Source organism: Dipodomys merriami, unplaced genomic scaffold, assembly GCF_024711535.1.
Source record: "Dipodomys merriami isolate MVZ:Mamm:240054 unplaced genomic scaffold, mDipMer1.0.p SCAF_489, whole genome shotgun sequence".
Taxonomy (NCBI): Eukaryota; Metazoa; Chordata; class Mammalia; order Rodentia; family Heteromyidae; genus Dipodomys; species Dipodomys merriami.
This window is the reverse complement of record NW_027206056.1, coordinates 643,008-715,096: the sequence shown is the minus strand read 5'-3', so window position 1 is coordinate 715,096 and position 72,089 is coordinate 643,008. Positions and strand designations below refer to the sequence as shown.

The 72,089-nt window shown below is 39.2% G+C and overlaps 1 long non-coding RNA gene and 2 gene segments (V, D, J or C); all 3 read right to left on the bottom strand.

Annotated features, from left to right (window-relative positions):
• Window positions 1–8,278: 8,278 nt before the first annotated feature.
• Window positions 8,279–11,021, bottom strand: LOC138809182 (uncharacterized). Its single transcript, XR_011366743.1, has 3 exons — window positions 10,934–11,021; window positions 9,676–9,889; window positions 8,279–8,844 (listed from the first exon to the last, which is right to left on the bottom strand). It is a non-coding gene; the product is annotated as an uncharacterized lncRNA (long non-coding RNA).
• Window positions 11,022–48,538: 37,517 nt separating this feature from the next.
• Window positions 48,539–49,309, bottom strand: LOC138809181 (immunoglobulin kappa variable 1-27-like). The segment is given in 2 exon segments: window positions 48,539–48,931; window positions 49,056–49,309. Coding segments are annotated over 2 exon segments (366 nt in total).
• Window positions 49,310–61,441: 12,132 nt separating this feature from the next.
• On the bottom strand, window positions 61,442–61,795 carry LOC138809166 (immunoglobulin kappa variable 1D-13-like). The segment is given in 1 exon segment: window positions 61,442–61,795. A coding segment is annotated over 1 exon segment (354 nt).
• Between the last annotated feature and the right edge of the window lie 10,294 nt (window positions 61,796–72,089).

The window sequence follows — 72,089 nt, the reverse complement described above, 5'->3', positions numbered from 1 at the left end:
TCACTCCTGATCTTTAATACAGAGCATCACTCAGAAAAAAAAAATCCTGACTACGCTGGCATTGCGATCTTGGACCTCCAGGCTCCAGAATGTAGAAATAAATTTAGTGTTTATAACCAATACAGTGTCTGGTAATTTGTCATCATAGGTCAAAAGAATGAACAGTAAGCTATCTGAAAAGCATTGTTGTGTTTTCTCTATGTTTTATTTTTCCATCTTTCCAGAGTCCCTGTGATATTGAAAAATGTTAAGGCTCCATAGGGAAAAGTTTTAAAACTGCCTTTTTGTCCAATTCTGACTTCAAAAATTTTGGAATGTAAGGAATGACATCAAGTACTCAAGAGTCCTAAGACAGGACACTTGATCCTCATCTGCTTTGCTCTTCAGCACCTGGTGCAAATTTACACTATATAAACAAGTCAACTACGGGTAGTTATAATACATTTTAAAATGCATAGCCAGAAAACACTTTATGAACACTCTCTCACTATAGTCTCACTGGCTCCCAAGTCCAAAATAGGAAACTAAGGCTTAAAGAGAGGTAGGTAATTTACACAAGTTTGCAAAATTGGTATATTTGTACATTTTAAATGCAGACTAAACTATATCCATACTTAGGCTGTCATACCAAGTACATTTATTTTCCTGCAGAAATAGAAGGCTCACGAACTTTTTTTCCATGTTCTACACTCATATGTGCTACCATGATATCTCAATCCTGGCTGCCCACAAGTCATATCAGCTGAAGTTGATACATCTGTACCCACTCAAATACAAATGGCTGAGACTTGGGCAACTGTACTTTTAACTCTCCCATGCAGTAATAATGTGTAATTAACAGTATGAAATCCTGGGCTAGAGAATAAAACTTCTATGATGATGCTAGGCCCACTTCGCAAATCTTTCTTTGTCTCTTTCTTCCTTCCTTTTTAGTGCTGGGGATTGAACCCAGGGCCTTGTGCATATTAAAGCAAGTACAACAACATTAAGCTACATGGCCATTTCCATCTCTCCAATTTGATTTACTGCTACCCTGTTCCTGATACTTTGCATTCCTTGGTCATAGTATTTGTGGACTACTAAACTTCATAAGCTTTTCATCTTTTTTCTCCCTTTCCATGTATCAAGACACTGTGCAAGAAGGATTTTCCTGACCTCCCAAGACAGAGTTCATGGCTCATCATCAGGTTTCATTTTACCATGCATATCACTCTATTATTACATTTATAATAACAACTCATTTAAATAATTGTTCTTATATAACCAGGAATAGAATTTTTTTTTTTTTTTTTTTTTTTTTTTTTTGTCGGTCGTGGGGCTTGAACTCTGGGCCTGGGCGCTGTCCCTCAGCTCTTCAGCTCAAGGCGAGCGCTCTACCACTCGAGCTACAGCGCCACTTCCGGTTTTCTGGTGGTTTATTGGAAATAGGAGTCTCACGGTCTCTCCTGCCCGGGCTGGCTTTGAACCGCGATCCTCAGATCTCAGCCTCCTGAGTAGCTAGGATTACAGGCGTGAGCCACCAGCGCCCGGCAGGAATAGAATTTTTCTTGTCTTGTTTTCCTCTTTTTGACTTAGTAAAAATCTCCTGATTTTGTAGAACTGTTTATTCTCCATGAATATTGTTTCAGGACATTTCTGCATAATGTCTATAATAAAATTAAGAGATTTCCAGCCAAAGAAGATAACTCAGCATTCTAGAGGTTAATGACGATACTCTGGGTTCCTGTGCGCTGGGCACTGCATTTGGCATCTCAGTTTTACATCAATGGACAATCTATATTGAAAGTTGCTTTCTTTTTGGTTTCCTGTTTTGAGCCATATGAAGTGTTTAAGGTGTATAGCAAGTTAATTGTGGAAGTATGAGCTAGTAATCTTTTTTTAAAAATATTACTTATTGTAAACATACTGTATAGAGTTGTTACAGGTACATGAGTAAGGTAATGAGTACATTTCCTATTGAGCCTTGTTACCCCCTCCTTTGTTTTCCCTCTACATTCCCTTCCCTGCCTACTTTCCCAACTCCTCCTTCCCTCTACTCCCAAAGTTGTGAAGTTCGTTTTCAACTTAGTGTCTTGTACATTCCATTGTTTCAATGGGTCAACCTGAATCCTTGTTTCAGCATTTTTTTATTTCCCTGCCACTCCCCAAATTAAAAAAAATGTATATACAAGATGCAGGGCACTGGAACCAGGGTTATATGAGCTGGTAATCTTTAGCCTTCAAATCTTAAAACAAAAATAAGCAATGCATGATACAATTTGTTCATGAGGGTATTCTCAACCTCCTCATTGATGCTCTGATTCTTCCATTAAAGTATAATCTTGTTAGAATCAAGTTTTGATCCAGGCTAAAATGCAAATACCAATGGAAATGATGACATTAAGTTGTTGTTAGTTAATTATGCCTTCCTATTAATGAAATAACTTGGAAAAGGTTTTTACAAAAACTGGATGATAGCAAGAGGGATTTTAGAAAAAGGCATATATAGTGGGTAAGGTGTATAAAATTATACAAAACTGGAACTGCATGCTGGGAAAAGAATAATTTCACAGGGAGGAGTAACTTACTTTTTTAGATGAGCCAAGTTAAGATGGATTATCATGTAAGAAGGAAGTTTGTATTTTGTTCTTTCTAAAAACTAGCAGATACTTATCTATTTATAAAAATAAATACTAGAATGAAAAATTCAAAACAACTTTAATGATGCATTTAATATTTTGGAGACAACAAAGATTTTCAGTGTAGAGACAGTTCAATAAACTATGGTATTTATAAGCACTGGACTCCCATGTAATCATTATAAGTGATGTTCTTAGAACAGTGCAATTTCTTAGGATGTTATTAGATAGGAAATATATAGATGAAATAATGTGATGAAAAGTCAAGTTATAAAGTACACTCACACCTGTAATCCTACCTACTCATAAGAGTGAGATTTGAGGATTATGGTTCAAAGCCAGCCCCCACAGGAAAATCCATTTAACCACCAAAATGCCAGAAGTGGACCTGTGGCTAGCCTTGAGAAAAAAAAAAAAAGCTGAGAACAATGCCCAGGCCCTGAATTCAAGCTCCAATTTTGGCAATAAATAAATGAATAATCAAATAAATATATGACTCTGAAGTTGTAGGAAAATATATATATGAATATATGCATATATGCATATATGCATGGCAGAAAGTTCTAACCATGGTGTTCCAATGTTGACCTCGTGGAAGTCCAAAATGGGATCAGCATAAACATTTACTTAAAGAAACTCAAAAGTGACAATATGTTGGAAATGATCTGTCAACTTGGGGGGCATTGAGAGAGAAAGGGAAAGAGGAAGAAAAATGAGGGAGGGGGTAACAAGTTAGACAAGAAAAGAAAGTAATCATTACCTTTCTTATGTAACTGTATCCCTCTGTACATCACCTTGACAATAAAATTAAAATAAAAAAACTAAAAAAGAAAACCAAAAGCCTTTACTTATTCTATTTAAAACTATATTTTAAAAGAATTATAGGTGTGTTTTAAAGTTCTAATTCATTGCCCCACTCTACTGGACTGGAATATGGGGAGAATTATTTACACGAGTCCATGAGTAAGAGCCCCAATAAGAATTCCTCAAAGAAATGTAAATGGTAACCAAAGGGTCCTACTCATAATACCTTCCCTCTACAGCAAATCACACAATCCCCCAAATCCACATAATTTGATCATTTAAAGGCAAATGATGAACCAACTTCTCCATTTGTAGAAATACATACCTGTGACAAGGATGGAAAAGGCACTGAGAACCAAAGTGAAGGATACACAATTTTGAGGAAGATTGCATAGAGAAAGGAATGTGTTCCACATATTTCCAACTCTCAGTCTGGGAAAGTCAGTCATCCTTGTCATACTAATAAAAACCACAAAAAATGCTAACTGTGGGATTCAAAAAGATTGCATGAGAACATGTGTTCATTGTGACAGCACAGCAACTTCAGTGCAAATTACTATGTCTCTCTTTCCTTGCCTTATTCCCACCTCATTCTTCAATTCTGAAGGTGAGATTCTGGGGAGCCAGTTCTCTTGGCTCCAGTAATTAATGAAAGGGAACAGGTGATTGGAGATAAAATTTCTTCACACAATTCTTGGATTCTCATTCTTTATTAAGCTTACTGAGTACTAATGGGATTATAAAACACAAGACAGTCTTAACTTTTCCACTAATTTTTTAATTTTGTTTTTTTTTGGGGGGGGGAGGTCTGGTTGTGGGTCCTGAACTCTGGGCCTGGGCGCTGTCCCTCAGCTCTTCAGCCCAAGGCTATCGCTCTACCACTTGAGCCACAGCACCACTTTAGGCTTTTTTCTTTTGTGCTTATGTGGTGCAGAGGTATCAAACCCAGGGCCTCAGGCATGCAAGGCAAGCGCTCTACCACTGAGACACCTTCCCAGCCCCTCCACTATTTTTTAAAAGCCTCCTATTAGAAGAATCAAAATTAATGAAAGAAGCAACTCAGAAACAATATAAAGATGTTTGTGGCGTATTGATACCAGAAGAAATTGAAATGTCACATGTAAATACCAAATGACATTTACAAAACACACACCCTAATTCTTCTGTGAGCTAATGTGATAATTACAGAATTATACTTTCAAAAAAAATCACCATTAAGAATACCACATTCCAATCACAGAAGCAAAGCTGCAAAGCATTGCTGAAATTTTCACTTATTCAGTCCTAAAATTGAGAGGGTTGATTCTGTTGACATTGATGGTTTGATCCTCTTCCTCCCCCAAAATGAATGTGCCTATATTTTAACTTTATGGTGTCTAGCCTTTCTGGTCTGATCTTTAGTCTGAGTACAGCTATTGAGCATATGTAGTTTATAAACATGGGCCATCCCTTAACAAGCAGAAACACACTCTAAAACAGTTATAACAGAAAATCTGTGATAATGGAAATATTCTATATATATATTGTCTAACAGACTAGCCATTGGCTACATGCGGCTACTGAATCTCAAATGTGAGTAGTGTCTGAGAAATTAATTCTTCCAATTTTAGTTAAGTTAAATGAAATTTTAAATAATGAGATTCATCTACTCACTGTGAGCTGGACAGCTCAGTTTCCAAATAAGGAAGCTGAAGTTCTCCAAAAATAGTGATAAAATATAATCCAAGCCGGGCACAGGTGGCTAACACCTGTAATCTTAGTTACTCAGGAGGCTGAGATCTGAGGATCATGGTTCAAAGCCAGCCCAGGCAGGAGAGTCAGTGAGACTCTTATTTCCAATAAACTACTAGAAAACCAGAAGTAACGATGTGGCTCAAGCATAGAGTGCTCGCCTTGAGCTGAAGAGTGCAGTGACAGTGCCTAAGACCAGAGTTCAAGCCTCACGATCATACACACACACACACACACACACACACACACACACACACACACACACACACACACACACACACACATATAAATAATCCAAGTGAAGAAGGTTCCATTGTATACTAACTGCATGTCTGTGAATTATCTGAGTTTTTCTGTCTTATAAAATTCAGTCATCCCTCACCTAGATTGACAGCTGGGAGGAAAGGGGTGGGGAAAAACACAAGCTACTTGGGATACTGAGAACTGCTCCTTGAAGGTGAGGTTGTGCATGAATCTTTTTTCTATGTTTAGTAGACAGCAAAGTGTCTAGAATTCTGTAGGTAGAAAAATGTATTTCAAAGTATAAAACAGGTGCTCTGTTTATCAAAATAGTAGAGAAATCAGACAGATGAATTCTATAAATATACAATCAATATATAGAAAATTTGCTACATTGTATTCCATGATATACTCTGGAATAAACTTTAGTTTTCTGTACTCTGTAAATATTCACACGCTAAAAAACAGAAATGTAATCCTTTATTACTGTTAAAATACATAGAATACCTTCATAAAATGTATTTGTGGACCTATTTTTTCCTTAATTTCTTCCATACCTGCATTACAAAATGACTCTAAAAGTTTCTAGATGTGTAAAATATGAACTCCATCTATTTCTTTTGTTGAATTTGTACTCTAGATTGGATTTAAGTCCTTATTTCATCTTAAGGCTTAGGGCTAGGAAAAGAATAATCTCAACAAATTGTCATGCCTCATTTTTAAGTAGAGCTATGTATTTATTAAGAGAAATATGTATTGGTCTAGGTAGCTAGGAACCTTTCAGAAACAAAAGAAAAAGAACAATTCCACAGCAGTCTCAAGTATTAGCATATCTCTAAGTGAACACTAGCTGCTCTTTATTCTATAGTATATTTACAAAGATATTTTTACAAGCTATTTCTAAGCTATTGTCATCCTCCAGAGTAAAGTTCCGGCATGCCTATTGCTCATTATATAGATTGCAGTTGTTCAAACTCATAATCTATTGTTTGTATAGGTTTCACCTGGCTATCTTTACCTCACTCAGTAGCACTGAGGGCTGGGAGATTTACTTCAAATATATAAATTACACACACACATACACACATCACTTTCACCATTGCTGTAAAAATTAAGTCCCTTTTGTCTCTGACCCAAGAGTATCACAAATCATCTAGCATCCATGAAAATGTTATTATTAACTTGCAAGTAGGTTAAATTTCTAGCTTCATACAATTCTAAATACTCATATGAAGAAAAATATGTACCTAGAAGCTCTCAATTTTCATCTTTTTTTAAAATACATTTTTAATTGTAAAAATACTGTACAGAAGGGTTACAGTTACATGAGCAAGGTAATGAGTACAGTTCATATCAAGCATTGGAAGGCAGCTCAGTGGTGGAGTGCTTGCCTTGCATGCATGAGGCCCTGTGTTCCATTCCTTAGTGCTACATACCCAGAAAAGGCCAGAAGTGATGCTGTAGCTCAAGTGGTAGAACACTAGCCTTGAGCTGAAGAGCTGAGGGACAGCTCCCAGGCCCAGAGTTCAGGCCCAATGACTGGCAATTAAAAAAAAAAATCTGTATGAATTTTCATCTTATTTGCCCTATTTTAGACATTGCAAATCACATATTTCCATCAGAACTAACTAAATTTAATAGCTGCAACTTTCTACAGGATTTTTAGGATCTATTAAGTTGTAAATATGCCCCAAGGCTTTTTACTAAAAGCTGAGGGAAAGAGATCCAAAAATGGAAGCCGATAGGGAACCAGAGCATTATTATATAGCTTTAGTTCACTGTTACAAAAACAGGAGTGCAAATCAATATGATGGTTCATAGTTACAGAACCAGAAGCTTACTGGAAACTGACATCAGAGAAGGGTCAGTCACTGTAAGAAAACACAAAACAGGATGTACCAAAGAATGCAATCATCAGTGTCCAAATAAGCAACACAGAATGGCATAAAGTCATTCCAAGCATATATTTGATGAGTGGTTCACATCAAGAATATACAAAGAACATCATCCTAACAACAACAACCTGATTTTACAATGTGCAAAGAACTCAGATGTTTCTCCAGAGAAGACAATTAAAGTGTTAACAAGCACATGAAGAAGGTGTTTAACATCACTAATCACCAGGAAAGTGTAAGTCAAAACAATGAAGAATATGACGACTTCATATGAATTAGGATAACTACAAAAAACAAAGTAACAATACTGACAAAAGTGTGGTAAAATTGGAACCTTTCTAGGGGAAACATTATGGCATCTTTTCAACCAATTAAAAACAGGATTATTCATGCCCATAATCCTAATCACTCAGGACAGGAAGCTGAAATCCAAGGATGGAGGTTCAAAGCTAGCCTGGGTAGAAAACAGGAAGTGGACCTGTGGTTTAAAGTAGTTGAACACTAGCCTTGAGGAAAAGTTCAGAGACAGTGAGTGACCTGGCCCTGAGTTCAAGCCCATGACAAAAAAAAAAAAGAAAGAAAAGAGAATTGTCATATGATACAATGACTCCACTTCTGTGCATATACTCTAAAGATCTAAAAGCAAGATCTTGAAGAAATCTTTGAACATTCATATTCATTTTGTACAATACTAAAACATGGAGGCAATCCAAATGGCCATCAACAAATGAATAGATAATATAAATGTGGTTTATACATACAGTGGTATATTACTTCAACTTTAAAAAGAATTATGTTGTGACAGATGCTACATTATGGATGAATCCTAGGGATACTGCTAAATGAAATAAGCTATAAAATCGAATTCGGAAATTCTTACCTAAAAGACCATTAGAGACTGTCACCAATGTAAAAGCAAAGGAGTCTTTATTGCAAGCTCAAGCTTGGTCCTCTTCATACCAGGTAACTGGTGATGCTAAGAGACCCCAGCCCAGCATTATAGTACTTTTTATACACTTTTTTAGGGAAGGCAGGGACTTTGTATACATCATAGCATCTTACAACAAATTATTACATGTCGCGGGAAAATCATAATACAATTCTATAGTATGATTGGCACACTACAAAGCAGAAACAGGTTGTTAGTTAGATCAAAGGGCTGAAGTACTTTAAACTGGTTGGCTTGCACCACAGGGAGTCTCAAGGAGATGCAAGCTAAACTGCAGGGTTCCTTCTTAAACAAACACCACCTGTGGCCTGACTGCAGGGGGTCACCAGGCCCTCCAGCACCTGCCTGCCTGAGATTTTCTCAAGGATTGTTTATGTTCCTAGTGACCAAGAATTGCTTCTTCTGTTCATTCCCAGGCCGGGCTCATGGTCAGCTACATAACTCATACTTCAGAAGATGACAGCTAGCTCAAGATGGACTCACTCAGGCCTCAGGCTCCTCAAATCCAGTCATGAAAAGATCAAATATTGCATAATTCTACTTATATCAGCTACATAGAACAGTCAAATTGATAGAGGCAGGAAGCAAAATCATTCTTGATGGAGACCTTGAAGCAGAGGAGAGTGGAAAATTATTTTAATGAATATAGAATTTTAATCTTGGAGGATCAAAAGAGTGTGGACATTGAACTTGTACAATATTGTAAATATACTTACTACTACTATGCTGTATTCTTAAAATAATATAGATAAGAAAAACTGGGAGAGTAGAAGAAGGAGAATGATGAAGGGGTAAATATAATCAGGGTACATTGTATGCCTATGTGGATATATCAAAATGAAATCCACTTATATAACTAGGTAATGCTAATAAAAAGTGTAAAAAAGATGATAAATTTTGAGTTGTTTGCATTTGACCACAATTACTGAAAAAAAGAAAAAAAAAACAATCACAGGTTTGGAAAACAATTTAAATTGTCAGTAAGCAATAAACCTGGGTTCAAAACTATATCTCACTTATGTGTGTGAAGCTGTTTTTTTAATGTAATGAGAGAAGGCTCAGGGAAATCACCCCTTTTGTACAAAATACATAGTCAATTTGCCGTAATTTGGATGTTATCATACACATTTTAAAAATACCATAGCATATGTAGCATCTGAGACATGCTTCCTCTTTTTCTTAAGCTTAAAAATAGTTTCTAGTTGTACACAATATGCAGGATCTATTCTGATTACAAAACAGTAAAACATTACAGGTGAGGGCTATAGCCCTTCATATACATAGCAAAACATCTCACATGCCTACTCTAATATCCACCCTTCCTTTCTGAATCAATAGAGACACCTGTCCATTTAACTGAACTCCAGGCTAAGTAAAATAATGATAACATTTCCCAATAGTGATAATATTTAGATAACAATACAGAGAAAAATGTTACCTGATAGCTTCTAGAATATTGTCTTAAAGGATAGTCTGCACATGTTCTGTATTTCTTTATTTCCTTCTTTCTGTTCCTTCACCTCACTTCCTGGAACTTGGAAGTGATTACTGGCATTTTAGCCATCACCTTGGGCCAAGACAGTGAGGGCTATATCCTAACGTTGGGGTATGCCTCCATCTTCTTGGAATCTTCATGCCTTTACTGTCTTCCTCTGGGGTTTCAACAGATAAGAGACTAAACCATTACTAGTTGCATTGTTATGATCCATTTGAGTTCTCCTTTCCTTAAGATACCTACAGTGTGAATATGCACTCACAGAAAATACATAGTATTGCTTAGATATATATATATATATATAATCCTTTAAGTAGTTGTACAAAGGGTCATCACTCAACAAGTCAGTTATTGGTCCTTTTATGATTTTTCTTTCATTTGTTCACCAAAATAACATTACCAGTTATATATTGAACCCACTGTTCTGCTAAGAACTTGCCTCATCTGCAGGTTAGATTCCTAAGTATATGCTCACAGATGCACAAATACGATCTTCAGCCTGAATTCAGCTCAGAATGTACCTTCAGGAGAAATTACTTCCCACATCAAAATACAGGACTATGAAGACAATACAAGCACTCGGGAATGGTGGCTCCTACTCCACCTGGCTTTAGAAATACAGTCCAGTTATTTCTCTGCCCTAGATTTTGCCATGCTGGCTCAAAGCAGAATTGAATCTGCCTTCTGTAAGTAGAAATCAAGTGGCATTCAAGGTAAGTGTGCAAGTTTAAGTCAGAGGGCTTTGCTGCTTCAAAACAGAGATTTAGACATTCAATCTGTCAGCATAGTATTTCATGGGAGACCAGCGCCCTGTGAGTAACAAGTGTAGATGTGCCACTCAGAGGGAGTTAAACCACTTCAGCTGGGTAGTTATGGATAACAGGTGATGGTTGGAATTGGCTCCAACATGGCGGGGATGAATGACTCAGCAAAAATACACACCTTGCTCCCATCAGACTTCAGGTGCTAACGCATTACCTGTTTCTGACTATGGTCTGGGGAGTGTCCCTCTACCTCCCATCCAATCAAAAGTGTTTTCCCCACTTGCGCTCTGAGATGGGACATCCAATAAGGAAACTTCCTACTCATGATCAGAGACTGGGAAACCAATCACGAGATGCCATGCAGCACAAGCCCGCCCCTTGACCAATCAATCCAGGAACAAGCCCTATGGGGCAGAGTCAAAGGGCTCTACATATACCTCAGGGATGTGGGCTTCTTTGGATCTGCTTTTGGCTTCTTCTTTCGCTGAGGGGTCTCTTTCAGTGCTCTCTCTTTTCGCTTTGAAGAAAAGCTGCTTTAGGGGGCAGATGGGAAGGGATGAAAAAAAATCAAAAGAACATGCTTTAAGGGGGAAATGGGAAGGGATGAAAAATAAAAAAAACAACAACAAAAACCTGCTTTAAAAACTTTTTTTCTAATGTATTTATACAGTGATTTTTCCTGTTTTCACTGTTTTTGATGTTGATGTAATTTGGGGAGAGGAAGGGAAAAAGAGAAATTGTTTAAATAGGGTTACAGTGAGATGAGATGTACAAGATGCTAGCTAGGTCGAAAAACAAACTTTACAACTTTTGAAGGGGGGTGAAATGGGGAGGTGGAGGTGAAATGGGGAGGTGGGGAGGTGAAATGGGGAGGTGGGGTAGGGGTGGGGGAGTGTAGTCATGGAGATGGGAGGGCAGAGATGGTAGGGGAAAAACAAAGGAGGAGGCAACAATGCTCATGTCACTGTAACCCCTCTGTATGGAATCTTCACAAGAAAAAACTTTAAAAAAAAATTCGAGAGCAGAAAAATTTTTAAAGAAAACAAACCGGAGACGTAGACAATAGTGCCGTTCTGAAGATGTTGGAGGGAGGGAAGCCTTGGCCTTCAGGCCATGGGGAGGGTGTGCAGGGGGTCCTGGGCCATGGCGGTGGGGCCAAGCGCTGCCTGGCGATGCCAGAGGGCTGGCAGCAGCCGGAGGGAGGGTGGGGCAGAGTCGCAGGCGCCTGGCCAGTTGCCCCTCCTTGGCGACCCGGCGCCTGGCTGGGCGCCCCCCCCCCCCCCCCCCCCCCCGCGGTGGGATGCCGAGCAGCGGTGGTGGGTTCAGGCCACGCCCACAGCCGCCCCGCCCCGCCCCACCCCGCCCCGCCTCGCCCCGCCTCACTGGCCAGTGGAAGGGCGGCCGGGAGCGGCTCCCTGTATGCCTGGGCCAGTGACCCGCGTCCTCGCTTCCCGGTGGACGCCATTTGCACGGCGCCCACAAACGTTTGGTGTGGGAACGCAAGTTTCAGCATCGCATTGTTCTGCAACAATCCCCTCCGCCTTGGACGCCTCTGAGGCGAGCGGCGGGGACCAAGCGCCGCTGAATGCAGCATCCCAGAGCCTGAGCCCGCGGGGCGCAGACACCGTCGCTGGAGCAGGGTGCATACTCACGGCGGCCGGGCCAGGGCTCCCGCTCTGCGCCCCCAGCTCTGGGCCCGAGGCCGCCGCGGGCGCTTCAGGCCGACCCCAGACCTCAGCCCGCGGTCTCCAGGTATGGTGTGCCGGGTCTGTGACTGGAAGTGGGCAGTGTAGATTTCACTAAATGAGGCACTGTGGTTGAAGATGAATCCTAACCAGGCTAATGTCTGCATTTTCTCAATTCTTCTCACTAGAATCTCTAAAGCATTAGGAAAAAACAAAAACAACAAGCACCCAGGTCTAGGCTAGCAAAGGGCCCAGGAGTTCCCAGCTTTTATTTTCATGTATGAAACTAACAATGAAAAAATAATGCAGCAATCCAGTATCTTTAAGGTGTTAAGTTCTGTAGAATGTTGTTGATTTTTTTCCTCTTGTTCTGAGATAGAAGTTGATCTAAAGCCAGAGGACATGCTTTCTTACCAGATAGATCAGATTCGCTGACTCTTGCTTTCTCCAAATGGTCTTATACTCAGGAACCTCGAAGATCTTAATTTTGTGAATTACTCAGTCCAAGAATTAAGAGTTTAAACTAATAGAATCTCTCAACAATTTGCTGAATAATTTTTACTAATTTTTTAAACCAAAGACAATCTATATAACACCTGTGTATATAAATTAAAGCTGGCTCTTAAAAAAAAAAACTGCTTTCAAGCCGGGAGCTGGTGGCTCACGCCTGTAATCCTAGCTACTCAAGAGGCTGAGATCTGAGGATCGCAGTTCAAAGCCAGCCCGGGCAGGAAAGACTGCGAGACTCCTATCTCCAATAAACCAGCAGAAAACCGGAAGTGGCGCTGTAGCTCAAGTGGTAGAGCGCTCGCCTTGAGCTGAAGAGCTGAGGGACAGTGCCCAGGCCCGGAGTTCAAGCCCCACGACCGACAAAAAAAAAAAAAAAAAAAACTGCTTTCAATACCTAGATTCACTTTGCTCTCTTTCACTGGTTGGCTACCACACTCTACCTCTCCTTTGCTTTACAGGCAAGGATTAATGACAACATCTCTTGCTTTGCCCTCATTACTTTCTTTACCCTATCTTATTCATGGGGCTTGTCTGAGGCAGAATCTCCACTGATCCCTTTGAAGATTCATTGTGGGTAAAAATTCTCTATAAACTACTGGGTATTAAATTTTTCTTGAAGCTACAGTTTTTCTATATAAAATGGGGGTATAGAAGTACAATAATGACCAACCTTGTAGATAGATAATAGGTGATAGTTCAAAGAAAACAAATACCACTCTGTGAATAGTTTACTACATGCTACAAAGTTCATCATTGCTGTATGCTCTCCATTATACAGAATAAAAATTTAGGCTCGGACAAGTTATTTTGATTAAGATTAAGCCTTGTAAGTAGCAGAGCAACAAGTGAAGTGCTTCAAATCAGAATCTAATGCTACATTGTTTCAATAAGAATGTGTTACCGTTTTTTTTTAAACCTAGAAGAATGTAATGAGCAACCTGTAAGACTTCTTAAAACTGCTTAACTCCTGTAAGAGGGAATAGAAGACTGCCATGCAGGCAGGGTTGACTGTAAAATGTGGGAAGTGTTCTCATGCTCTTCATCTAGAAGGCTAGAAAACATGTTGATCTGCTAGCTGCCTCAAGCAATTCAGAAAGTGTCTTGCATTTTCTAAAACCTAAATCCAAGCTTTCACCTTTTCCTTCTCACCAAGAATTCTCCTTCAGGCCTCTTCCCACCATAGTGTCATGGCAGCTTGGAAATGTTCTGCCTCAGAAATGTGGCATCAAGAGTGTGCCCTGTGGTCAGCCAAGCAGCTAGGATCTGACTGATTCATCTATAGCTGTGAAAATGCTGCAGCCCACTCTGCTCTTTGCTCTGTGCTCAATTTGTGTGCTTAAGTCCACAGCTACATGGCTCCTCTTTCTAGTAGCCATAGGAGCAGAAGTTCAAGGCAGGTTCTTTATATGAAGCAGCCACACACAACTGTTGGTTTCATAACCACCTGCTGAGGTGAATTTGCCTAAGGGAACCAAGGCAATATGTGAATAAGCTGTTTTCACCTCGAAGCTCATAAGCCTCCATTCCAAAGAGGGAGCTGCTGACAAACAATTGTCTGGGAATGGACACTGTAGGAGTTAGAATCTTTTTGTCTCAAAGTGATTGCTTGAAGTAAAGCAATCAAGAGTGGCCATCATCTTACAAAAAGCTATTTTAACTAAAGTATCCCGTTACTAGAATTGTTCTAGGGACTTGAGGCAAGGATTAACTCATAGAGCACAAGCTGAGTAAGATTTTTCTAAAAATTTCTGGCCTGGTTGTCCTAGTTTAGTTGGTTGCTCTGAAACTGTTAACCCCTTTGAAAATAGCCAGCTGAGCTTTCAAAATAGACAATTGAGCAAGACTGTGAACACAACTTCTGATCAAGACAAGTAGTAACTCATTAAGGGTAAAACCTGGGCAGATTCCTACTCAGAGTGCTTGCTTAATTGGCTTCCTGTCAGTAAAATGCCCTTTGACAGAACTAAACTTTGCCATGCAAAGTTCTTTCAAGTCAATGGTCTTTCTTTGGATATTGGGGTACACTATGGGAGTATTCCCAATAATTTGGGGACTTATCCAGGATCCTTGTTACTCAAGGGGATCCTGGGAACCCTTCAGGAGGAGACACATCCTACCTTGTTGAGGTAGCTTAAGCTTGGGTTAAACACCATCCTTTGTGGTTAATGATGAACCCAAGATGGAAAGTTTATCAGCAATGTCAGGAAGGGGCCCAAGGAAGCACCCCAATAAAAAGTAACCTCATGCATTGACCATGAGAAGAAAAATTGGACTAGAGCATAGTATCTTGTTGGTTGTGAATTTTCATGGGCTGAGTGTGTCTTAGGCACAAAGAGAATTTGAGTCTTGACCTGTGTTTTCATTCTCTGGCCCAAGAAAAAAGTGTGGGAGCTGGAGGAAGACATCTTTGACTAATCCCCAGTAAGGGGAATGTTGAATATGAAAGGGGTGCACAAGAAACTTACAATGGGGAGAATTTAGTGCACCAAAAACTGATATCACAAGAGACCTGCTAAAATGGGGAATTGTAGACCTAAAGGAACCCAAGAAAATGGAATGTTGAAAAAGATCTGAGAACACTATTAATGATTTTCATTTTTGAGCTCTATAATGTGCACTTGTCCAAACAAAAACTTGTGTATATGTGCTTGCATGTGTGTGTTAAATCCTATATCAGGAAGGGAGAACTCAAAAAGTCCTACTCACTAAACTCCTTCAGCTGACCCATTTTGACTCTGAGGCCTGGATGGATCCTCTAGCTGATCCACAAATGTATGGCATTGGAACCTGTTTCAGAAGCAGACTTTCAGGGTAGACTGAAAATTGGTTAAAAGCCGGGTGCCAATGGCTTGCACCTATAATCCTAGCTGCTCAGGATCTGAAGGTTGGGGTTCAAAGCAAGCTCAGGCAGGAAAGCTCTTGTGCCCCTTGTCTCCAATTAACCACCAGAAAACTGGAAGTGGTGCTGTGGATCAAGTGGTAGAGCATTTGCCTTGAGCTAAAGAGCTCAGGGACAGCACACAGGCCCAGAGTTCAAGTCCCACAACCAACAACAACAAAAGAAATGCTTGGGTGAAATGGATTAAATATTCTGTCCACCATTACTGTTAAGATTGTGTGGTGCAGAGGCCAGAAAAACAAGTGGTCCACTTCCCACTGTGATGAACCCCAAGGGCATGGAGTGCATGATCTATCATCGGTCAAACACAGCCTGGGGAAACTTGTAAGACCCTGCTGTTGTTGTTCGCAATAGTAAGGATCTACGACAAAAACCCCATCTTCCCAAGGCCAACTATACCACTTGCCTCTCTAGGTTGGGGGAACAACTGGCATTTCTGGGAAACTTATCAGGATGTGTGAAGGCCGATCCTGTGAAGAGATGAGCAGTAAGCACTAACCATAGCCAAGGGAAATGTCTGATGCTATTGTGGAGGAACAGTGTTGGAGACCTTCCTGGCCAACTAGAGAAGAACCTGTGCTTTGGTTCAATTGGCCATCCCTTTCACCCTAGCATTTCACCCACCTGTACATTCTCAAACATTTTATACTAGGTAAGGAGAGACCCCTTCCCTAGAGGGTCATTCATATCTCATATTTACATGGATGCTATTCAGGATGCCCCAAAAGTTTCCAAAAAGTTCAAAGCCAGAAACCAAATAGCAGCTTATGAATCAATTTTATTCTGATGATTACTATAAATAAAAATGTAGTTTGGGGGCTGAAAAGTGTTTAACTAGCATTCATAAAGCCCTGGGTTTTATTCCTCAGCACCACATAAGCAGAAGAGGCTGGAAGTGGCACTGTGGCTCTTTTTAACCCATAAACTAAATGCTCTAGTAGGATGGCATGGAAAAATTAGTTCTAGAAATGTTGTCTAAAAAGGGAAGAGTTTATGTGTTGATTGGAGGCCAAAGCTGCACAAAGTCCTTAGAAGAATTGAACATTGGCAAGTAAGTTAACTAAAACTCAGATGAAGGGCTGGGAAGTTGGCTCAGTGGTAGAGTGCTTGCCTTGCATGCATGAGGACCTGGGTTCGATTCCTCAGCACCATGTAAGCAGAAAAAGCCAGAAGTGGCACTGTGGCTCAAGTGGTAGAGGGCTAGCCTTGAGTTGAAGAGCTGAGTGACAATGTCAAAGCCCAGAGGTCAGGCCTCACAACCTACGAAAAGAAAATATTAAAAACCAGGTGTTGGTGGCTCATGCCTGTAATACTAGCTACTCAGGAGGCTAAGATCTGAGGATCACGGTTCAAAGCCAAGCTGGGCAGGAAAAGTCCATGAGACTCTTATGGCCAATAAACCATTCAGAAAACCAGAAGTGGTGCTGTGGCTCAAGTGGTAGAGAACTAGCCTTGAGCTGAGGGACAGCACCCAGGCCCAGAGTTCAGCCCCAAGACCTACCAAAAAAAAAAATGCTACACCTCCCAGGAGGGAGGGAGTCTTGGGGGTTTCTGTTTAGCAGGAAAGCAGGTTTCCCTTCTAGTTGGGAGGGGGATTCTGATCAAATTGATTCAGTTTCATAATGCCCAAATAAGTGTCTAATGTTTCTCAGGTATTGACTTGTGAAAACATCCTGCATGTGGAACTCCAGTCTTAATGACCTTATGGTGACCATGCTTGGCTCCAGGGCCTCAATCCACCCTCTAGTTAATCCTACGGTATGGTTGCAACTTCAGTCTTGAAGTAGACACTCTGTGTATGACTTCCAATTTTGAGTCTAAAAGGACAGTAATTGAGACTGGATAAGCAAGGTAAATACTGTGGTGATTCTGTCCACATTCTAAGTACTGCTATGACTGTGTGGCAGAGAGGCCACACAAGTGGTCCTATTTGTGCTGTCCTGGATGTCAGACCCCATGGGCATGAAATGCATGATAGGTCAGTAAGGCAACTTCGAACACCCTGTTGCTCTTCTCAAAAGCAAGAGTCTATTTCAAAAACCCCTGAAACTGACCAGCTCCATTCTTTCAAGGCCAACTATACCTGGGGAAAATTTGACATTTCAGGGAAACTTACCTGGATGTAGTGAAGGCCAACACTTTGAGATGAGCAATAAGCACTAATCATAGCCAGGAGAAATATCTGGTGGTATTGCAGAAGACCACTGTTGAAGATATTACTGGCCAACTGGAATGGAATCTGTGCTTTGGTTCAATTGGCCAACCTACACCTGACCATTCTCAAACACCTTAAATTAGGTAAGGAGAGACTTCATACTAAGTCATTCAAGAATCATATTTACAAATATGCTATCTGGAGCCCCTAAAAATTTCCCAAAGAGCTTAAAGCTAGAAACCAGAAATAGCAGTTCAAATTAGTTTTATTCTGTTGATCTCCACAATCGATTATTCCAATATGTGCTTTTATTTATCAGCAGGGTTTGTTAATTGGAAATGCCAACAAGGGGGGGGGGGAAACTAGGAGCCACTGGTAGGATTGAATGGGAGAAATTAGCTCTAAGTATAATACTTGAAAGGGAATCTGTGTGGTGGTTGGAGGTCAATGCTATAGAAAGACTTCCAAGGATTGAATACTGGCAAACAAGTTACCTAAAAACTTAGATGAAGCTGAGTATAATCCTAGATGCTCAAGTGGCTGAGTTTGAGGATCTGTGTTTAATGTCAACCAGGCAGGTAAAATGAGACTTTCCAACTAACCTGCAAAAAGATAAACTACTGGAGTTGTGGCTAACGTGGTAGCCTTGAGCAAAAAAAGAGATGAGATCAAACCCAGGACCAGCCTACAGTCCGTTTAAAAAAAAAAAAAAAGGTTTGTGTGTCTCTGTGGTGGCAGATCCCTTTACTAGCTTGATGATGGAACAAGCATTTTAAAAATGAGTCATGGTGTCAATATTTACCTCTCTAGTAATTGTTTTCAGAGCAATGTGTGCATGGGTGCTTTATCTCTTGTATAAGAGGTTTTGTTCCGTGACTGAATCTGCCTTAACCAAACACTCTTTAATCAAAATATCCTTTGGATACTGCTGAATAGGAAAGTCAGTGCTTTAGGTTGGAAGAAAAAGTGAAATAAGATGGGAGAATTGTAGAAGTTAAGTCTTGAAGTGCTTGACTGATATAAGCACTGCCCTTGTAAAGGTAGTCACAACCTTACCAATGCTATTTTAGAGAAGTGCTAGGGGTTGGAGGCATGGCTCTAGTGGTAGAACACCAGCTGGGTAAAAGTTGGTTATTTTTCTTTTAACATGGCCAGATGTTCTGGGGGTTGATGATTACAGCTTTTGACTAGTTTGAAAGGGGTCAAAAGTTAGAGCTATCATGAAAGATGATCCCAAAGTTCAAATTCGGAGGAGCCAGTGGTGGGCTGTCCATCCAGTGTGCTTATTCAACTTGGGCATGCAACAGACAGCAAGGCAAAGTTTACTTCTGCAAAAGGCATTCTGAGTTGGTGTTCTCAGCATCCCTTAATTTCCTTAGGTATTTCCAACACAAGTCTTCCATACCATTCATGAGGGATCCTAGGAGTCCCTCAAGAGGAAAGACACCCTGCCATCCTGTGTGGCAGTCTCGTGCATGGGCTAAAGCTGCCATCTTTGAAGCTGACAATGGACCTGAGATGTAAAATTAATCTGCAACACCAGGAAGGGGTCCAAACAGGCACCCTGAGAAGCTAGCAACCTCATGCATTGGCCTCGGTAGAAAAAAATGAAACTATGAATACTGCTTTGGTAGTTGTGTTTTGCAGGGGCTGTGTGTGAGAGAATTGTCTTAGGTTCAGACTCTTAAATTCTTTGTGATTAAGAGTCTTAATCTGCGACTTCATTTGTCCAGCTGGGGAAGAATGAATTGTTGGAGATGGAGTGATCTCTGAGAAAAATCTCTAGTAAGGGAGTTAAGAAAAGGGGTGAACAAGAGGTGAAATGAACCCCAAGTTAACTATTCAAATGTTTTTTCTTTCTTGCGATTGTTTCTAACATATTTATAAGATCATTTCTTTGCTTTGTATGTTCCTCCCCCACGGTATAACCCCTGCTTACACTGTATTTGATGTTGGTATAACTTGTGGAGGGGAAGGGCAAACATAAGTCATTTAAATAGGGATACAGGTGGACCCATTACAACAATGAGATGTACAAGTCGTTATGTCGAAAAACGAACCTTACAACTTTTTTTGTGGGGGAGGAGGGAGATGGGAGGGGATTGGGAAGAGGAAACAAAGGAGCAGGTAACAATGCTTGATAAGAAATATACTCATTACCTTGCCCATGTAATTGTAACCCCTCTGTATGGTATTTTCACAATAAAAAAAAAGCAGTCTGAAGTGCAGAGTGCACCAAAAAAAAAAAAAAAATACTCCCATTTCAGCATGTCTCTGTAATTTGAGAATTCTAAACTTAGGAAGCCCAAGAAAATTGGAGCTAAGAAGGCTCCCTCAGACATTCTTTATATTGTTGTCTTTAAGGGAGAATGTGGGGAAAGATATGCAAACATGTTTTAAGGCTGATTTTTATTTTTGAGCTCTATATTTAATGTGGGCTAGTCAAATCTTGTATATCCCTGTCTCTGTAAATATCTGCAGAAGGATCTGTTACAGGCATTCAGTAATTAACTGACTTAATAGCAAAAGATTCTTGAAATTTGGTTATTTACAATATTCCAGGTTTAACAAGTTATTATTGCTATTAGATTAAAAAAAACTTCATATAGGATTACTTTTTTTCCTGGATATTTAAAAGAATGTTATGTAAGTTTGAAAGTTTTATAAAAGGAAAAACAAGCAAGTAGAGGAAACATGGGAATGATGAGTACATGTTTTTGGAATAGTTCTATAATAAGTCAGTCAAGATTGTTTCAAGGGCTTTGAAGGTAGCTCAATGGTAGAGTGCTTGCCTTGCATGCATGAGGCCTTGGGTTCAATTCCTCAGCACCACACAAGCAGAAAAAAGCCAGAAGTGGTGTTGGGGCTTAAGTAGTAGAGCACTAACCTTGAGCTGAAGAGCTGAGGGGCAGTATCCAGGCCCGGAATTCAGGCCCCATTACTGACGACAAAAAAAAAAAAAGTTTCAAACAGCTTTGGGTGAGGAAAATGGGGTGGGGCGAGGGATGATTTAACATCTAACAATGGTGTAAAACTAACAAAATTTTTAATGGGAGGGCTGTTGTCAGACCTTATCAAGCATGAATGTCAGAACTTAGAATGCCAGAACAAGGTCAGCCAGGATATGTCATAACCTTCCTTTTTATCTGTATGTTTTTTTTTTGTTTTTTTATTGCAAAAATGATGTTCAGGAGGGTTAAAGTTACATGAACAAGATAATGAGTACACTTACTATTATAAAGATAAACTCTGTTTATACCCTGGATCTTCCAGGGTAATTGAAAAGGTGGGAATCACATGACCTCAGTTGAGCCAGGCCACTACTTAATCAGTCAGCTCAAATCTACAAACTATTAATGAGCAAAGTTGGATCATCAAAGGAAAAAATACAATCCAAAAGCAACTTTAAGTCCTAGAAAGGTGTCTGGTATTGCAGAGGACCAGTATTGGAGACCTTACTGGCCAACTGGGTTGGAAACTGCACTTTGGTTCAACATACATCCATTTTACTCAAGATATTTGAGAATAGCCAGGTTGAGAAAATGGCTAACATCCAGTAAGGAGTGAGATTCATCCCCAGAGAGTCTTCCAACTGTCATATTTGTGTAGATGCTATTGGGGTCTCCCAAAGAGTTCCAAATCAAAACCTGCTATTTGATTTCTAGCTTTAAACTGGTAATACCTATAAAATGTAGATTGGGTTAGATCCATTAGTTGATTGGATTAGATTTATTATCAGCAGAGCCTTGGTAATTATGCTAGACACCATCAAGGTAATAACAGAACATCTAAGTGCCACTAGTAGGACGACATTGAAAGACTAGCTCTAGGTATATAGGCTGGAAAGGGAATTATCTCTGTGGTGATTAGAAACTAGTGCTGCACAAAGACCTTACATAGATTGAAGGCTGGCAAAAGGTTTACCATTTACTAGCTTGTTGAGGAAGACAAAGGAATGGTGCTGTCCAAATTTGCCTCTAGCACTTGTTTTCATAGCAATGCCTCTGTTGGTGGCTGTAAGAATGAGGGCAAAACAAAGCCCCATTTCTTAAATATTCTCCCTTTGGATACTGCTGAATGGGAAAGTCTGTTAAAGCTGACTAGGTTTGAAAAAAGATAAAACTAGGCAGGACTGTTGGAGTTAGAATCTTTTCTACCGAAGTGTTTGACATAAGCACTGCCTTTTAAAGGATAGATGCTATCTTACAAGAAGCTAAGATGCTTTTCTGACAAACTTTGACCAGATATCCTGATTTTATCTAGTTTGAAAGTTTATCTGAGCAAGAAAGATTATGATCCCAAAGTTCTGATGAGTGAGAGACATGGTGGACTGCCTGCTGAGCATGCTTGCTTGGCTTCCTGTCAGTATCAGATTCTTCTGCAGAAGTAAATTATGCCTTGCTAGGTTCCTTTCGAGTTGGGATATCAGGTGTCACATAGGAGAAAACATCAAGATATTTCCAACAACTGCTCTGATGAACTTAAACTCCTTATTTGGGATAGATTTGGAAAAGCACAATTTAAAACTGTATATTATTTATACAAAGGCATTTTACTTTTACTTCCATGTATACAAGGTGTACTTTTAACAGAATTTCATCACTCTTCCCCTTTTTATGGGCACCTTTATGGAACATACTTCAATCATCTTCATCTCCATCACTCTCACCTTTCCTGTTCCCCATTGGCTGGTTATTGCTCCAGTCTGTGGGTTCTTGTTTGCCTTGTATATCTTTGGCATAAGTTATTGTAAGCAAAAATACTTACAGAAAATAGACTAAAGACTGTGCTAACAAGATTAAAAAGTCTTAGAATGGAAGAAACATTATGTTAACTCGAATATGCCTATCTTCAAATTTTTCTGTTTTCATTCTTTACCATGAGGAGGCTGCTTTCAAATCTGAAGTGTTTATTATTATTTTCTGTTTAACTATTGAATCATAAGCATCTCCCATTACTTATTCTGAAAACGTAGGCACCCATTGGTGGTGAGCCTGCCTGTTAGTGAGCAAGGGTAGTTTTCATTTTATTGGAGCTTTGGTTCTGGTTATCAGTTTATCTGCTTCTCCCTCTGCAACCCGCTTTTTGCTCTGCAGTCTTTCCTGGAATAAAGCTGAGCAGTGGCAGAGCAAGTAGTCAAATGCTATGTTCACTCAGTGTGCTAGTCAACAATCTGCAAAGTAGGTATGTGCTCACAGTCATCCATTGAGGCATGGTGAGGAACTATTATGTAAGTTATACATACACACCAGGAAGTAATCTGTCTTTAGCAGTGATGTCATGAATACAAGATTTTGAAAACATTTTGGGGACTTCTCTACAATTAGGCTGGAGTTAATTTTGTGTTGCTATTACAAATACTTGATAGTCACCTTAGAAAGGCTTATTTTGGCTCAAAAATTTTGTTCCAATCAATAATTGGGCAGACCTACTGTGGTAAGGCCTCCTATGTGGAGGATGGGGATGACATGATGGGTGTATGGTGTAGGAAATCTATTCACCTCATGGTCAAGAAAAATCTGGGGTCCTATTTTTCACTTCAAGGACACACCCTACATAACCAGAAGACCTCCCATGACACACCCTAAATAACCAGAAGACCTCCCACTAGGTCTTACATTGTCATTTGCACCATCTCCAAGAAGCTAAGGGCTGAGTCTTTAAAACACAGGCATTAGGTGGACACTTAAGATCCAGCCTATAGCATTACTTTATGAACAGTAATGTGCATATAAATTATTTGGGAGTTTTAAATGTAGCTTCAGATTCAATGGGGCTGGAGCTGCCGAGAATTTTTGAGTTTCTAATAGGTTCTATATTAACACATGTTTGGGTTTTTGGATTACTATTTGAGTAACACTGCTCTTTGTACTGCATTTGTGCCATAAGCTTCAAGTTTTCGGTTAGTATCTTAACATTGGAGGAATGAGAACAAGCAAAAGAAGATACATAGCTATTAGGCCCCTAAAAGCCACAGAAGATAGGCACAGGTTTATTTGGAAGAAAAGTCTACAGAGTTAGCCCTGGCTGGTCAATTGAATAAACTATTTTTTAAGATACTGGTCAGCGTCTGTGATTTTGTCCAGGGGTCAGTCCACTTCATCTGGAGGCCCCAGTGAGATCCTATTCTTGCCTGAACAGGATGACCCCTGTCACGACCTGACTCCTGTGTCAGGGGACAGGCCACATGGGCGCACCTACTGGAAGGCCTCTGAGGGACACTCCTCAGCCCCAGGTGCCCTTGCTCTGTGGAACCCCTGAAATGGACTCTGGAGTTTGTTCTACCAGTAGGCTTCTGCCTGTCATCATCATGTAAAAACATAAATCAGTTGTTTTAAACTCCCAAGCAAAGTCATCAAGTTTTGGTGTTAGCAAAAACTTGAAAATTAACTTCAAAATAATGCAATAATGCAATAATCCTTTACATTTTTGATAAATCAGATATCCTGATTGCAATGAACAGCTTAATGCATTAAAACACCAGATTTTTGGTTTTCTGTAATATCTGAGTTACTATTCACTGGCAGAAATTTCTTCCTGTTGTCTGGCCTCAGTCCCTCCTGCAGTTAGAAATGTACTCTCTCCCCTTTTCCCTGGGAGAAGAAAAGCCATGGGTACAAAACTGTGAAATCAGAAAACAAAATTATTGATAAAGGGCAAAAACCTCCTGGTAAAGAAAAACCCCAGACAAAGGCTGACCAGTAGTCAGCTTTTGTCCCTTCCCCATCCTTGACTAAAAGCAAAAGAACATCACTCCCTCACTCAAGTTTACCAAACTGGCAGCTTTGCAAAAGGCTATTGAAAACCTAAGGCTTATCACCAGCTGTATTAAATTGCTGTGTTAGGAGCTTATAATAAAAATAATTTCTAAAATAGTGTCAATAGCTTTGATAGTATTGATCATGCTGACCAAGTCAAGATTGTTTTGCCTATGCTCCTGTGAGTCAAGGCTATGTTTCTGCCATGTTTTGCTTCTGTAACCTTGTTTGCTTGCCTTGGTAACAAGGCCTGAAGACCACCAATTGAAGACCACCACTGAATGGTCACACTATGAGTGGCATATTACAAATTATTACATATTATATTACCAAAAAGAACAAATTAATTTAAAGGTCATATAACTGTAACCAATGAAAAATATGCCAAACCTGCCTTGCATGGCTTGTCTATATAACTCTATGTACCTAGCCCTATAAAAATGCATCCTACCCTGAGTTCAAGACTGTTCTCCTACTTTCCCGGTGGTAGGAAGTGGACCCATATGATGGTAATAAAGTTCCTAAGTCCTTTAACTGGGTTTCATGGAGTCTTTTTTGTATCCAGGATATAATAAATGTAGGCCCCAGTGAGATCCAGGATGCCAGGCCTTGATCTCAGGGACTTTGGACTGGTGTCCAGAAGAGCCACTCCCTAGGGAACGGCTGTGGAGAGAAGTTCCTAGCAGGAACTTAGAACTGAAAAGCCTCTAGAGTTAAGTTTAAAAGCCTGGCCAGGTGTAGTGGAAGGGTCAGAGGGGAGGCAGGATGCAGCAGAACTCCCAGTCCCGGAGGAGATTGGGATGCCTCTATCCCCAGTGGAGGCAGGTTAGGGTTCTTAACCTGGAGTCTGGCCTCGATTGGGTTGTCTTATTTGTTCTGTCTCACTGTTGGAGGTGCCTTCTTGTGCTGTTTGCTTAGGTCTGTCTGACCATTTGTTTGGCCCCTTGTCTGTGTCTGTTTTACTTGACATTTCTGTCTAAATGTCTGAGAACCACAAGCATTGGAGAAAGGGATGAGATGGACAATCTCCTGTCAAACCTATGTCTCCAACCCTAACTCCAGATGTTGGAGAAATCTTGGGATGAGGTGGAGAATCTCCTCTCAAACTTGGGTCTCCACTCTGGTACTGATAAAATTCCAAGTGGAAAGCTTATTTGGCCCAAGCAGGAAAAGTAAGAAACAACTTCTGTTTAAGCTAATTCTGAGATCACTGATTGCTTTCTTTTTACAGAAATGCACCAAACTTCTTTATCCATCACTTTTGGAAATGCTTTTAGATCCCTTTTCTTATTTTCAGGAAAAAGTCAGAGCATATGAGTAGTTACCCAAGGTCATCTCTGCACTCTCTGCCAGGTAGATTGGCCCTCCCTTAATGTAAACTGGATGAAGGAGAGCTCCTCTAAACTAACCCCTCTCTTCTAGGTTCAGAGAGTTATTTTGGGGCTCTCAGTCACTGAAATCAGGTCACCTAAACACCAGAGCTCAACATTCTCTGAAAAAACCCCAGACAATTATTCAAGTTATTAGAATCTGTTATTTTTGTTCATTTGGACATCTCTGGGGGAATAAAAGTTCCAGCTCTGTCTGGGCCTGGTCAAAGACCTGCTCTGTTTTGTCCATGTTGCAACAGTCAAGTGGAGGGCAAGACCTTACAAGCTTCAGGCTGTATTTTCCTGCAGAGGCAGCCGGAGGTGAAGACATAGACAGGAGTGAGGATTCTTACAAGTTTTTCAGATATAACTTTCTGCACCTAATAAGTTCTAGGTAGACCATGCTTTAAAAAACTATTTCTAATGACCATCTTTGTTGCTTTTAATTGGAGTAAACGTGGCCTTTTGTTTAGACTTGTTGATCTGAGAACTGAGGCTCAAAGCCAGACTGGGCAGAGAAAGGTCCCTGTGATTGGTCAGCAGAAGAGTTGCTTTGGGGTTCAAAGTGGCAAAGTGCTAGCCTTGAACTCAGGCCCTGAGCAGTATCCCTCATCTCTCCAGCTCAAGTCCAATGATTAAGGAAAATGCCAAGGTGTATGTATCCCAGCCTGGAGAAAGACACTCCTGGGACTCTGGCAATGATGAAACATCCAGAGGCAGTTACAAGCCACTGCTCGGGTGGCAGAGATGGTATCAGATCCTGTTTGGCCTTTCAAATATTGAGGGGATGGGAAGGTGGCTCAGTAATAGAGCGCTTGCCTTGCATGCATGAGGCCCTGGGTTCAATTCCTCAGCAGCACCACAAAAGCCAAAAGAAAAAAGTGGGAAGTGGCACTGTGGCTCAAGTGATAGAGTGCTAGCCTTGAGCTGAAGAGCTGAGGGACAGCACGCAGGCCCAGAGTTCAGGCCCCACGACCAGATACCCCCTCCCCCAAAAAAAGATCAGAGCCAGGAAGTCATGGGAAAGTAAATTGTAATCATGCCTTTCTAAATGTCTGTCTGCTTCATAACTGGGCAAGAATGTGCCAGTCATCTAAGTGGGTTGTAAAATGTGTAGGATAGTTTAAATCCCCAAAGTTGTACTTTGAGCAGATACAGGGCATAACTGTTGGAGAATTCTTCAATTACAGGAGGGGTTCATTTTGCCTAACATCATCTTATCTGATCTTTTCTGCTTGCCTCAGACATATACTAGTTATTGCAAATAAGGGAAACCATGGTGAAGAGCTATAGTAACTCCATTTTAAGATCAAACCCCCTGAGCTGTGCTGCCCTCAGAGTAGCCCCCAAAAAGAGCTGTACTGCCCTAAGAGTAACCTCCAAAGGGAAAGTTCTCGGAAAAACCCAGGTTGCTACCAACCCTGCCCACCCTTAAGGGCAGAACAGTTTCCTAAGTGTTTCAACAGAAAAAGGGAAGTACAGTGTGAGTGGACTTAAGCAATTTCACAAGTTCAGGGGGGTTATGTGTAAAACCCTAAACTTGTATGTTTGATATAAAAGCTGTGCTAATTTTGTGCTCCGGGCCTCTTAGCGTCACCTGTTACTGAGTGCGCAGAGGATCAAACTCAAGCTAGCAATAAATGACTCTTTGCTGTTTGCAAAGAGTCTGGTGGTCTGTGAGGGGCATCCAAAATCCGGTACTTCAATGGGATCTATGTTTCTTTGGGCCAGGCTTACTTCACTAGATAAGGACACAAGTAGTTTTTTCTTTCTTGCTATTGTTTCTAACATATTTATAAGGTGATAGTTTTGTTGCATTGTATGTCTCTTCCCCCACAGTATAACCCCTGTTTTCACTGTATTTGATGTTGGTATACTTTGGGGAGGGGAAGGGAAAAAAACAAATTGTTTAGGGATACAGGTGGTCCCATTGCAACCATTAGATGTGCAAAATCCTATGTTCAAAAACAAACTTTACAACTTTGGTGCTGGGGTGGGGGTGTAGTTGTGGAGATGGGAGGGAAGGGATGGTAGGGGAAAAACGAAGGAGGAGGCAACAATGCTTGATAAGAAAAGTACTCATTACCTTGCTCATGTAATTATAGCCTCTCTGTATGGTGTTTTCACAGTAAAACATATATATATAAAACCGAAGGGAACAGTCCAGGGAAAAATTCGGGTCTCTTACAGAAAAAAAAAAATCAATGATTTCATGTACATAAGAAAAAAAGTGGGGACAGGAGCTGACACAATCCCAGTGCCTCTGGGGGCACTGCTTTCACTGTATTTGATGTCGGTATAATTTGTGAAGGGGAAGGGGAAAAACAAATCGTTTAAATAGGGATACAGGTGGACCCATTGCAACAATGAGATGTACAAGTCATTATGTCGAAAACGTTCTTTACAACTTTTGTGCAAACGGGGGGGGGGGGGGGCAGGGGGAGCGGGGCGGATTAGGTCAGGGGGCAGGGTAGGATGGGAAGGGGAAACAAAGGAGGAGGTTACAATGCTTGATAAGAAATGTACTCATTATCTTGCCCATGTAATTATAACCCCTCTGTGCAGTATTTTCACAATTAAAAAAAAAAGTGGGGAATGAAGTAAGGAGTTCTGATCTGACTGGTGCCATACTGGCCACATGGTGGATGATAGGGTCTGGTATCTTGTCTTCATGCCCGGGGAAGGAAAATGCCTCCACCCATCATCTGACTCCCAGGTGATGGATATGCCCAGATCCCTGGAGGCAGCGGTGAGCACTTGGCTGATAGAAATTACCAGTCCCAGGCACTGGAATGGCAGATTAATAACCTGTGGACCTGTCCCCTGCTGAGACCGTATTTAGGCCGAGCCCAGACCAGCCACTATTATGCCATGCCACATGTGTCTCTGTGATCATGTCTTGTCTTCTGATTCATCTCCAGTCATCATGGCATCACAATTCAGCTCTCCATTGGAGTTGAATTGGTTTGTTGGTATTGTTTTTGTTCTTTCTTTCCTCTCTGGCCTGTTTCCTAACCATGTTTTGTGTATTTGGGGGCTTCAGGCCTTTGTAAAAATGGGTGGCCAGCAGCCTGCTAACTGTGTAGTAAAGACTCCAATATTCCATCTACCTAAATGTGGCTAGGATGCTTCACCTTAGAATATGCCTAGTGAAGAACTTCTTCCAGTCTTGTGGCTTTCTATTTATCTTGCTAGCTATGTCCTTTGCTGTGCAGAAGCTCTGCAGTTTAATGCAGTCCAATTTATCCAATCTTTCTTTGATTTGTTGTGATTCCAGGCCTTTATTAAGGAAGTTTTGACCGGTGTCATTGAGCCATTGTGTTTGCCCTATACCTACCTGCAATATTTTCCAGATATCTACTTTTACCTAAAAGTCTCTGATCCATTTGGAGTTGATTCTGGTTGCAGGGTTCTATACAAACATCTAACTTTAGTTTAGAAAGACATTTTTTAAAACAAAAACAAAGATTTCCTTTTTTTAAAATCAACTCTTGGTTCAATTCTTGTTTTAGATTCTTTATATTCTTATACTGATTTATACTAGCAGATACATACATTATAAATTTGTTTGCTTTGTATTTAAAACATTAAGAAAATGTTAACAAATTTTCTGAAATTTTCCTTACTACAGACCTTGGGAACCTATTTGCATTCCTTTTAAGTAGCATTTCTTTTCTTTTCTTTTTTAATTTAATTTTTTTTTGTGAACATACTGTACAGAGGGGTTACAATTACATGGGCAAGATAATGAGTACATTTCTTATCAAAAAATGCAGCCTCCTCCTTTGTTTACCCTTCACATTCCTTCCTAGCCTCCCCCCACCCTCCTACACAATCCTCCCCCCACCCACCAAAGTTGTTGTAAAGTTCATTTTCAACATGACAACTTGTACTTCTCATAGTTGCATCGGGTCCACCTGTATCCTTAAACGGCTTGTTTTTCCCCTTCTCCACAAATTATACCGACATCAAATATAGTGAAAGCAGGGATTATAGTGTGGGTGAGGGACATACAAAGCAACAAAAAATAATCTTATCAATGAGTTAGAAACAAATGAATGAAAGAAAAATCATTTAAATACATATCTAAGGGTTCATTTTCCTAACATTGTGTTATCTGACCTTTTCTGCTAGACTCATACATATACTAGATATTGCAAATAAGGGAAACCATGGGACCTATGTTTCTTTGGGCTTGGCTTACTTCACTTAATATAATTTTTTCCAAGCCTTTCCATTTCCTAACAAGTGGGGCAATGTCATTCTTTCTGATGGAGGCATAAAATTCCATTGTGTATATATGCCACATTTTCCTGATCCATTCATCTACTGAGGGGAATCTGGGTTGGTTCCATATCTTAGCTATGGTAAATAATGCTGCAATAGACATAGTTGTGCTGGTAGCTTTAGTGGTCTTGTTTGTAAACAATTGGGTAAATGCCCAAAAGTGGGATTGCTGGGTCATAGGGGATCTCTATGTGAAGTCTTTTCAGGAACCTTCCTACTGCTTTCCAAAATGGTTGAACAAGTTTACACTCACACCAACAATGAAGTAAGGTTCCCTTCTGTCCACATCCCCTCCAGCATCTGTTGTTTTTAGAGTTCTTGATTTTTGCCATTCTAACTGGGTTGAGGTGGTACCTCAATGTTGTTCTGATTTGCATTTCTTTTATGGCTAGGGAGGTTGAGCATTTCTTCATGTGTCTATTGGCCATCTTTCTTCTTCAGAGAAGATTCTCTTTAAGTCTTTACCTTACTTATTTATTGGGCAGTTGTTTCTTTGAGGATTTGTTGTTGGGGGATTTAATTGTTTGAGTTCCAAGTACATTTTAGATATGAGACCCTTGTCTGTTGTATGGCTAGTGAAGATCTTCTCCCAATCCGTGGGCTTTCTATTGATCTTGCTAGCTATGTCCTTTGCCATGCAGAAGCTCTGCAATTTCATGCAATCCCATTTGTCCAAACTTTCTTTGATTTGTTGTGTTTCCAGGTCTCTATTAAGAAAATTTTGGCCTTTGCCAAGGAGACCTAGGATTTCTCCTAATCCATCCTGTAATGTTTTCAGAGTGTCTGCTTTGAGTTCAAGGTCTTTGATCCATTTGGAGTTGATTCTGGTGCAGGGTGATATATAAGGATCTAGCTTTAGTTTTCTACAAGTAGTTAACCAATTTTGCCAGCACCATTTACTGAAGAGGCTGTCTTTCTTCCATTCTATTATTTTAGCTCCCTTATCGAAGATTAGTTGGCTATAGGTTTGTAGGTTCATTTCTGGGTTTTCAATACTATTCCATTGGTCCTGAGGTCTGTTCTTATGCCAGTACCAAGCTGTTTTGATTAATATGGCTTTATAGTAGAGTTTGAAATCTGGTATTGATATTCCTCCAGCAGTGTTCTTTCTGTTGAGGAGCGGTCTTGCTATTTGGGGTCTTTTATTGTTCCATATGAATTTTTGGATTGCCTCTTCTATTTCCTTGAAGAATGAAGTTGGAATTTTGATAGGTAAAGGATTGAATTTATAGATAGCCTTGGGAAGTATTGCCTTTTTCAAGATGTTAATCTTTCCAATCCAGAAGCATGGGAGGTTTTGCCATTTTCTAAGTTCTGTTTTGATTTCCTTTTTCAAGATTTTATAGTTTTCATCATAGAGGTCCTTCACTTCTTTGGTTAAGTTAATTCCTAGGTATTTTATTTTTTGAGGGACTATTACAAATGGAGTTGCTTTCCTAATTTCAGCCACACTTTTCTCATTGTTGGCATACAGAAAAGCCATTGATTTTGGGGGTTTAATTTTATACCCTGCTACTTTGCCAAAGTTTTGTGTCAGCTTGAGGAATTTGGGAGTGGAGTCTATGGGATTCTTTAAATACAAGATCATGTCATCTGCAAAGAGGGAGAGTTTTATTTCTTCTTTCCCTATTTGCATCCCCTTTATGTTTGCATCTTGTCTTATTGCTGTAGCTAGGCATTCTAATACTAGATTGAAGAGAAATGGAGAGAGTGGGCATCCTTGTCTTGTTCCTGAGTTAAGAGGAAATGGCTTTAGTTTTTCACCATTGAGTATAATGCTGGCTGTAGGTTTGTCATATACATCCTTTATTGTATTGAGGAATGTTCCATGGATTCCTAATTTTTCCAAAACCTTCATCATAAAGGGGTGTTGGATCTTGTCGAATGCTTTTTCTACATCTATTGAGATAACCATGAGGTTCTTATCCTTGCTCCTGCTGATGTGATCAATAATATTAGTTGATTTGAGTATATTAAACCAGCTTTGCATCCCTGAAATGAATCCTGTTTGATCATGGTGTATGATTTTTTGGATGTATTGTTGAAGTCGATTGGCCAAAATTTTGTTGAAGTTTTGAATCAATGTTCATCAAGGAAATGGGTCTATATTTCTTTCTTTGAGTCCCTGCCTGGTTTTGGGATGAGGATTATGATGGCTTCATAGAATGTGTTCTGTAGTGAACTTTCTCTTTCAATTTCATTGAAGAGTTGGAGGAGTATTGGTTAAGAGAATTTTATATGTATAATTGGTAAGCTCTGTATATTTTTATCTCACTCTTTGTGTAAATTCAAGTAAATTGGTTTGTAGAATTTTCGTCATTCTTTTAACAATTTTTAAAAGGTTAGTTCATAGATTCCATTTGGTAAAGGAATCAATATGAGGTAATATCAATATATTATTCTAGGAAAAGAGATCCACTAATACAGCTTATGGTTATTAGAACTATTTTAATCATGGGATAGTCTTACGTGTTAGTATAAGATTTGATGAATGACTTTAACTATATAAAGATGTAATAGTCATATTGCAAACATTTTGCATCCCTTTTGTGATCTAATTTTACAAATATTTAAAATTCTGTTGCATTTCTGCTTTGCTATTTAATAAAAAGATTTTTCAGAGAAAAAAACCAAGCTTTCTCTTACATAGACCACATGCTGTGCTATACCAGCTCTAGGGTTTGGTTACAATGTTTATTTGTTGTACCTAGTTGTAACCAACTTTCTCTTCAGAAGCTAGTTTTAGTGACTCAGAAAGAGTGCCTTTCCTGCCCACGCTTCACATCTATTGTCTGTTGTAAAAGAGACCCAAGCAGTGGTGGGCAGGCCCCCAGAACCCAACACCAGCGGCAGCTCTTCCTCAGAGAGCTTGGCAGGGAGGCCCACAACTTCCTTGCTGACAACTTGGAGCCTAAATTGATCTTTATTAAATTGGCTTCTATGTGCCAACCACCACAACCAGTGCCATCTTAGGACCTCATCGTGGTGGGGTCTTAAGCATTTTGTTATATAATTGTACAAATTCTCTCACAATTTACATTAAATTATTTACTCAGTCTTCTATGGTAATATCATATTTTCTTGTTGTTTGTCTCTTTAACAGAGAAACAAAGAACACTTTAGTTCCAATGTTAATTTCAAACTTTCCCTGGCCACTATGGTGCAAGGAGACCATTAAGAGGCTAGTCTCTATCTTAAAAGAACTTAATGTAAATGCCTAAATCAGAATTAAATACTTGCTAGGTGGGGCTACAAATGTGTCATTGTAGTTTAGGTGAAACAGTTTATCCTAATACTCTGTATTTCATTGTTACTCCCTGATTTTATCCTAATACTCTGAAAGTAAGGGAACAACAATAACAAAGTTTCACTAAAATGAGAAAATGACTTAAAAGTTGAGAGAATTCAAGGATCAGAAAGACAGGTGTAGCAAAAGATCTGCTGAACAGAAGAGGTAGATAGAAATAAACTAAAATAAAACTAAGTCTTTCTGATCCTTGAGCCCATTTTTTATTATCTCCAGTTGTACATATGAGTTACCATTTAACAAAGCAATTGATGAATATAACTCACTTGATCAGTGTTACTCAACATTCTCATTCAACCCTCCTGACCTTTTCTTGGTGGTTCTTCCTTTTCTTAGTTGTTTGGAATATACATGGAATTCTTGATTTCCTCCCCCTCTTCTCTTCATTTGTCTACTGCTCTCTCCTTGGCCCTACCTACTTCTTGAAAGTACTGTTTCTTGGTGCTTATTTTGTTGGGTTATCACTTTGCCTTTCTAAGGAACTTTGAGTACTTTGAGTATTCACTTAAATCTGCCACTTGGATATCATCCAGTGTTTACTTACAGGTTTCATTGTTTAAATATACCAACTTTTCTTGACTCACTTGTCCATTTAAGAGCAACTGTGCTGATTCCATTCCATACTGGATATCCACTTGCTATTCCTTAGATTGCACAGCCTTTTTGTTAACTCATAGAATCCAGTCAGATGTCAAATGTCTCCAATCCTAAGTGTCTGTTACTTTCACTGATCTGTTTGTTCTTCAATTTTCTCATCTGCAAAATGTGGTAATTGGACACACCCATCTTTCTAATGTTGCTAAAATTAGCAATTAAATTTCAATATACAAAATATAGTTGAAACAGTACCTGACACATAGTGTTCAATGTTATGTGAATCCATACCATAATTTGCTGATGTTTAAAATGAAGATAACAAGAAGATGGCAATTCTGACCTGTTAAGATTAAGTGAGATGTTGAAGTACCTAACATATAATAAATATAAGATCCCTTACTACTTTCATTATAAAGTACTTTTACAAAACTAGAAGCTGGTGGCTCAGGCCTTTAGTCCTAGCTTGTCAGGAGGCTGAGCTCTGAGGGTCATGGTTCAAAGCCAGCCAGGGCAGAAAAGTCCATGAGACTCTTATCTCCAATAAACAACTCAGAAAACCAGAAGTGGCACTGTGGCTCAAGTGGTAGAGCTCTAGCTTTGAGCTGAAGAGCTGAGGGACAGCACTGAGGCCCAGAGTTCAAGCCCCATGACCCACATCAAAAAAGGACTTTTACAGTTTGAAATAACATGCACACATGTGCATGCATGTAAACATACACACACACACACACACACACACACACACACACACACACACACACACACTTAAAGAATACCATGGTAAACTCTCAGAAGGCAGTTTTAGAAATCTGTGAAGTTGTCAGTAAAAGGATTGGCTTAAGTTTTGCAGGGCAATGTATTTATGCCTAAGGTCCAAAAGTTATCAACTTCCAAAAACTGACATAGAAATTTACATGATATACTTGATGAACCTTTTGGAGAGACTTATTTATGTCATTTTAGAATAAAGCAATTCTATCTATGTTGATAAAGTTTTGCAGCACTCATTTATTCCACCCACTTGAACAACTTTAAAGACTGTAAGCTTGTCAAGAAGCTGTTTTTCATTTCACTTTGAAACTATCCATGATAATAAATGAGAAACCCTACGTTAAAGGGCATTTATAATAATAGTAAAAAAAAACGCTCACACTTGGAGATAAACCAACTTTAAAAAATGAGTTTTGGCTATAAACTTATTCTTTCAGATTAAAATATTTTGAATAAAAGCATGCAAATGTTTGTATGGGTAGCTGTATTTTTTTCATAAAAGGGTTTTTTGAGGTTTTATATTTCACAGCAAAAAGATATTAAGTAGAAGATAGAGATTTCCTATGTACCCTGCCACACTATCACTATACTCTGAGTAGTATATTGTTACAAATGATACCTCATTATCACCTGAGGTGCCCCCCACAGTTTCTATCAGGGTTAACTCTTGGTATAAATTTATTCACATTCATGGGATGAACATCACCATGAATCTATCATGATAGCATCAATCGATCTCTTTATCCTGCTTTCTCATTGCTCCACTCTGTCCCTTTGCCCCTGGCAACTACTGACCTTTCTACTATCTCCATGGCTTTGCCTTTTTATGCCATGTAATTGGAAAGGGAACATACATTTAAAAATAGTGCATACATATGTATTATTCTTTTTGGTTTCTTTTAACAACTGATTAAATTTCCTACATGTCTATTGCTGGATACTCACTTATATTTTAACACAGATTACTACATTGGATGGGCCACAGCTTATTCATTCAGTTAGTTACTGAAGGACATCTTCTTTCCAAGTTTAGACAAGTATGGATAAACCTGTTGTGAATGCCCACATTGTAATTTCATTTTAGACATGAGTTTCTAGCTCTTCTGTGTAAATAGTAGGCACATGATTTCTGACAAAATATTTTCACCAGATGACCTCGCCATTATGTTCCTTACTTCCAGTGTCCCTGTAAAATTGCATTCTCAATAGAAATGAGTGAGTTTCTGTTCATGTCCTTCAGCATTTGGTGGAGTGAATGCTCTGGATTTGGGCCATTCTAATAGGCTTATAATAATACTTTTTGGTTTAATGCATCATTCCCTTGGAGCATTTTTCAGGCATATTTGTCATCCTTGCATATTTTTGTAATATACACAGTAGGATTTTTTCACATGTTTTTGCTTGGGTTGATTATTAATAGTATATTTATCAGGATATTCAGACTTTTTTCTTGCTCCTTAGTAAGATTTTATCCTATTCCTGTTAATTACTGAGTTTTTTACCCCATAATTGTCCTGTGTTTGGAATGAGTTTCATGGAAATCAGCTGCACCAATACCTCAATCTGTAGTAACACCAAATAAACTTTAAATTTTGATATGGTTTGCACCAATAAACTTTAAAAAGTCTTGGTGCAGATCAATTGAAAACTGTAAGTTGAATTTTTTAAATCAAAGCTAGTTTTATTAAAAATAGCATTTGAGCTAGAGATCTGAGAATCTTGATGTCATGGCTTCATAGTTTGAAGCCAGTCTGGTTAGGAATGTCTGTCAGACTGTTAACCTCTATTAGACAAAAAAAGGCTGGAAGTGCAACTACGGTTCAAGTGGTAGATAGCTAGCCTTGACAAAAACTTGCAGACAGTGGCCACGCCTTGAGTTAAACCCAGGACTAGCACCAAAAAAAAAAGGTATTTAATAGGATGGAATTTGTGCATTTAAAACTATGACATTAAGTAATTCAAAGAAAAGGTAAATGAATGAAAGTATAGTCTATGTAATGGACTTAACAAAAATTGCTGAAAATGTCCATGCAATAGGAAGCAATGCATAGATTCAATTCAATCTTTTAAATTTCCAGTGGCACTATTCATAGAAATAGTTAAAAAAATAGAATATACAAATGGTACCACAAAAGAGCTTCTATAACCAAAGCAATCTTGATAAAAAATGATCTGGATTATCACTCTAGCTACTTAAGAGGCTGGGATCTGAGGATCACAGTTCAAAGCCATCCTAGATAGGTAGTCCCCTTATATGATTCCTGTTAGTGAAATGAGCTCTTTTCCCATAACTTAGTACACTTCTTCCCCTCTCCACAGCTTAGCATGCTCCCTTCCTAGGCAACACTAGGCCCATTTAGTAAATGCAGTAAGTAATCAGCCTCCAACCCCCTTTATCTTGGGATGGCACTTCTCTGGGGTGGCTACCACCATATAAGGCATGACCTTCAGGTCCAGGCAGTTGCAGGACCCCTTATCTATCATTTGGATAGCAGCCATAAACCCTAGTCTGCCATCATGAAGCCCCTGGCCCACACAACCACATCAGGGTCTCTTCCTAGCCCCTTCTAGCTCCTCCTAAGCCTCCTAGGTTATATAGGTCACCTCAGAAAATAGCCGGTACTTCTTCTCACTTCTCCCTTGTGGGAAGAGGTCTTGTGGTTCCTTTCCCAGCAGGCAATAAACCTTTCTTTGTTCTCTGTACCTGGATGTCTGCATGATTTTCTGGCAAAGTGTAATTTATTCTAACAATTCCTTATAGAATCATTTTTGAAAAATGTGGTTCTGCCTAGCACTTTGGAATGTCACAAGTATTATGTTGGGATGGTATAGTTAAAATCCAGTTTATGCCAGTTACCAGTGGCTCATGCCTGTAATCCTAACTACCCAGGAGGCTGAGATCTGAGGGTTTTGGTTCAAAGCCAGCCCAGGCAGAAAAGACAATGAGACTCTTGTCTCTAATAAAATATTCAAAAGGCCAAAAGTGGCACTGTAGTGCAAGTGGTAGAGTTCTAACCTTGATCACAAAAAGGCTCAGGTACAGTGCCCACACCTTGAGTTAATGCCCTAGAACTGGAAAAAAATCCAGTTTACTATCCTCTCACAAATACAGTGAAGTGTCTCTTTATTTTTGGAAAGTTCTAACAATGCAAAGCACTTTATTTTACACTTCAAAAACAACCCACAGTTTTCCATAGCTAGCTATGTTCAGGATTGCACAAAACAGCTCATTCTTGCTGGATCATTATGGTAGGTTCAACAATGGTCTCCCAAGAAATAGTTACAATCTAATTCATACAACCTGTGGGTGTTGATGGTAAAGAAAGATTTGATTAAGAATCTTGAGACTGGATTATTCAAATGGATCCCTCATGGCTATAATCATGACTGTCCTTAAACTAAACACAGAGAAATATAGATTCCATTATTTCCTTCATTTGTGGTAGCCACAATGTGCCTATAACTTTCTAAAAACCAGAGGGTAAGCAGTGGGTGAGTAAGGGGTTACAAATGAATTAACTGAAGTGTGATAGACTCTATGATAGAGAGTGCAAATAGAATAATTCTTTAAAAAAACTCTTCAAAGTTCTTTAAAAAGTCAAGTCCAACAAAATAAATACCAGGAAATGGGTACTAGTAAGAGGAGCAACTGAGGCCAAGTGGAGGGAATGAAGCGAGAAGGGGTAGAATACAGGCAAGTATTAATTTTATATACCACAGAATTGAGAAATATAAGGGAAGGAATGTGTCAAAAGTGGTGATGCTGTTGAAGTGACAACACAGATTAAGATGCATTGTACACAAACTGCTGCGCTAAATGGCAAATTTAATGCATAACCCAAAATTAAGATAAATGAGGGAAAGGGAGTGTTGGGAAAGATGGATGATTAAGAAGTTTTACAAAGGAGTTTCCATTCACCAAAGCATAGGTAGATTTCATCAGAGAGGGGGTGATGTGATGAAAGCAGAGTTGGGGTGATTATGCTTTGGTAATGGAAGAAGACACCACAGAGAAAGAAATACTAATGGTCACTAGAAGCTGGAAAAAAAATAAGCTAACAATGTTCCTTCAGCTTCCAGATAGAACCTATTTCAAGTTTTCTAGTTATTTTGGAGATGGAATCTCATAGATTTTTCTGCCCAGACTGGCTTCAAACTGCTATCCTCTAAATCCTGCCTAGGTAGGATTACAGATATGAGCTCCTGATACCTGGTTTACTAGGGGGTTTGTTTGTTTCTTTCACATCAAACTGCTATTTGGCCTATTATTTGGGGCCTCTTCACCTCCTCTCATTTTCCACCATTTTTGTTTTATATCACTGTACAAGGCTATATGGCTCAATTTCAGAGCTCTTCAACTAAAAGGTACTACTTTTCTAAGAAATTCGGTAAGCTTCATTATACTGCTTTCTGTTGGAGAGCTTTAAATAATCCTTGCCCAATACTATTTTTGTTATCCAGGACAATAGATTATTATAGGCAAAAGACAAATTCAGGACAGTACTCCAAAAATAGGGCATTTCATTTTGAAATAATTTATTTCTTACTTTGTGTCAGGGTATATTACAAGGACAAACAGAAACCTCTAGGGAGGGAGTTAAACAGAGAAGTTAAGTGTTTTGGAGCAGCAATACTGTATTGATTCTATTTTGCTTATTCTTTGAGTATGGTCAGTTTCCTACTCTACAGTTTACCTAAGTATGGTAATTTCTTGTGTCCATTTTTAGTACTCTGTAGCTTACCAAGTTCCTCAGTAACTGAGTATACTGGCTATTTCATTTTAGGACCCTTAAATACAGTTTATTTTTTTATTCTTGGATTTGTCTTCTGGACTTTGCATTATATTCACAAACTGCTTTGTTGAAGGGTCAACTCCTTTGTACAACCAAAAGATTAAAATAAAATTTAAAATAAAATCACAAGTTTCAGTGAGTTTATAAGTGGTTAAACACCTGTCTGGCTGAAAAGTGGCACATCTGGAGAGAGCATGGAATATTCTAATTCCTGAGTGATGTCCTTTTATAATCCATAATCTAGGAGAAAACTTCTTCTGACTGTGAACCATCCTAGGAAATGATCTAACAAAGAAGGGATGATGATTGACATCTGAAAGGGGGGCAATCTTGTAAGGTTCAGCCCTGAAGTGGATGGACCTGATGATTTACCAATATGTACCAGAGAACTGAATTACATATTTTTGAGAAAAACCACAGATCTCCAAAAGCGTTGAGTGTGAGAATAAAGTTATCTTTCCCCTATATTTGGGCGCAAAAATGTAATGGGGAACAGTACTTCAGAAGCTAAGAGAAGGTAAAAATGTGAAGCCCAATGACCAGTAAATAGTTAACTCCAATGTGAACTTTAGTTTTGATTCCTAGCCCAATTTGCTTTTGTTTTAGTTGGCTTTTTATCTAAGTTTTAGTAGCAGTTTCTATATGTTGTGAAGTTTGTTGAATATATATAAGATAAAGTTCCCCAAGTTTCTCTTCAGAGACCTGACATGGAAACTGTCAAGAAGAGGAGACATTCTGTCCCAACTTACTTGCTCCCCTTCCAAGGAAGATTCCCCAAATCTGAAGACTGTTATTGGAATGGGGGTGGGGTGGCAAGGTTACTCTTTGGAGGCCATGTGAATCAAAATGTCTACCATTCTGGTTTTCACCCTGCTGATTGTCAGTGTGAAATCTGTGATTGATCCACTGCCACTGAATCTGTCTGGGACTCCAGTTTCTCGGTTGGAAACCCAATAGATCAGTCGTTATGGAGACTGGTCTGGCTTCTGCACGAAGCAATACAAATATGTTTTTCCATTACTGTACAGGAGGCTCTCACTAGACCTGCAGGAGATGGAGGCCTGATCTCCAAGGGTGACAGGCAGGGAGTGTGGAGTTTGGGTCAATATAGCAACCCCACCGGATCCTAAAGAGAGAAGTGGACAGGATTAATTATAAGTTTCTTTCTTAACTTATACTGGACTATAAAATTTTAAATAATGTTTTATGATCCAAAATCTTCATTAAACACCACACACACACACTGATAGTTGTAAACCATGAGGACCTGTAGAATTTACCAGCACTTTCTGCTTATCTAGTCCTAAGCAGAACAAGGTTCTTTGGTCCTTCTGGAATCTTCCTCACTCTCACAGATACATATATCATCTACCCATCCAGGAGGGAAAAGATAATATGATAGGTGAAATGAACCCCAAGATCAGGATTCAAATGTTTTTTTTCTTTCTTTCGACTATTTCTAACATATTTATAAGATGATTTCTTTGTTGCTTTGTATGTCCCTCCCCCACGGTATAATACCTGCTTTCACTGTGTTTGAGGTTGGTATATTTTGTGGAGGGGAAGGGAAAACACAAATCATTTAAATAGGGATACAGTTGGACCCATTGCAACAATGAAATGTACAAGAAGTTATGTCAAAAAACAATCTTTACAACTATGGCCAAGTTGGGGTGGTAGGAAAGAGGGGGATGTCGGGAGGAGATGGGAAGGGATGGGAAGGGGAAACAAAGGAGGCAACAATGTTAATAAGAAATGTACTCATTACATTGCCCATGTAATTGTAACCCCTCCTTACGGTATTTTCACAATTTAAAAAATATATATTCCATAAAAGTATTTTAATCATGAAAAATGAGGAAATTGTCAAATGTGATGAGAAGCCAACTGTATTTTATGCTCATTGACCAACTTTGTGGTGTTTTCCCTATCAAGTAAGTAACAAAGATAATTTTACATTGCGCTGTAGAAACTTGGATCCATAAGTATATTTCAACAAGGAATGTGATGGTTATAAGCCATCAAGTACTTTCCACAGAGCACACATAATTTCCAAGAAAAAATAACAATGCAGCTAAGAAAAATCAAACAACCATTACCTTAGAATAGAATAGAATTGAAGATCATCAGTAATGGAACTGAGTGAAAACATGGACTTTCAAGTGGATATCCTGGGAAGAACTCAGAAGTACTGCTGTACATTCCTCTAAGCATGGATTATTGAGTCTAACCTTGATGGACAGTGCACAAGTCCACACCAAAGGACATTCAGGAGTATAAGTGGTTGTGATCCTCAAGACTGATAAGATCAGGGGACTGAAGAGACTTTGGAAGATTTCCAGGGAAGAGGAGGAAAGGCAGATCTAAGAAAATCTGACCTAGACTGAACTATTATGTGACAAAAGACAATGGGGGATAATTGTCAGTATTTGACATGAGCCTAAGAAAGAATTAGACTTGTATATTAAGGTTATTTTCCTGGGGTACGAATGCTGATTTCTTATTTGTTGCAAATAAATAGAAATACACAAGAGAGTATGTTTCTTCTTCAGTTTGCTTCAGATGGTTCAGGGAAAATCTACTTTGTGTTGTACTTTTAACATTTCTTCTTGAAATAGTTTCCCTTTTAAAACTCAAACAGCACTTGTTGAGTACAGACTGAAGATGTTCTAACACCTTTAACAAGGTGGCCTTGTCTCATTCTTATAGGTATTAAAAACTGTAATTAGCCTGGCATGGGTAGCTCACACCTGTAATCCTAGCTACTTAGGCTGAGATCTGAGGATCACAATTTAAAGATCGTTTAGGCAAGACAGGCTGTAAGACTCTTATATTCAATTAAGCACCAAAAAAAGCTGAAAGTGGAGCTGTGGATCAAATGGTAGAATGTTAACTCAGAACAAAAAACTTAGGGACAGTGTCCAAGCCCTGAGTTCAAGTCCCAGGACTGACACTACACACAAAATAACAATATTCGTGTTATCTTTTTTCTTTTTCCAAGTACAACTTAAGACTCTGGAACTGAATCCTGCATTATGAAAAACAGGAATCCTTGGGTCCTACAAGACTCTCTGACAATAAATCTTCCATTCGTGGTCTCAGAAAAGCCTATCTGGGATATAATCCTGAGTTGCAGAAAGCCCACGGAGGAGAGTGATTAAGGATAAAGATGGAGGCAGTGTGATTAGCGGTGTAATTGGCCTACCAGCCTGCAAGTGATAATCAGAATTTGGGCAATCATTGTCTGACTGGACAGTGTCAGAAAGTACTCTGTGCACAGTGAGTGGTCTCAGAGGCACTTGTGAGTAAAAGCTCAAAACCAGATGATACTGATTAACATCATTGGACCCTTCACATTTCTGTTCTCAATTTTTTTCTATAAACTTTAGTTACAAACAGCATTCTGATTTATTAAATAACATGTAATTCTCCAAAAAGAATATCTATGATGCAAAGTGTGTGGGCACATATACAGCTACTTAAAGCATATTGACCATCATCAGTACCAATTTTGATGCTATTGTCTTTCTTTGTTGGGACTGAAGTTTGTATTCAGGAATTCAAACAATCTGGGTAAATGACCATATTCCAGCACTTTGACTCTAGCACATTTTTGAGGGAGAATCTCAGGCTGTACTGAGGGTGCTCACAGAACACAGTACTCTTACCTTCTTACCTATGCTTTCCATATAAACACAGTTATAGACTTACAAGTGTGAGGTTTGCTAAATTTTTGCCCTGGCTGCTGAAGAAAAACATTAAAACAACACTATTTTTTTACCTGCCTCTATTTACATTTTATTGGAAAGGTGACATATGGAGGATTTACAGTTACATGAGTCAGGTAAATAGTACATTTCCTTTTGAACAGTGTCACATCATCCCTCCTTTCCTCCCAGTGTTGCCTTTTGAAATTTGAAATCACCTTTGGAACTCCTCATTTTACAGTATTGAGATCTCCATGAAGAGCACATGTGTCCAGTGAAATACGACATTTACGGAAGAGTGAGGCATGGTGCTTCCATAATCATAGCTAGCTGGAAACCAGTGAACCTAACAGGGCTCACTGTGACCCCAGAAGCACATTGCATTTTGCTTGCCCTGGTTGAGATGCATTAGAAAATCTTATAGTGCAGATTTAAAGAAAAATGAATGAGACAAAGGATGCCTGTTTTCCTTTATATATGGAAGCCAGATTTAGCTTATAAATTTACTAGTAAATAGGTTAGTTGGTTTACAAATATATACAAATATATTCATTGGAACATGGTAGATTCCAGGGAGCACTCAAATAGTATTATTCCTTAGAATGGTGAAGTCAAATTTCACCAAAACAACAGTAGAGGGCAGGTACTTGAATGGAATGGAGTGGGATCAAGGGCAAAGGGGAAGAAGAATGAAGCTGAGGTAAGGAGAATGCAGATAAGAATTCAATGCAAAGCCAGGTGCTGGTGGCTCACACCTGTAATCCTAGCTACTCAGGAGGCTGAGATCTGAGCATCTCAGTTCAAAGCCAGCCTGGGTAGGAAAGTCTGTGAGACTCTTACCTACAACAAACCACTAGAAAACTGGAAGTGGTGCTGTGGCTCAAGCGGTAGAGCAATCACCTTGAGCTGAAGAGCACAGGGACAGCACCCACACCCAGATTATAAAGAGTGCACAAAGAGTGGGTAGGGATGAATGGTGAGAATGTTTTGCGGGAAGACCTTGTTCAAGATGATTGTATTCATAACTTGCTTTTTAAAATGGCAATTCTTTTGTACAACTGCTGAAACATTAATACTTGAGAAACAAAATTAATGATGGAATGGTAAAGTAGGTCCTCTCTGTGTATGGGTACTCATGGGACAGAGAGAGAAAACAGAGTTAAAGTAGGTAAATATAGTAGAAATACTATATGAACATATAAAAATGCTTCTAATGAACATTCAGAGTTGTAATTGTGCAGTGATAGAAACCATATGAGTCTAAGAAGTGAGGGTATGTAATGTGTAAAAGAGCCAGATCATGATTTTCAAGGAAGGACAGCAAAACTGTTCTGAATTAAAAGCAGACTGAGATCTAGACCAGTTAAGGCAACCTGTAAGTGGGTCCTTTTGTTACAAATGCTGTTACAATTGTCAAAGTCAAAATGATCTTGCAGTCCACAGGGCATGATTTAGAATATAATCATTTTATTGGGTCATATTAGAGAATGCCCTGTTTTTAAGAAATTTTTAGTGTGTAAAACAATGTGGGCATATTCTGAAATGAATGAGAAGAAAATACATTTTTTACTACACTTACAACCCGTCTGTAAGGGTAAAAATGTTTCAAATAATTTACAATGCAAAATAAAATTCCTTAACCATATGCTGAAATTATTCTTCCTTTGTAAGACAAATCATTTTTCTACAAGTATCCAAGATAATAATGTTTCCTCAAGGATATGACCCTTAAAAACCCATATGTTTCTTAATGCCCACCTAATAATTGCCTAAGTCTTGCTCTTGTTTAGGGACCTCCATATTCTGTCCTTTGAGTGTGGCCTTATTGGAAGTTCTTACCAGTAATGATAAATATATTTGTCAAAGAGAAATTAATTTTCACTTCTTCCAGCCAAGCAAGATGGAACCAGAATTAGGATAAACCTAAAACCCTGGACTAGTCATGATCTATTGCAAAACAATGACTCCCAAGTAAGATTCAAATCAACATCACATCACTGAGTATAGAAACATAGAGAGGAAGAGAGAAGACAGAGATCAAAAGCTCCACTAGGAATGTAAGAATGCCAGAAAGTCCTGACACCTGATGAATCACAAAGGACCCTATGAAAAAGGCAGTGTCTTCATTCAAGTCTTTATCTTCTTTTTCAATTGGAGCCTTATAATGTCACAACAATAATCAGAGTGTCTGGTCAACCAGAAAGAACTTGGAAACCCAGAAAATGTGGTATCACTCTTTAATATATTTCATTGCTCCCAGAAATTAGACCACTCACATAGTGCTCCTTCAGTCATTCTGACAGAGTGGACAATTCAAGTATCAAATTTCCTTTGGAGTAATGAGGGAGTATGATGGAGGGACTGACACGATGTATTGAACTAATAAACTGATTTGGAGAATGATACCTTCTTATGCAAATACTTAACATAATAAAAACATAATTTACAAAGTATCAATTATTTTCATCATCATTACCATGTGGCAACAAAAATTTCAAACTAAAAAGTTCAAGCCTAAATTTCATAGACTCTATGTGTTTCTTCATTGGATCTATCCTGTTCATAGGATAGATCACAGCAGTAGTCCATTCCCCAGGTCCACAGTGGGGCCAACCCTGCTGCAGGGAAAGAGAGCTCAGTTGCTCCTCTATTTTTTTGACTTCAGGTTTGAAAGCCTGCAAAACTGCCCACATTGGCTTCTTCTGGCAGGTCCACTAGATAGTATGTTGATTAGCAACATAATGTTTAGGTGATGTTCTTGGAGTAAACTGGCTTCCCTTGCTCCTGTGTGGAGTGGCTACTCTTGCTGATAGTTGTAAATATGAATAACAGGCAGAAAATGCACATTCTGGAATTCAAATTACACAGTTTTATGAAGTGTTATGGAATAGATTCCTGCAAAGCTTTAAGAAACACATCCAACAAGGCCACTGCTAATTAAGCCTGCAGAAGCGTCCCCAACACCTGTGGCTTCAGTTTCAGGAGACTCTCTAGCGAAGAAAGATATTCCTGTAACTCAGAAGTATTACAACTCTGCAACAGTACAGATACCAGAGACCAAGGCTCTTGGCCTGCAGCCTTTCCTGTATGGACTATGTCACATTTGTATTTCTTGAGGATTCATCCATTGTGTTATCCCAAACCACCAATCTGATCTTGGATATAGATGCAATGTATATTTTCCCACATACAAATTCACATTTTGTGAAACATCAGGAGAAATACATGACCACAGAATACATTGCAAACATATTCTTTGCAAACAAAAGTTATTTATATCAATTCAGATGAGAACCACCCACTTGGTGGTTCTTCAGAAGTCTCAAGTAAAATTCCAGGACTAAATTATAATGGGAATCCAAAGGAGTATTTCATTTATAGACTTTTAAAGAAAATAATAATCTTCTTATTTGCAATAACTACTATATGTTTAGGAAAAGCAGAAAAGGTCAAAAGCTATGTACTTATGACCATATAAGATGATATTAAGTGAATTGTTTATAATGTATGTATAATGTACTATGTGATTTTGTTTGTTTCTTTGGTATCTTCCTCCTCACAGTATAACCCCTGTTTCACTGTATTTTTGGGGAGGGGAAGGGAAAAACAAAATGTTTAAATAGGGATACAGGTTGACCCATTTTAAAAATGAGATGTACATGACACTATATTGAATATGAACTTTACAACTTCAGCTGGGGGTTGGTTGGGGGGTGTTGAGGGGTGGGGGATTAGTTGAGGAGGTGGGGAAGGAAGGGATGGTAGGGGAAAAATAGAAGAGGAGGCATCCTCCTCTGTTACTCATGTAACTCAGTTACTCATGTAACTGTAACTCCTCTGAACAGTATTTTTACCATTAAAAATGTATAAAAAATGAGTACTGACAGATTACATATGGGACCCATGTTTTTCCTTACTAAATCTCCACAATCTAGGTAACTCAGATCTTCCTTTAAGTCCAGATCTATAAATGTTTAACTACATGATTTAATACACTGTTACATTGTTGCCTGTGGATAAATTAGAACAGAACAGAAAAAAGTGTAATGATGTGATCCAATAGAGAAGGTTGAGCAGATTGGGAGACCAGACATCATTCCCATCTCCCTTTAAACTCCCTTTCAACACTAGGCAAACTCAGTTTGTAGGAATGCAAGTTAGCATAGCCAATATGGAGGACAGTAAGGAAGTTACTAAAATACCTAAAAAGAGACATACCAGATGATTTGGCTACCTCACTCCTGGAAAAATATCTGAAGGAAATAAAGCCAACATACAAAAGTGATATTTATAAAGGGATTTCTGCATATATAGATTTATTGTGATACTGGTATCACTAGAGAATATTTGAAATTGATCAATTGTGCTAGAATCAATTAGAAAGTAGTGATGAACTGGTCCATATATGTATGTATATCTGTGTATATGTATATATATATATATATATATATATACATATGTATATATACAGAACATATATAAAGAAACATGAAATCCTGTAATCTACAACAAAATGAATGGAACTGGAGGACATTCTGTTAAAACGGGCAAAACGAAAGGCCATTATGTATGGTCTTTCTCATTCAAACAAACAATTAAAATAGAAGAGTAACTATGTGGGCCTGAAAAGGGCTCCAGATCAGGAGGCAGGAGGGTGGTGAGCACAGGGGAAAAATAGAAGGACACGATCAATGTACATAATATATATTATGTATGTTATATTATGTATATATAGATTATGTATATCAATATACATAATATATATGGAGAATCCCAGAATCTTATTAATAGATATTGCTAAAATATGTTAATACAATAGATATCAGAAAAGTAACAACTAAAATCTGAAGCAATGAATCTGTTCTTTGTATTATAAACAGTTCCTGGTGGTAGCTCATACATGTAATACTAGCTATTCTGGAAGCTGACATCTCATAATCCTAGTTCAGAGCTGGCCTGGGCAGGAGACTTTGTGAGGATCTTAGCTCCAATTTACAACCAGAACACCAGAAATGGAACTGTGGCTCAATATGTTGGAGTGCTAACCTTGAGACAAAGAACTCAAGCACCAAGAGTGACAATAACAATAACAAAACCATTGCTGCTTAGACTATCTATTACTTGTATTATTGTTTTATGCATCTCAGGTGTTGACACAATTCACACTCTTCAAGTCTATATTGTCTATATCTGAGCAGCTCTGTCAGCAGGTGGAGGCACCAGAAGAAGCAGCTGGGGCAGCCCAGACTCTCACTTCTGCTACCCTGGGAGGTTTTTGTCATAGCTTATATCACTGTGGGAGGGTAACCATAACCATGTTGACAGTAATAAGTGGCAACATCTTCAGCCTGCAGGCTGCTGATGGTGAGAGAATAATCTGTCCCAGATCCACTGCCACTGAACCTGGATGGAACGCCAGATGCCAAAGCACTACTACTATAGATCAGGAGTTTAGGGGCTTTCCCTAGTTTCTGCTGGTACCAGGCTAAATATCTATAAATGTTTCCACTGGTTCTGCAAGTGATGGTTGCTGTGCCTCCTACAGTTGCAGACAAGGTGGATGGGGACTGGGTCATCTGGATGTCATACCTCGCATCTGGCAGGGGAAACATGAAACAAATATCCACATTAGTAACCGAATTATAAGAAGGCTCTCTTGAAGAGTAAAGCATCATGGATCACACTGAAGAATTTTAATGCCCAATATTCTTTATCCTTACCTGGGAGCCAGAGCAGCAGGAGCCCCAGGAGCTGAGCAGGGATCCTCACGTCCATGTTGTGTGCTGACTGGGACAGACTGCTACACTGACTATGAGCAGCCTATGAAGAAGTCCTGAGGGCAGAGGGCTGTGCTGCTGGCACATGCAAATCATCAGCATCTGGACAAGGTTAAACACAACTGTACGGCTGCCTCATCTCAGTAGATCTACACAAATTTGAGTCTCAGGAGACTTAGGTCAGGCAACAGTCTGTATTGTAGCCACAGAAGAGAATCAGCACATTTCTTTCCTGTGGGTGGAGCAGACCACTGATCTCATTGAGGATAAAAGTCTCTTTTCTTTTTAGTCCTTTATCTGAGACAAGACCTATTCATCAAAAGGTTAGTTCCAGAAATTTACAGACGTTTGTACAACACTCATTTGGCACAGGCATTTATTATCCAGAGCAGGAATTTTGGGAATTGCTCTGATTCACTGATCATCTTTATGTGGTAAGTTGTCAGCACTGCTGCCCTGTAATGCCATCCTTAGAGATGAAATAAGAATGTGAAGCTATTACATTGATTAGAAAATAGTTAAACTTGTGAATTGTGCAGCACAGCCTTGTTTTCTCCTATATCTCTGAATTTCTTGCATCAGCAGATACATAAAAGCAAGACATTTTCTTCTCTTCAAACCTGACCAATCTTTTCCACCATCCTAGGGGTGTGTATATTTTATAATGTCCATTATTGAGGTCTTCATATTAACTTCTGGGTTTTAAACATCTTAACCAAAGCTACTGTGTTTGAATCAGAGATTCTCCTTGAAAAGAAGGATAAACTTGGGTTATGCTGAAGCCTACTGAGTTGCCTAAACCTACATATATTCCTTTCATTTGGTAGTCTCTTCTATTTGAGAAGAGAACACTGTGTTTAACACCTGGGTTAAAGATATTGGGCTCAAGTAGAGCGAGTAGAACCATAGAAAGGAAGATCATGTTGGAATTTTTTTAACAGAATCCAGGAGCCAGCAGTACATGGAAATGTCATTCATAATGAGAGGAGGCAACATGGAGCTTAGAAGCAAGAGTGAGGAGAGCTGATTGTCTATGCTGGGGAGAAAGAGCATTGCTGGCTGCACTGAAGGTGCTGAGGTGGAATGAGACACAAGGACATCCATATGGGCCTGTGCAGTTGTCAGGGCCCACAAATCACTACTGCATGGGATGCAAAGTTGACTCATCTCAGCAGTGTTTTGCCAGTCTGACCAATATATGAGCAAATATGTGAGGGGGTTGCATGCTATGATCATGTAAGTGACAGTGACAGCTGGTGTTTCTCATCATCCAAAAAAGTTGATCATGTGGCTAAATTCATGAGGGATCAATGGTCATACTCTTTTTTTAAAATTTTATTTTATTTGTGAACATACTGTACAGAGGGGTTACAATTACATGGGCAGGATAATGCGTACATTTCTTACCAAGCATTGCAGCCTCCTCCTTTTGTTTACCCTTCACGTCCCTTCCCAGCCTCCCCCCTCGCCCCCAATCCCAATCCTTCTCCTTCCCCCCCCTTCCCCCCCCCCCGCACCGACGTTGTAAAGCTCATTTTGGTCATGACAACTTGTACTTCTCATTGTTGCAACAGGTCCACCTGTATAATGGTCATACTCTTGAGAGAAAGAATTGTAATCTGATACAGGAGAACTTTGTCTAAGAATGTATTTCAGAATAACCTATTGCTGTGCATGCAGGTGGATAAATCACCATAAATTCACACATATATGTATGTATAAGACTAGATGAATGAATGTGTGGATGGATAATTTTTCACAGTCTAGAAGTAATGATGTTCTAGTTCCATTAATAGATAGCACCATCACTAATGTACCTGTAAACTTTCTCTAATAAATGAAACAAGTGACCCTTATGGAAATAATTGATTTTTTTAATCAAAACTAAGAAAGTGTAAGGTAATTTTGGACCAATTTCTTGCCAAAAAAAAATCCTGGTGTGCAAGGTAAAGGAAAAAGTGGAGAGAATCAACTAGAAAGGGATGCCCACTGACCAATTTCAAGGGATTTTGAATACCATATAAACACTAATATACCGCATTAAATCAATTGTAAATCCTTGGATTCGCCATGATATTTTCATAAGAAATGAGATATTCTAAAATGATCAAAAACTTCTCCACACATTTTCATAAATTGTAAAAGGGAAAGAATTATTATACAACAGAGAAATCTGGCAGCCATCACCTAGTTTAGAATTGAAATGAAGATCACCAGTAATGATGATTCAAACCATGGGTCTGTTAACAGTCACCATAAAAAGAACACAGTGGCAATTCTGGACTTTGCTCGCATATATGTACTATTGAATATAACCTGAAGGAAAATTGCATGAATCTAGTTTGAGAGGCATTCAGAAACATGGCTGCTGTGCAGTCACTAAGAATGATAAGACCATGATTATATTGTGTTTTTTTTCTTACACAATAGGATGCAAAATAACATATATTCTTCCATTAGAACTCATTTATCATTTGGCAATATTTCACTGGCAGTAGGCAGAGATTTCAGTATATAGAAGAATGGAGAAACAAAAGGTAATTCAAGAGAGGAAGCTCAAACAACACTTAATCCAGGGGTTCATTTGTTATAGCGAGATATGATTTTTTCCTACCTCTCTCCTCTTTCCTCCTGTGTCCTACTTCTGTAATTAGGATAAGGTTTTGCCTTGTTGTTAACAAATTGTAGGACCATGTATACTCCTTGCCACGCACAGTCTTCTTCCTACCACTAGGATCTCAGTTTCTCTCCATGAGGTCAAGCCAGGTAAGGTCAACTTGGGCAAATACTGGAGACAATTACTGTCCAGGGAATGACTTCGCATACAGGCCAATCAGCTGTTCTGAAATGGGATTAAATTAAACATCATTAAAAGCAAACTGCCTACAGACAAGAATAGCTGTTTGTAGTAAGAGCTCTGATGTGCATAACAAATGCATTGGAAGAGCAAACATATGTGTCCATTCTTTCATCTATGACCAAGGCCATGAGTTAAAGACCAAAGAAGGGAAGTAAGTTATATTTTGAAGGAAGTATCATTATGAATCAGAGGGATATAATTGATCAAACATGCTTCCTCTCCCTTTGCCTGTGAACAAACCACTTCAAATGAAGATTGGTTCTCTTTATTAACAGAGATATTAAAAAAGGTCTAAGATACTCTTTTTTTGGGGTCCGGTCATTGGGCCTGAATTCTGGGACTGGGCACTGTCCCTCAGCTCTTCCGCTCAAGGCTAGCTCTCTACCACTTGAGCCACAGTGCCACTTCCGGTTTTTTTCTTTTTGCTTATGTGGTGCTGAGGATTCGAACACAGGGCCTCATGCATGCAATGCAAGCGCTCTACCACTGAGCCACCTTCCCAACCCTAAGATGCTCTTTTACAGGGGGTTCAAGGCTTGTTTTGAATAGAGAGTCAGGGTCTGGTTCATGTTACTCATCTGTGTGTTTGCTGAATTTCAATTGCAGGGACATGATGGAGTGAAAAATTAATATCCTTATTCAGAAGATGAATTTGTTAAATGGGCTTCAGTGAGATCACATGGAATATTTTTAATGAACCACAGATGTTCAATTTTAACTTGTTCCTCTTCCTCTCATTCTAATCATGCTAAGAGGTGAAGAGACAAAACGTGTTCTAAGATGCCCACTACCCACTTCCTTTGAGTAATAGTGTTGCTAGAGAGAGTGGCAGGTGGGATGGCGTGGCTGGAGTCTCTGGAAACAGGGCAGCATGAGAAGTATTTGTTCATTGTCTTGTCTTTGCATTAAAATGAGTGTTCTGTAAGATCAGAGGTTTGTATCTACAAGTGCTCATGGTACTGTGAGGAAATGTACTGAAGATATTTCAGCTTTTACCCCCAGAGGGAGCTGTGGCACCTTAAATCTCTTGGTGACAGAGGGACTGGTTAGCATTTGAGATGTCATTGGGGGAACTAGTTGTCCTGAGGTGCAGCAATGAGAGGGATTCCTAAGTAAGTGAGAACTAATTTTTGAAGATGGTGTTTGCACTGATGGAAATCTAAGAAGTCTCTTTGGACGATCAGGATGTGTTAGCTAAGAACTCAAAACATGTGAGGTCATTGTGTTTTCTATTCTCAGATTCCCATTTGGTCTCTCTTGTATTGCTATTGGGACCTTATTCTATTATTTTCTTTGTATATTGCTTTTTAGGTGTTTGATCAAAGATCAGAAGCTTCAATGATGTTTAAACATTCGTAGCATTTATAATCCATAAAATAACTACTTTGAAGTCTATTTAGCATTTGGTGGTTGGTTACTGATGTCATTGATCTTTTCTAAACTTTTCATTTCCAATTTATTGTTTGAATCTCTAATGGCTTACCTTTATCTACACAGCATGACAAATGCCAGTGATGGGTCAGGTTTCCTACACTACAAGTCCATCCTGCTTCTTCCGTACACCCTGGTGTGTGGATTGAGAGTGCATTCAATGTGCAGCCAGGTCACCTCACTTCCCTTTGCTCAAGGCCTCTCTTGTGTCTCTGTCACTCACACATGGAGTGAGGTTTTAGAGAAGAATACTGAGGGGAGGCCTAGGAGGGATGGGGGAGAATGATGAAAGGGTGTCATACTTATAACTGTACTTGTACTTACAAACTGATTTGTTGAATGGTAACCACTTTGTACAACTACTTAAAGACAATAAAGTTATAATTAAAATTAAAAAAAGATTTTGCAGGACACCAGAATCAAATACTATGGGGGAAGAACAAAGAAATAAACAAAAATAGATCACATAGTACATTATAAGTACATTAAAAAGAACAGCAAGAAATATAAAAAAAATTGTGGCCCTATCTTGGGATTCATTTCACTTAACATCAGCTTATATGGTCATACATACAGAGCTTTGGACCACTTCTGCTTGTCCTGGGCATATACTAGTTATTGCAGATAAGCAATACTATATGACTTATGATGCTTTGGGTCTGACTTACACCACTTAATATAAATTTTTCAGGTTTTCCATTTCCTAACAAATATGGTGATGCCATTTTTTTGATGGAGGCATAGAATTCCTATTCCTTGACCCATTCATCTACTGAGAGGCATGTGGGTTGGTTCCATAGTTCAGTGGGAGTTGATCTGGAACAGAGTTCACAAACCATCAGCAGCCTGCAGCCTGAAGATATTGCCACATTGTACTATGAACAAGATTATAGTAGACCTCCAATAGTGATACAAGCCATGACAAAAACCTCACAGGAAAGCAGAAGTGAGAGACTGGGCTGTCCCAGCTGCTCTTCATGGTGCCTCCACCTGCTGACAGAGCTTCTCAGGTGGAGTCAGTCTTTTAAGGTGACTAGAATGTATTGGGAGGAAGGTCCTGGAGGCATCTGCACACCCTAATTCTCTGTCTTCCTTCTCATGTCAAGCAGCACATATCTGACATTGCTTCTTCTGACTTACAAAGAACATACATCTGTACTTATGTGTAGTCCAGGATGTGCTAAAATTTGTAGTCATTCATTAAAGAAGAAGCCTTTCTAGGTATGTCAAAGTAAGCTTTTAAAAACAGGGCAACATGGTTTTTTACAAAAGATTTTTGAAAAGCAACATTATAAAGAAAAAAACTGTCATTAATTTTTAAACAACTTGTGACTGACACATTATAATATATTTGAAGTACAGTAGGTTTTGGTATGTACACATATTGTCAAATCATCTAAACAAGGTAACTACTAATTAGTCCATCAACCTAAACATTTACCAATTTCTTCTTGTCAAGGGATTATTTTCTTCACCAAAGAGATCTTTAAAAAACCATTTTCTAAACTAAAGGCAGGTACCTATATACCACCTGCACCAGAATCAGCTCCAAATAGATCCAAGACCTCAATATAAAAACAGACACCTTGAAAATATTACAGGAAGGAATACGAGAAACTCTAGGGCGCCTTAGCACAGGCTGAAATTTTCTTAATAAAGACCCAGAAACACAACAAGTCAAAGAAAGTTTGGACAAAAGAGACTGCATGAAACTACAGAGCTTCTGCTTGGAAAAGGACATAGCAAGCAAGATCAATGGAAAGCTCAGGGATTGGGAGAAGATCTTCACTAGTCATACAATGGACAAGGGCCTCATATCTAAAATATACTTAGAATTCAGAAAAATAAATCCCCCAACAACGTATCATCAAAGAAACAACAGCCTGATTAATAAGTGGGTTAAAGACTTAAAGAGAGACTTCTCTGAAGAGGAAATAAGAATGGCCAGTAGACACATGAAGAAATGCTCAACTTCTCTAGCCATAAAAGAAATGCAAATCAAAGCAACATTGAGATTCCACCTCACACCAGTTAGAATGGCTATAATCAAGAAATCTAATAACAACAGATGCTGGAGGCGATGTGACCAAAAGGAAAACCTATTGCATTGTTGGTGGGAATGTAAGTTTGTTCAACCACTTTGGAAAGCAGTATGGAGGTTCCTCAAAAGACTCTACATAGAGCTCCCCTATGACCCAGCAATCGCACTTTTAGGCATTTACCCAAACGATCACAAACAAGGCCATACTAATGATCCATCAACCCCAGAGGCCAATCTATTTGCAAATTAGATCAGAAGCTTTGTAGCATTCTCTGGTCTCTGCTAATACCAATTTAACTCATTGCTAATGTGCTGACTGACCCTGCAAGTGATGACAACTCTGTTCCAAGAGATGCATATAAGTGGGAGGACTGGGTCAACTGGATGTCACATCTTGCACCTGACAATGGAAACATGGAAAACATTATGCATTTAATTAATTATACTATCCAAGTACTTCCAGAAAGAAGCAGGCTGTTTCTGTTTCTCGATATTATTTCTAACATATTTATAAGATGTTTCTTTGTTTCTTTTTATGTCTTCTCACACCGTATAACCACTGTTTTCACTGTATTTGATGTTGGTATAATTTGTGTAGGGAAAGGGAAAAAAATCATTTAAATAGGCATACAGGTGGTCCCATTGAAACAATGAGACATATAAAACGTTAAGTTGAAAAAACGAACTTTACAACTTTGGCGGAGTTTGGGGGGGGGGGGTTACAGTGTGGGGGGTAGATGGGAAGGGATGGAAAGGGAAAACAAAAGAGGAGGGAACAATGCTAGATAAGAAATGTACTCATTACCTTGCCCACGTAATTATAACCCCTCTGTGTGGTATTTTCCCAATAAAACACACACACACACACACACACACACACACAAACATGAGATGAATAATCCCCAGTATTGTCCTTCTTTACCTTGGAGCCAAAACTGTAGAGCCACAGGATCTGAGCAGGAACCCTCATGTCCTTGCTGTGTGCTAAGTGGAACCTTCTCCTGCACAGGGTGTGAGCAGCCTATTATGATGTTTTCAGTTCAGTGGGCTGAGCTCTGGGCACATGCAAATTAGCAGGAGTTGGGCAGGGCTGGGCATAACTGCAATCTGGCAGACTTCAGTGACAAAGTACAGACCTAAAGACCACAGATGTCCGATTATCTTGCACATAATGTGTTTCTCCATGGTGAACAGAATATGTTGTCCTGTGAGAAAAATAAATGTTTTTAATTCCCATATTGTCCAAGACTTGCTAGTATTTTCTTTACTGTTTATGTTAATGTAAGCCAGTCACTGAGACATAAACATTCCTAAAGGAGGTCAATTTTATACTTTTCCTGCATTTTGTATCTGTGACTTTGTGACACAGGATTCTAGAGCATTCAAGTTAATTCCCTGAACCACATTATATAGTTAATAATTATCATTATTATCCAGATTGAGATATATATATATATATATATATATAGAATTCAAAAAGTTTTATGAGAGTTAAAACTCTTGAAAAGTATTGTATGTGAAATAAACTATTTTTATCTGAGATGTATAGAGTGTCTTCTGCTGTTTGTATTGGTGCCCTGTTCACTCCATACAAATGACTCATTTCCTTCTCTTCTGAATGCTGTGATTTATTGCCTCTCTCAAGGACAGACCATAAAAGATATTTCCTCCTTATATATAGGAATACATGTGGCTCCATATATAGCTTTGTAAGTGTCATGCATTTCTGTTTAATATGACATTTACTAAATTTTGGGAGGACATTTGTGTCTTCTATCTTAATTACTGGAAAGTGCTCTCTCTCCCTCTCCCCCCACTCTCTCTTTGTGTATCTAATATCTTTAACCAATGGCTGAACTCTACTTCAAGTTCACTGTTCTCCTTAACCCTGCATTATCTCTCATAACCAATATATTTTAGGTTGTAAGTGATCTATTTTTTTTTGTGCTTGGCCTGAGGTTTGAACTCAGATTTTAGGTAGTTTCCTCAGCTTTTGTGTTCAAGGCTGATTTTCTACAACATGAGCCATAGCTTCACTTCCAGATTTTTAGTGGTAAATTGGAGATAAGCAGCACATAGATTTTCATGCCCAGGCTGACTTCCAATTACCTTGAGCAGATCTCAGCTTCTTGAGTAGCTAGGACTACAGGGATGAGCCAGTGGTACCTGGTACTAAAGCATTTTTTAGTGAATGCATTTAGGCCATTTGATCCAAACAGACACAGATGGAATAAAATGCTCTGTGGTCAGAGTGAGGACAAACTGCAGCCACACAGTTTGGAGAGGACATCTTCAGCATGAGGAATCAAGCACAGCTGACAATAGGAAGTGGAATTAGAGTTAAGTTACCAGGCCCCACAACATGGAAATCAGCTTGTGGTGACACACTGCATTGTATATGCAGGATGTCACATTTGAGGACAAAGGAGCAGAATAGTCACATGGAACTTAGCATCACAAATGGATGCATCTGCTTGTGGGTGCAAGGAAATAACACAGTTGTTCCAAGTCACAGAGCCCACAAATAAGTCATTGTCCAATCAGAGCCTTCTTCATTACCATTTAGTGTGTAAACTGCATTTGAGTCTTGACTTGATTATCTTCTCCTCCTAACACGTTAATGGTCTCTGCAGCACATGCTAACACAACTGCTCCAAGAAGGATTTTACAATGTTCTTCTTCCCTCTTTTTATGATGATGTATGAACCTACTAAGAAAGCTATACTCTTCCCATTATTCCTCTTAAATTTAACTTCTATTGTTCTCATATGGTCCTCTCAATCTCTGTCACTGTCTTTGCTGGAAGAGATTTGCTCTCTCTACTCTGCACTGTAGAACAAAGCTGGTATTAAATAAAACAAGTACAAGGCATTTGGCTGCTGTGAAGTTATAAAGGCTACCTGGCAAATTATTAATAGAATGACAAAGGACATCTACCTGTGTGGAGTTAAAAGCAGACAGGCTCTAGCAATAACACATAAATTCTCTTGATCCATACTCCAGGTCTGGCTTCAGCAACTGTGAAAATGTGTCTTATGAGTTTCAAGTCTGCAAAGGATATAGGTACTGGAATACTTGGAAGAGTGAAACAATGGCCTTCAACCAGAGATCTTGCTCTGGGCTGTGAGGGATGGAGTTACTGGTTGAGAGATGAAGTTGAGGACAGGGAGTTGGGGGAGACTAAAGGAACTTTCTGTGGATCTTACTGAAAGAAGGAAGAGCTTCAGGAAAGGAACGTGTTTATAATCTGGGCCATGAAAGTAAGGGAGGTCTGGGACAAGGTGAAAGTCTAAGAGACCTAGACTTCAGAGCAGGGCTGAGACTGGAAAGGATGCTCCAGGGTTCTTCCCTTGGCTTCTGAGGGGAATGAAAAAGGAGGAAATTCAGCAGGGCCCTCAGGACAGATTCTTAATTCTAGTCCTTATTCAAACATAGAGGAAGTGGGGCTCTGGTAATTCACTCCTCTAATCCTAGCTTCTCAGGAAGCTGAGATCTGAGGATCATGGTTTGAATCCACCCTGGTCAGGAATAAATTGATCTCCAATAAATTACCCAGAAAAAGCTGGAAATGATGTTATGGTTTAAGTGGTAGAATGCTAGCCTTGAACACAAAGATCTCAGAGACAACACCTACATCCTGAGTTCAAGCCCCAGGACTGGCAAAAAAAATACAAACATCAAAAACCAAACAAACAAAAGAAAACCCACCCACCAACTAAAAAAAAAACATATGGGAGCACTTCACAAATGAAAGAATGCCGAAATAATATGTCTATTGTTCATATATATCAAATTAACACATGGATAAACATACTTTCTTTGTCTAACTCATTTCAAATTCTGATCCTGAAAAAGAACTCTAGGGAACAATGGCCCTTCCTCTCTCTTAGCCTGAGCATCATGAAGTTCAGGACCCAATCTGTTCTTTTGAGCACAAGCAGTGACCTGCTCAGTGCAGAGGACTCTGGGCCCCTGCTGGGGATAGCATTGACAGTGCAGCCCCCTCTCACCTCCCACAACTGGATATGGTGTGTGTGCATGTTCCCTTCAGGACTGCATGTCTTCAGCCCTCCTTCCCTCACCTTTCTGATCTGTACTTGATGATTTTACTATAAGAATCCTGGTGGAAGTGTCAGCCTTGTCTTGTGTGATTACACTTTCAAAGTGAAATATGAAATAGGAACTGTACACGGGGAGACTTGACCCCTTCCATATACATGGTCCTAGCTGCCATATGTACCATGAAAGCCTGGAATAGAGCTCCCCAGGCTCAAGCTCCTAAGGACAAAAGGGAAGCATCACCCCTGCTTTCCCAAGGTCTCTAAGATCAGGGTTCAGTTTTTTCTCCTTGTGTGGATTTTGGCATCTCATGGAAGCTTTGTGACATAGCAACTGGCAAGATTTCCATTTGGAGTTTTGGTTTTGTTTTGTTAAGCAATCTTCTCAAACAATTATACAAGAGAATCTCAGTATTTTAATGCAAAATTATACCATTTTATTTCTTGTACCTAAGGATTAATTTTAATTTGCATATATTAATAGCATGAGGTGATTTTTAATAATTCTATTCCTAAATTCAGTGTACTTTGGAAAATTTCACTACCTTCTTTCTATTTCTACTGTCATTTCCCTCCAACACCTACTATTTTTCTTACAGTATGTAATTGACTTCATTATTCAAAAATATATGTAAACATGCATACATATTATATATATAACTTAATTCATTTTCATTTATTTGTGCCTTTGGTCCCTTACTAACTCCCTCACCTATCTCTCTTTAGACGTTTTCCCCATTTTACTTTCATGAACTGTTACTATGTTTTATTCTTACTATTATTTAATTATTATATTATCATCATCATTTAATTTTACATACAACAAATGAGTGGAACTAGAGAATATTTGTCTTTGGAATCCTGACTTATATCATTCAACATGATCTCCAGTTCCTAAATTTTCCAGCATATTATATAATTTCATTGTTCATTTCTCTTTGTCTTTGCTAAAGATCCAGAGCAATAATGTCCTCAGAACTTTACTAAAATCCCTATTGTTGTCAGTCATAGGCCTTGAAAGCAGGGCCTGGGCACTGTCACTGAGCTCTTTTGCTTAAGGTTAGCACTCTAGCACATTAAGTCACAGCCACCCTTCTGTTCTTATGGTATTTACATGGAGATAAGTGTCTCACAGCTTTCTGGCCAGGCTGCCTTTGAACCAGATCCTCAGATCTCAGACACAGATTTCTGTGTCTAGGATTATAAGCATGAGCCACCAATGCCCAGCACAACCTCATTTTAAGAAGGACCTGAGGAGTCATGATGGGTCAAGACAAGGTCAGGCTGAACCTTGAATCTCAGACTTAGAAGGGAATTCACTAAGCAAATGGGTGCAACAGTGTAAAAGGAACAAAGGGAGGGCAAATGCCTCTCTTGTGAGGCCTTCCAAGTGGAAATCATATCCCCTGGATACCATATTCCAGATGCGCTGAAGTACAGATCTGTGTTCTTTTTTTTTTTTTTTTTTTTTTTTTTTTTTTTTTGTCGGCCGTGGGGCTTGAACTCTGGGCCTGGGTGCTGTCCCTCAGCTCTTCAGCTAAAGGCGAGCACTCTACCACTTGAGCTACAGTGCCACTTCCGGGTTTTCTGGTGGTTTATTGGAGATAGGAGTCTCACGGTCTCTCCTGCCCGAGCTGGCTTTGAACCACGATCCTCATATCTCAGCCTCCTGAGTAGCTATGATTACAGGCGTGAGCCACCAGCGCCCGGCAGATCTGTGTTCTTTTTATGACAACAGAAGCCTTGTCTGGATGATGACTGTGAGTCTGAGATTGAAGAAATACAGTTAAGATTGAAAGGATTGTAACTGACCACCTCGACCAAATCCCCAACTGAACTTCTGCGCCTGGCTGTTGCTGCAAAGCACTGTCAGCAGGTGAAACCACAAGGAGAAGCAGCTGGGGCAGCCCAGCCTGTCACTTCTGCTTCCCTTGGAGGTTTATGTTATGGCTTGTACCACTGTGGGAGGGTAACTATTACCCTGTTGACAGTAGTAAGTTGCAAAGTCTTCAGGCTGAAGGCTGTTGATTGTGAGAGTGAACTCTATCCCAGATTGGCTCCCACTGAACCTGGATGGCACCCCGGATTCCAATCTGTTTGCCCAGTAAATCAAGAGTGTTGGAGCTTTCCCTGGTTTCTGCTGATACCATTGTAAACCATTGCTAATACCCTGACTGGCCTTGCACGTGATGGAGACTCTATCTCCTACTGATGCAGACAGAGAGGATGGAGACTGGGTCATCAGAATGTCACAATTGGTACTTGATAATGGAAACAAAAGACCAATATCCATCCAATTCGTTATACTGTGAGAACTTCCATGAAGACCCAGGCTTCTAGAACTAGACTTCTCCCACAGGGTAGAAGAAGTGCAATCCTTCCTTACCTGGGAGCCAGAGCAGCAGGAGCCCCAGGAGCTGGGCAGAGGCCCTCATGTCCATGGTATGTGCTGACTGGGACTGATTGATACACAGAATTTGAGCAGCCTTAAAGAAGTTCTCAGGCCAAGTGGGCTGTGCTCTGGGCTCATGCAAATCCTCCAACTGCTAGGCAAAGCAACAGAGCCAGCACAGATGCAAGGTGGTGGAAATTGAGGTCAAAGGCCAGAACTAAAGTTATCATGTGTCCCAATGAGACCTGCACATTACAAATTTGTCCTTGAAAAATTTTTTTCCAAAGACAGAACGACTCTTTTACTGTTTTTTAAAAAGTTTATTTTTATGGGTTGGGAAGGTGGCTCAGTGGTAGAGTGCTTACCTCACATGCATGAGGTCCTGGGTTCGAATCCTCAGCACCACAGAAGCAGAAAAATCTGGAAGTGGCACTGTGGTTCAAGTGGCACTGTGGCTGAAGTGGTAGAGTGCTAGCCTTGAGCTAAAGAGCTGAGGGACAGCGCCCAGGCCCAGAGTTCAAGCCCCATGACCAACCAAAAAAATTAAAAAGTATATTTTTATTTCAACATGATCTATATTAGGATATTTGCAATAGCTTTTTCATGTCAGTCACTCAGAAAAAAAATCAGAATGAAAATAATTTTAGAAGACTGCTGCCTTGGCACCAGATATCTGAGTTTTTTGTTTTTCTGCCCTACCCCAAATTGTAGTTAATCATAATATTCATTACCCAGAAGTTGATAAGCAATAACACTGATCATACGTAGGTAGGTAGTTGGCTAGGTAGAAGTAGATAGGTAGGAATGTATGGAGTTAAGGAAGTAGAAAAATATATTAAAAAATTAAGATAGTTTAAAGCAAGGAAGCAAGGATACAAGGAAGGAAATTCTAGATAGCTACTTAAGTAGCAGGATGGATTTAAATTTTTTTAAATACCATGTTAAAACAAAGCAAGTGCAACCAAAAATCATGATCTGCAATGTAGAGACCAGCCCATGGTGTTTGCATTGCTGCCCTGTGCACTCCTGATGAATGGTTGCTTTTCTTCTCTTGTGAATGTTCTTTCTCAAAGCCTCCCTCCAAGTCATTTCTCATAAGATTTTTTTTTTAATTTTCAACCTCATCTGAAGGAAAGAACTTGGTTCTATTTCTTGCTTTGTAACAATTATTCTTTTCAACACCAGTCATTTTCTAAGCTTTTCAGTGCAGTATGTCTCCTATCTTTATTATCTGAAACCGTGGTCCTTCAGAAACTATGTTGTCCTCTAAACCATGGGCTCACACTTACTTTAGTCTACTCCATTCCATACGTGTGAATATCCCGATATCTCCCTCCAGATTCTCTAGTGTCTAAGTGATGGTGTTCTCAACGAAACACAATGAGACACAAACAGGCAAACAAATGGGGTGAAATGCAACATGACCAAGATTGAGGATGAGGAACTGGAGCCACACAGTATGCAGAGGACATCTCTGGATAGTGAGGACAAAGACCACAGGCAGTGAAGCTAGAGTGAAGTGAGGAGGGTCCCCACATGGAATTTATTCATTAGTATGTCCAAACAAGAGCAGAAACTGGATGGCCATTTGGAAAACTTTTACTTACACTTGGCTGAAAAGTGTGACAATGTATGAAATGGGTGAGAACTAGAAAAGGAAATATGTCTCCTAGATGTGGCTCTGATACAATAAAAAAATGTACATTTGCTCATCCTCCTCTGCTCATGACATGAAAGCCTAGAAATCCCTTGGAATTTGAGAGAGAGGAGAGAGAGAGAGAGAGAGAGAGAGAGAGAGAGAGAGAGAGAGAGAGAGAGAGAGAGAGAGAGAGAGAGAGAGAGAGAGAGAGAGGAGAGAGAGAGAGGAGAGAGAGAGAGAAAGAGAGAGAGAGAGAAAGATATGGATGCTTGGGCCTGGATGTGAATAAAGACTGAAATCCAACCATCTTTGTTACCCAGTGTCTCTCTATGAGGGAAGCACAGGTAATATGCCCCGTGAGCATAGATAACCACATGGCATTGCCTCCTAAGACATGTTTTCTCTGAAAGGCCAGTTAGTGAGTCTGAACCTAATCTATGGAATGTGATGGGAATCAACATCCTCAAAACTGAACAGCACACCAAATGATACCTGAGAATTATGAAAGCAAAATCAGTGTTTTAGAGAAGCAAGTGTCCATTCTACAATTAGGGACCAATGCTGTTAATCAGAGGAAGAAAAGGTTAGTCATAGCACTAAAAGGGGTTATTGAGAATCTTGGGGATATAAAAGACTACTGTTTCTTTCTCTTTTTTACCCTCAAATGCTTCCTTTTTTTTTAATTTAATTTTATTTTATTTGAGAACATACTGTACAGAGGGGCTACAATTGCATGGGCAGGATAATGCATACATTTCTTACCAAGCATTGCAGCCTCCTCCTTTGTTTACCCTTCACCTCCCTTCCCCGCCTCCCCCCTCCCCACACCCAATTATCCCCCCCTCCCCCCACCCAATTATACCCCCCTCCCCCCCCCACACCGACATTGTAAAGCTGGTTTTGACATGAAATTTTGTACTTCTCATTGTTGTAACAGGTCCACCTGAATCCTTAAACGACTTGTTTGTCCCCATCTCCTCCACATGTTATACTGACATCAAATATAGTGAAAGCGGGGGTTACACTGTGGGGGAGGGACATACAAAGCAACCAAGAAATAATCTTATAAATGCGTTTGAAACACATGCATGAAAGAAACGAAAACATTAAAATACATATTTAAGGGTTCATTTTCCTAACATCACATTATCTGACCTTTTCCGCTTGACTCATACCTATACTAGATATTGCAAATAAGGGAAACCATGGGACCTATGCTTCTTTGGGCCTGGCTTACTTCACTTAATATAATTTTTTCCAAGCCTTTCCATTTCCTAACAAATGGGGAAATGTCATTCTTTCTGATGGAGGCATAGAATTCCATTGTGTATATATACCACATTTTCTTGATCCATTCATCTACTGAGAGACATCTGGGTTGGTTCCATATCTTAGCTATGGTAAATAATGCTGCAATAAACATAGTTGTGCTGGGAGCTTTAGTGTGGTCTTGTTTGTATACATTTGGGTAAATGCCCAAAAGTGGGATTGCTGGATCATAGGGGAGATCTATGTGAAGTCTTTTGAGGAACCTCCATACTGCTTTCCAAAGTGGTTGAACAAGTTTACATTCCCACCAACAATGAAGTAAGGTTCCTTTCTGTCCACATCCCCTCCAGCATCTGTTGTTGTTAGAGTTCTTGATTTTTGCTGTTCTAACTGGAGTGAGGTGATATCTCAATGTTATTTTGATTTGCATTTCTTTTATGGCTAGGGATGTTGAACATTTCTTCATGTGTCTATTGGCCATCCTTCTTTCTTCTTCAGAGAAGCTTCTCTTTAAGTCTTTCGCCCACTTATTTATTGGGCAGTTGTTTCTTTGAGGATTTGTTGTTGGGTGGTTTAATTTTTTGAGTTCCAAGTATATTTTAGATATGAGACCCTTGTCCGTTGTATGGCTAGTAAAGATCTTCTCCCAATCGGTGGGCTTTCTATTGATCTTGCCAGCTATGTCATTTGCCCTGCAGAAGCTCTGCAATCTTATGCAATCCCATTTGTCCAACCTTTCTTTGATTTGTTGTGTTTCCGGGTCTCTATTCAGAAAATTTCGACCTGAGCCAAGGAGACCTAGGGTTTCTCCTATTCCATCCTGTAATGTTTTCAGAGTGTCTGCTTTGAGTTCAAGGTCTTTGATCCATTTGGAGTTGATTCTGGTTCAGGGTGATATATAAGGATCTAGCTTTAGTTTTCTACATGTAGTTAACCAATTTTGCCAGCACCATTTACTGAAGAGGCTGTCTTTCTTCCATTCTATTGTTTTAGCTTCCTTATCGAAGATTAGATGGCTATAGGTCTGTAGGTTCATTTCTGGGTTTTCAATTCTATTCTATTGGTCCTGAGGTCTGTTCTTATGCCAATACCAAGCTGTTTTGATTAGTATGGCTTTATAGTAGAGTTTGAAATTTGGTATTGATATTCCTCCAGCTGTGTTCTTTCCGTTGAGGAGCTTTTTTGCTGTTCGGGGTCTTTTATTGTTCCATATGAATTTTTGGATTGTCTCTTCTATTTCCTTGAAGAATGAGGGTGGAATTTTGATAGGTATCGCGTTGAATTTGTAGATAGCCTTGGGAAGTATTGCCATTTTCACGATGTTAATCTTGCCAATCCAGGAGCAAATGCTTCCTTTTAAATAAAGGGACAGGCTACTTTTTTATTGAAACACATGATGAATATAGTAAAAATATACACCCTGCTAAAAATAGGTCTGTGCTTGTTTATATAGATTTCATCAGACAGCAATCATCTCAATGACCAGTGTGTACTGCTTCAAGCTGTGAACACATGATGGATTAGAAGACCTCTGCCTTTGGATAACAGGCCACTAGTGAGCACACAGTTGAGTTTAATTTCCATGAAATATAATTGTTCAACTATTCAACTTCTTGTCTATTTCTCTGTTCGTTATGATAAGTTAGAAGAAGCCCAATACCATGTGCCCTGATTAAGGACATTACTGAAAGTGGGAGAATACACTCGGGACTTGTGACTCAGACCTGTGATTCTAGCTATTCAGGAAACTGAGCTGTAAGGATTACAGGTCAATGCCAGCTCACACATAAACCTCTGTGAGACTCTTAGCTCCAAATAACCAACCAAAAGCCAGCAGTGAAACTGTGGATCAAGCAGTTCAGTGCTGTCTTTGAGCAGAAAACCTCAGCCATAGCATCCAGGCCTTAAGTTCAAAAGCCACAACAACATTGAAAAAAGGGAAGAGAATCCCAAAGGAGTAAGTTAGGAACAGCCATAGAAACAGTATTATATTAAGTGAAGTAAGCAAAGCCCAAAGAAACATAGGTGCCATGGTTTTGGTTTCCCTTATTTGCAATAACTAGTATATATCTGAGTCAAGCAGAAAAGGTCAGATAAGTTGATGGTAGGGAAATGAACTCCAAGATAAGTATTCAAATGTTTTTTTTTCTTTCATGTGATTGTTTCTAACATATTTTTATAAGATGATTTCTTCGTTGCTTTGTATGTCCCTCCCCCACAATATAACTCCTGCTTTCACTGTATTTGATCTTGGTATAATTTGTGGAGGGGAAGGGAAAAAACAAATCGTTTAAATAGGGGTACATGTGGACCCATTGCAACAATGTGATGTACAAGTTGTTATGTCGAAAAACGAACTTTACAACTTTGGTTGGTGGGGGAAGGATTGGTTGGGGGTGTGGGGGGGAGATGGGAAGGGATGGGAAGGGAAAACAAAGGAGGAGGCAACAGTGCTTGATAAGAAATGTACTCGTTACTTTGCCCATGTAATTGTAACCCCTCTGTATGGTATTTTCACAATAAAAAAAAATAAAAGTAAAAGAGAAAAAAGAAAAATAGAAACAGTATTTGTTCATTTGATTTCTGCCAGTCTCATTAAAATGAAAATTCTGTGCGATCATTGATTTTCTTTGATATACTCAAGACTTCACTGTTGGCGAATGTTCATAATAACTATCATTGTATAACATTAAATAATTCCTTTGTGTTGATGATAGGAATAAATGAACACCTGTACAACTTGAGACCTGCTGCTGTTTCACCTTTTACCAGTAGGGGGAAGAGTGGAATCTTAGAAGTGTCAGTGACAGGACTTGAGCTGGTTCAGGATAATCTGGCTGACCTGAGTAGCAGTGACAAAGATGGCTTCTGAGCATGTGGTGACTCAAAGTTCTGCAGTGGTGCTTGTACTGAGATATCAGAAGTCTGCTCTGATGTCTGGAACTGATATGTACTGAAGAAGAGGACCTTAAACATGAGTTTAAAACTCTAATAAGGGGCTAAGACAAGCCATAAATCCTGCACTCTGTTCTCATCCTGTCCAATGACTTAAATATTTTGCATGAGGTAACACAAGAAGTAATGCTTCCCTTATTTTTGTAATCAACTATTCTGGTACCAGCCATATCATGTTTCACATGGTGTATCAGTTGGAAGAGTTTCGTTAATGTTTAATGTGTTTAACTACTGAAAATTTTGGTGAATATTAGTAAGAATCTTGCACTTAATATGCCAATCCTGACCATTCACAGTCTCACAATGACAATTGTTGGGAAAACTCCATTTTTGTCTCTTTTCCAAGATGTACTGTATTTGCACTTTTCTTTCACATCATCTCATCTATTCAAATGACCAAAAACCAGGTTACACTAAAGCCACCAGCAGGACCATATACATAAATTCTGATGCCCCTCGGTGGATGAATGGAACAACAAAATGTAGTATTTATATACACATTTGAACTCTATGCTTCCATCAGAAAGAATGATATTGCCCCACTCACAAGAAAATGGAAACACCAGGAAACATAATACTAAGAAAAGAATCCAGAGCCAAAGAACCATAAACTGCATGTTTTCAAATCATTTTTAATAGCTAGAATGTGCCTATAAATCTACCATGAAACCCAATGGATAGTAAAAGACAGATGAATGCACCTGGAAATAATTAAAAAGTCATCTAAACATCCACACAGTGGGAACAAAGGAGGTTATCTTAGGAAAGGATCACAAAGGCTCAAAAGCTATGTGCATATGATCATATAGAATGATCCTTGTCAAAATGAACTCCAGGCAATGGAAATATAGCTTTTTAATTGAACTGCTTGCATTTTTTCTTTCTTTTCTTCTTTCCTTTTTTTCGTTTATTTCCTTCTGTAGCTTTTAATTTCTATACATATATATATGTATTTCTAAACATATATATATATATATATATATATATATATATGTTTACCTTATTTAGGGAGAGGAAGATGAAGCACAAAAATGGTGGAACAAAAAGTGAAGCAATTTAGCACTGAAACCTACTAGACACCATGTCGGAAATGAAGTATAAAACTTTGGCATGAGGGAAATTAGAAGGGAAAAAGCTATGATAATGAGGGAGGGAGAGACACTGTTCAAAAGGAAATGTACTCATTATCTGACTCATGTTACTGTAACCTCTCTGTATATGACCTTTACAATAAAATTTTAAAAAATTAAAAAAATTTTAAAAAAAGAAAATAATAAGTTAGAAAGAAACGTGGTTTGGATAAATAACAGGAAGCATTCATAGATAAAAGTATATTTAGGTCACTTGCATATGCTCTAGACTTTGGCTAGACAAATATTTGAGCAAAGGGACAAGTTCTATACTGTATTAATGAGATTCCAAATACAGAGAGACCTGTTCCCCATCTGGCTTCTAGTGGAATGTTCATCATACTAGACACACTTCTGTTCCTTTGGGAGTTTTATGTGATCACTTGTTTAACTGTGGGAAGTAAAGTCATGTTGTTGACAGTAATAAGTCGCAACAATTAGGCTGAAGGCTACTTATGGTGAGGGTGAACTCCAGCCACATCTATTACCAGTGATCCTTGATGGGACCCCAGATTGCCACCTGGTTTCTCTAAATATCAGGAGGTCAGTAGGTTTCCCTGGTGTTTGCTGACATCCATTTTAATTAAGTGCTAATCCCCTGACTGGCCCTCCAAGGGATAGTGACATTTTCTCCTAGAGATGCAGACAGAGATGGCACTGTGTCATCTGGATGTCACATCTGGTACCTGATACTGAAAAAACAAAATCAATAATAATTCATTTATTGGAAGATTTCCTTGAAGAAGCCTTGTTTCCCATGTTTTGAGGAAATCTAGGCATTATCTTCCTTTACGTGGGACCCAGAGCAGCAGGAGCACCAGGAGCTGAGCAGGTGCCCTCATGTCCATGCTGTGTACTCACAGATACAGACTGGTACTGACTGCTGCACAGGGTGTGAGGAGCCTATTATGAAGTTCTAATGCACTGTGTTGTGTTCTGGGCACATGCAAATCAGCAGGGGATAGTAAGGTGGCAAACAGTCCATAATGTGCCCAGGTTTCAGTAAGGTCTACCTAAAAAGAGTAGTGCAGCTGTGCTAGCAGAAAATGGTTGTCCCTTGAATCCAGGGAACCAAATGACTTTATATCCTGTGATTTTAGAATTGTGATTTCCATGTTGTTCACGAAATGCTTTTCATGCTAGCCTTTTATAAAAGTCAATCTTTCTGAAAAAGATGGTTTCAGAGATGTACAACTAATTATTTTCAGTGATTCCCTGACTTATCAGTTGATTTTTTCATAGACTTGTTTGTTTAGTTATCATGAATACAATTACCTTATTATACAGAGATGGAATAAAATAAGACTGTTGATGATAGATAGCTAGATAGATGGATAGATAGATAATAGATGCATAGATAGATGTATGGAGACATAGAAAAAATGATAGTATATAAGATGGCGCTAAACCAAAAGAACTCCAAGATATGGAAACAGGATGTTTTTCTTTGTTGTTTTTGTTTTTAATATCCTATGTGAAGCTATTTCTTTTTTCTTTCATTTTTGTTTTCCTTTGGTTTTTCCCTTGTCACTGTATTTATTTCGGTACTGTGTCTTGTACTTACATTATCTGAATTGGGGAAGGAAAGGGGAACAACAAAATCGTGGGACAAAGAACAAAGTGTGAAGCAATCCAATAGTGATAAGCAAGAAGATATGTTGGAAATGATCTTCACAACTTGGGGGGAGAGATTTGGGGGAAGGGAAAGTGGGGAAAAAGTGAGGGAAGAATAACAATGTTCTACTAGAAATGTACTCATTACCTTATATATGTAACTAATCCCTCCTTACATACCTTGAAAATGAAATTAATTTAGAAAAAGAAAGAAAATAATAGAAACCTAAAACATTTAATGAATGACAAAAAACTGTGAAAATATACTATGAAATACTTTGAATACTATGAATATACTTTCCTCTGTCCCTTTAGTGGCTTCAGGTATAGGATTAAATAGTGAATACATAGGCTCACATAGCTTATCCTTAGAATGCTTTTCAAGCTTAAAATGAAACTGTGTGCACACAGAGTGCTAACGATAATCATGTTAGCATGCATTCCAGACTTGCATTTCTCCAATTTATGTTACTTCAGTGAATTCAGTGCATCTAAACCATTTTTTTTCCAGATGAATTTGAGAGCCTCGTGATGAAGCAGTTTACACCACTGGAGAATCCACCAAGTCTTGGGCTGTGCAGTGTCATAATTCCAGGCCTCTGAAAGGCTCATTACAAGGAAATGAGAAATGTTTAAATTAATAGAAAAGGATGCAAGACACACACTTATATATTAATGATGCACTCATGCCAGGTTTCTTTAAATAAAATGACAGAGGCTGACTAGGGAGGGCTGTGAATGCTGTGCACAGTGAACAAGGGCTCAATCTCAGACTTCTGGGACATATGAACACTCTTCAGGGCTTCCCTACACTTCACTCACTGTCTTCACAAGAGACAGAGCCCCAGGACACAGAAGGCCTGAGACCATTGTGTAGGTTCCAGTACTGTATCAGTCTCACATTGATACAGGCAAGAAACAGTGCCTGAACCCTGATTAGGGCTTGTCAGTCATGTAAGTTTTGGGGAACACTCAGGTACAAATGGGTTTCCTTCTTCTGAAGAGAAAGCATAGCATGTGCTGTGGTTTTGGGCTTGATGGAAGTTTGTGGTTTTGTTTTGTTGGTCGTGGGGTGTGAACTTTGGGCTTGGGCACTGTCCCTGCACTCTTCAGCTCAAGGTGAGCGCTCTAATGCTTGAACCACAGTGCCACTTCTGATTTTCTAGTGGTTTATTGGAGATAAGAGTCTCATAGAATTTTCTGCCTGGGCTGGCAGACAGATCCTTAGACCTCAGCCTCCTGAATAGCTAGGATTACAAGCATGAGCCATTGGTGCCCAGCTTTTGATGGAAATTTAAGTTTCATTATAAAGGGAATGAAATCCTAGAAGAAAGCTGATTCTTCTATTACTGGTTAGCTATAATACTATTTAAGAGACCTATAATTTTTTAGTAAATATTTCATGATTTATCTGATATCTCCTTTTTTTTGTGTTTTCATGATTGTTCTCCTGTTCTTTGTAGATTGTATGTTGTCACATTATCACACATTCTTTATCTCCACTCATAGTCACTCCCACATTGATTACGGTATCTTCCTCTCAGCGCAGAGTCAGACCATCTGCTCTGCTGCTCCCCAGACCAGCAAT